The following is a 72,089-nucleotide window of genomic DNA, read 5'->3' as shown; positions in this document are numbered from 1 at the left end:
CCTTCTTGAAATCCAAATACACCACATCCACTGGTTCTCCCTTATCTATTCTACTAGTTACATCCCCAAAAAACTCCAGTAGATTAGTTAAGTATGATTTCTCTTTCATAAACCCATGCTGACTTTGTCTAATCCTGTTAATGCTTTCCAAGTGTTCTGTTACCATATCTTTTATAATAGACTCTAGCATTTTCCCCACTACTGATATTAGGCTAACTGGTCTGTAATTCCCTGTTTTTTCGCCCCTTCCTTTTTTAAATAGTGGGGTTACATTTGCCACCCTCCAATCTGTAGGAACTGCTCCAGAGTCTATAGAATTTTGGAAGATGACCACCAATGCATCCAATATTTCCAGGACCACTTCCTTTAGTACCCTGGGATGTAGACTATCAGGCCCTGGGGATTTTTCAGCCTTTATAGCACCATTTTTTTAAATAATACTGATTTTCTTCAATTCCTCCCTCTCACTAGATCCTTGGTTCCCTAATTTTTCTGGGAAATTATTTGTGTTCTCATTTGTGAAGACAGAACCAAAATATGTGTCAATTCTTCAGACGTTCCTTTGTTCCCCATTATATTTTCCCCCATTTCTGACTGTAAGGCACCTACATTTGTCTTCATTAATCTTCTTCTCTTCATATAGTTATAGAAGCTTTCACAGTCAGTTTTTATGTTCCCTGCAAGTTTACTCTCATACTCCATTTTCCGCTTTTTGATCAATCTTTTTGTCCACTTTTGCTGAATTCTAAACCGCTCCCAATCCTCAAGCTTGCTGCTTTTTCTGGCAATTTCATATGTCTCCTCTTTGGATCTAATACTATCCCCAATTTCTTTTGTAAGCCATGGTTGACCCACCTTTCCTGGACCTATAAAGGTCAGACACATATAGGGTTATCGTGGGACTAGGAACAGTACCGCCACACAGTGAATAAGAGACCCGCACCTAGAGGTTAGTCTAGTGTTGGCTGTGTGTACTAACAAGCATGGACCCTTCACTGTATATCTGTACATAGTTGTTGTAGTTAATAAATACATATGGTTAACCTACGTAAGACTACAAAGACTTCATTCAGACCCATCGAACAGTAGCCAACATCCTACAACAGCAGGGAGTGAGAGGGAGAGTGGGATTAGACTGGGTGGGATATTAAAGGGTGCGGGGAGTGAGGGGGGGAGTGGGATTAGACTGGGTGGGATATTAAAGGATGTGGGGAGTGAGTGAGAGAGTGGGATTAGACTGGGTGGGATATTAAAGGGTGTGGGAGTGAGTGAGAGAGTGGGATTAGACTGGGTGGGATATTAAAGGGTGCGGGGAGTGAGGGGGAGAGTGGGATTAGACTGGGTGGGATATTAAAGGATGTGGGGAGTGAGTGAGAGAGTGGGATTAGACTGGGTGGGATATTAAAGGGTGTGGGAGTGAGTGAGAGAGTGGGATTAGACTGGGTGGGATATTAAAGGGTGTGGGAGTGAGGGGGAGAGTGGGATTAGACTGGGTGGGATATTAAAGGGTGTGGGAGTGAGTGAGAGAGTGGGATTAGACTGGGTGGGATATTAAAGGGTGCGGGGAGTGAGGGGGAGAGTGGGATTAGACTGGGTGGGATATTAAAGGGTGCGGGGAGTGAGGGGGGGGAGTGGGATTAGACTGGGTGGGATATTAAAGGGTGTGGGGAGTGAGGGGGAGAGTGGGATTAGACTGGGTGGGATATTAAAGGGTGTGGGGAGTGAGGGGGAGAGTGGGATTAGACTGGGTGGGATATTAAAGGGTGCGGGGAGTGAGGGGGAGAGTGGGATTAGACTGGGTGGGATATTAAAGGGTGCGGGGAGTGAGGGGGAGAGTGGGATTAGACTGGGTGGGATATTAAAGGGTGCGGGGAGTGAGGGGGAGAGTGGGATTAGACTGGGTGGGATATTAAAGGGTGCGGGGTGTGAGGGGGAGAGTGGGATTAGACTGGGTGGGATATTAAAGGGTGCGGGGAGTGAGGGGGAGAGTGGGATTAGACTGGGTGGGATATTAAAGGGTGCGGGGAGTGAGGGGGAGAGTGAGATTAGACTGGGTGGGATATTAAAGGGTGCGGGGAGTGAGGGGGAGTGTGGGATTAGACTGGGTGGGATATTAAAAGGTGTGGGAGTGAGGGGGAGTGTGGGATTAGACTGGGTGGGATATTAAAGGGTGCGGGGAGTGATGGGGAGAGTGGGATTAGACTGGGTGGGATATTAAAGGGTGCGGGGAGTGAGTGAGAGAGTGGGATTAGACTGGGTGGGATATTAAAGGGTGTGGGAGTGAGGGGGAGAGTGGGATTAGACTGGGTGGGATATTAAAGGGTGTGGGAGTGAGTGAGAGAGTGGGATTAGACTGGGTGGGATATTAAAGGGTGCGGGGAGTGAGGGGGAGAGTGGGATTAGACTGGGTGGGATATTAAAGGGTGCGGGGAGTGAGGGGGAGAGTGGGATTAGACTGGGTGGGATATTAAAGGGTGCGGGGAGTGAGGGGGGGGAGTGGGATTAGACTGGGTGGGATATTAAAGGGTGTGGGGAGTGAGGGGGAGAGTGGGATTAGACTGGGTGGGATATTAAAGGGTGTGGGGAGTGAGGGGGAGAGTGGGATTAGACTGGGTGGGATATTAAAGGGTGCGGGGAGTGAGGGGGAGAGTGGGATTAGACTGGGTGGGATATTAAAGGGTGCGGGGAGTGAGGGGGAGAGTGGGATTAGACTGGGTGGGATATTAAAGGGTGCGGGGAGTGAGGGGGAGAGTGGGATTAGACTGGGTGGGATATTAAAGGGTGCGGGGTGTGAGGGGGAGAGTGGGATTAGACTGGGTGGGATATTAAAGGGTGCGGGGAGTGAGGGGGAGAGTGGGATTAGACTGGGTGGGATATTAAAGGGTGCGGGGAGTGAGGGGGAGAGTGAGATTAGACTGGGTGGGATATTAAAGGGTGCGGGGAGTGAGGGGGAGTGTGGGATTAGACTGGGTGGGATATTAAAAGGTGTGGGAGTGAGGGGGAGTGTGGGATTAGACTGGGTGGGATATTAAAGGGTGCGGGGAGTGATGGGGAGAGTGGGATTAGACTGGGTGGGATATTAAAGGGTGCGGGGAGTGAGTGAGAGAGTGGGATTAGACTGGGTGGGATATTAAAGGGTGCGGGGAGTGAGTGAGAGAGTGGGATTAGACTGGGTGGGATATTAAAGGGTGCGGGGAGTGAGGGGGAGAGTGGGATTAGACTGGGTGGGATATTAAAGGGTGTGGGAGTGAGGGGGAGAGTGGGATTAGACTGGGTGGGATATTAAAGGGTGCGGGGAGTGAGTGAGAGAGTGGGATTAGACTGGGTGGGATATTAAAGGGTGCGGGGAGTGAGTGAGAGAGTGGGATTAGACTGGGTGGGATATTAAAGGGTGCGGGGAGTGAGGGGGAGAGTGGGATTAGACTGGGTGGGATATTAAAAGTTGTGGGGAGTGAGGGGGAGTGTGGGATTAGACTGGGTGGGATATTAAAGGGTGCGGGGAGTGAGGGGGAGAGTGGGATTAGACTGTGTGGGATATTAAAAGGTGTGGGAGTGAGGGGGAGAGAAGGATTAGACTGGGTGGGATATTAAAAGGTGTGGGGAGTGAGGGGGAGAGTGGGATTAGACTGGGTGGGATATTAAAGGGTGTGGGAGTGAGGGGGAGTGTGGGATTAGACTGGGTGGGATATTAAAGGGTGTTGGGAGTGAGGGGGAGAGTGGGATTAGACTGGGTGGGATATTAAAGGGTGCGGGGAGTGAGGCGGGGAGAGTGGGATTAGACTGGGTGGGATATCGAAGGGTGCGGGGAGTGAGGGGGAGAGTGGGATTAGACTGGGTGGGATATTAAAGGGTGTGGGAGTGAGGGGGAGAGTGGGATTAGACTGGGTGGGATATTAAAGGGTGTGGGAGTGAGGGGGAGAGTGGGATTAGACTGGGTGGGATATTAAAGGGTGTGGGGAGTGAGTGAGAGAGTGGGATTAGACTGGGTGGGATATTAAAGGGTGCGGGGAGTGAGGGGGAGAGTGGGATTAGACTGGGTGGGATATGAATGGGTGCGGGGAGTGAGGGGGAGAGAAGGATTAGACTGGGTGGGATATTAAAGGGTGTGGGGAGTGAGGGGGAGAGAAGGATTAGACTGGGTGGGATATTAAAGGGTGTGGGGAGTGAGGGGGAGAGAAGGATTATACTGGGTGGGATATTAAAGGGTGTTGGGAGTGAGGGGGAGAGAAGGATTAGACTGGGTGGGATATTAAAGGGTGTGGGGAGTGAGGGGGAGAGAAGGATTAGACTGGGTGGGATATTAAAGGGTGCGGGGAGTGATGGGGAGGGTGGCATTAGACTGGGTGGGATATTAAAGGGTGCTGGGAGTGAGGGGGAGAGAAGGATTAGACTGGGTGGGATATTAAAGGGTGTGGGAGTGAGGGGGAGAGAAGGATTAGACTGGGTGGGATATTAAAGGGTGTGGGAGTGAGGGGGAGAGAAGGATTAGACTGGGTGGGATATTAAAGGGTGTGGGGGAGTGAAGGGGAGAGTGGGATTAGACTGTGTGGGATATTAAAGGGTGTGGGAGTGAGGGGGAGAGAAGGATTAGACTGGGTGGGATATTAAAGGGTGTGGGAGTGAGGGGGAGAGAAGGATTAGACTGGGTGGGATATTAAAGGGTGTGGGGGAGTGAAGGGGAGAGTGGGATTAGACTGTGTGGGATATTAAAGGGTGCGGGGAGTGAGGGGGAGAGAAGGATTAGACTGGGTGGGATATTAAAGGGTGTGGGAGTGAGGGGGAGAGAAGGATTAGACTGGGTGGGATATTAAAAGGTGTGGGGAGTAAGGGGGAGAGTGGGATTAAACTGGATGGGATACTAAAGAGTATGGGGGGATTTATTTTATGCAGCGAAATGTTGTGATCTGGAACTCATTGTTGGAATGGGTGGTGGAAGCAGCTTCAATAGTAACTTTCTTAAGGGAATTGGATCAATATAAAATGGAGTAAAATTTTCAGGGAAGATCAGCGGGAGTGGGACTAAATCTTTCAAGGAGCCGACACAGGCACGATGGGCTGAATGGTCTCTTCCTGTACTCTAAGACTTTGAGACCCTATACCAAAAATAGATTGAATTATTTTGACCCAGTGCAATATTTGCATATCATTTAAATTGTTTCTTACTCATGGTGAAGGAAGACTGATTTCTTTCTGTAAATGCTAATTCATTTTAAGGTTTAACTATTAACAGAAGCTCACATTCCCCGACAGCTCAGGAAGTTCACTTTCTTTCTGATGAGCTGTTGTGATGGACGCATCAGGTCCTGGGCACTGCCTGGGGACAAGGGAAATCACCTACCCCATTCTGGCAAGCAGCAAGTGCTCTATCCACCACTAAAACACCCTCATAAATATTCATATGTGTCCTACATTACATATTCTTATCTGAGAAACCGCTGACCATTAAGTCCTTATGTCAGCAATTCTATTGCCAAACTTGGCAAAAAGCCATCTAACGTGTAGAAACTTTGATTTTCATTTTCTGCTATTAACGTAATTTCATCGCCATCTTCATCAAGCTGTCAGTCAAAAATCTATTCAAAAGGCTTGGAGTGCAATTTAACCCAAATATCAAACTTCACATCTCAAACGTTAGGGAACTGTGATGGCTTCCAATAAAGTATCTCATCTCATCAAAAACAATCAAATCCCCAACTGATCAAATATCACACGTAATGGGAGTGTTTCCCAACACCGGATCTCTCCGTTACTTTTGCTAAGTTAATAGTCAGGACCACAAATACCACAAAACCACCCAATCAAATCACTCAAACGAATCACCCCCTGTGGCCAAGGCTTTTCCCAGGTTTTCAAAACCTGAGATGTGATGCACACTTGGAACTGAGACAGATTCAACATATCATTTCTCTCATTAATAAAGGGGATAAATTTCCAATTAATCTGTGGAAACACTGCCTGGACGTTCTGAGAAGCAGCAATTGTTGTCAGATTGTCACTCCACTCAAACACTCCCCTGACTTGACGCTGTTCCACATTCCTACTGGGACCTTCCGAGCCCGGCTTTCCCAGAAATGGGGAGCACGGTGTCCCTCAGAGAGCTGGGGGAAGACAGGGCATGCCCCATCTTCCAGCACGGGCTGCTGTACGGTCCAGTTTGAATGTTAGTGACTGGGTGGGTGGATGAAGGAATGAATGAATGTGTAGGGTGGGAGGGCAGACAGATAGGGTGGGTGAAGTGAGTAAGTGGGTAGGGGGTAGATGGCTGAGGTGGTAGGTGGGTGAGGTGGTAGGTGGGTGAGGTGGTAGGTGGGTGAGGTGGTAGGTGGGTGAGGTGGTAGATGGATCAGGTAGTGGGTGGGTGAGGTGGTAGATGGATCAGGTGGTGGTGGGTGAGGTGGTAGATGGATCAGGTAGTGGGTGGGTGAGGTGGTAGATGGATCAGGTAGTGGGTGGGTGAGGTGGTAGATGGATCAGGTGGTGGTGGGTGAGGTGGTAGATGGATCAGGTGGGAGGTGGGTCTGGTGGTAGATGGATCAGGTGGTGGTGGGTGAGGTGGTAGATGGATCAGGTGGTAGATGGGTGAGGCGGTAGATGGATCAGGTGGTGGTGGGTGAGGTGGTAGATGGATCAGGTGGTAGACGGGTGAGGTGGTAGATGGATCAGATGGTAGACGGGTGAGGTGGTAGATGGGTCAGGTGGTAGATGGATCAGGTGGTGATGGGTGAGGTGGTAGATGGATCAGGTGGTGATGGGTGAGGTGGTAGATGGATCAGGTGGTAGGTGGGTCAGGTGGTAGATGAATCAGGTGGTGGTGGGTGAGGTAGTAGGTAGATCAGGTGGTGGTGGGTGAGGTAGTAGGTAGATCAGGTGGTGATGGGTGAGGTAGTAGGTAGATCAGGTGGTGGTGGGTCAGGAGGTAGATGGGTCTGGGGGTAATCAGGGGTCAGTGTTAAGATTTCCTTTGTAATAGATTTCAGCAGTTTCTACATTCAGCACTGATGTCAGGCTCACTGGCCTGTAGTTCTGTTTCTCCCTCTCTCCTGTCTACATTCAGCACTGATGTCAGGCTCACTGGCCTGTCGTTCTGTTTCTCCCTCTCTCCTGTCTACATTCAGCACTGATGTCAGGCTCACTGGCCTGTCGTTCTGTTTCTCCCTCTCTGCTGTCTTCCAAAACTCCAGACTGCTGGGATCACTCTAGAGTCTAAGGAGTTTTGGAAAATCACAACCAGTGCATCCACTTTCTCTGTATAATTACATCTTTTAGAAAGCTCGGATGTGGGCCATCACATCTGGGGATTCGTTGGGTTGTAGACCCTTAAAGTTCCCCAATATCTCTTCTCTGCTAAGATCAATTTCCTTGGGCAGTATTTTCCTGTCGGTGAACCGGGGGGGGGCGGTGGGGGGCAGTGTGTGTGTGTGTGTGTGTGTGTGTGTGTGTGTGTGTGTGTGTGGGGGGGTGGTGGGGGTGGGGGCTGTTTGTTGATGCACGGTGGTATTGGGCAGGTATCCCGATGTCACCATACGTCATCCAGATATTCGGCTGCGCCACAACTGAACTGTCAAAGGCCTATTAAGGCCTGTTAAAAAGTAGCTAAAGTAATTAACGGAGCTGCCCATCCAGCCTTAAGGTTGGCGGTGGGGGTGGGGGGGTGGGGTGGGGTGGGGAGGGTGGGGGGAGGGTGGGCAGACGAAGAGCCCAGGCGGCCTTCGCATTTCTTATGAAACTCCATCCCCGGGCGGGATGAGGTTTCAAGAAGGGTTCATTATTTAAGTAAAAAATTTTGAAATAAATAATGGACATGTCCCCAGCTCATGTGACAGTTTCAAACGAGGGGACATGTCCTTAATTGTTTTTCCCACCGTCGTTCAAATTTCCCAAAACGTAAACAAACCTTGGGGAAATCTTTGTGCCCTTTCACGAAAGAGCGTGGGGAACCACTCAGGGAATCCTCCCCCCCCCCCCCACCCACCCACCTCACAGAGAGCGCTCGGCGCTTCCGGACGTGCATCACGATGGGCGGGTCTTAATCGGCCCCACCCACATAAAATGGCAGCTGAGACCCAGTCAACCCCACCCCCACCCTCCCGCAGCCCCCGCGGTGGGGGGAAATTTCTGGCCCTTATTTCCGTCACTCCTCTTCTCCCCTCAGTCCCTTTCTGATTCTGGTTTGTAATTTATATCCTCTGTGAAGACTGAGACAAAATATCAATAGCTTAAATTCAATATCTCTGGCATTTCTTCATTTCCCATGATAATGTCCCTCCTGTCACTGTCTGTAAAGGACCAGCATTTACTTTATCTACTCTCCTCCTTTTTCTATAGTTATAAAAGTTCTTACAAACTGATTTTACATACCTGGCTAGTCTATTTTCTACTTCCATTTTTTGCCTTTGATCAATTGTTTGATGACCCTTTGCTAGTTTCTAAGACACTCCCAATCCCCAGATTTACTACTAACTTTATAACATTATAAGCCTCCACTTTTAATCTAATACTATCTTTAACTTCCTGAAGCACTTTATGATTTCCCACTCTGTGCGGTATCAAACCCTGTCTACTTATGTATAGAGTTTGTGGTTCACGTCTAAGTTACAATTGCTAAATCAGCTAATTAACACTTACTTGGGCAACCACTCAGCTGATTGGCCGTTAACTGCCACTGCCTGTAGGTTATTTTTATTAACTAGGTACCTTAACTAGTTTGCAGTTTCTTTTGCAGCTTTGAAGTTCAAATCCAGTCCAGGTGATGTGGGAATGGTTAATGTACCAACCAATTATACCAACTTAATCAGGTCAACCTAATTTTGCAGTTAACCAGTTCAATTCCCCACCGCTCTCAACAATTGTGAATTTTAACAATTTCTCCAAACCTTAAGACTCTGTTTATGCAGGTTGTAGAATTTGGGAGATTAGCAGGACCTAATTTACATTTTCTTCCACCGCTCTATTAAAACGAGAAAATGGTTACCGGCCACATTTTACTTGGGATAGCGGGAAATTTGCAGTTTAAACCCTTCCATCAAAGTACAATAAAGGGGCTAATCCCCTGATGGAGAAATGCCAAAAGTATAAATTAAGAAGATCAGATGTACCTGATTAGATTTGCAGAAATCAGAATACACTGAATTTATTAGAAGCAGATATCTATTGATGCAAAATATTTGCTTTTTACCATTTATTCACCACATGGACTGCAGCGGCTCAAGAAGGCAGCATCTCACCTCTGTCTTCTCAAGGGCAACTAGGAATGGGCAATAAATGCTGGCCCAGCCAGCGATGCCCACATTCAAGTGATGAATATAAAAATGATCTTTGGAGCAGATGTTAAAATCTGGGCAGGATCCCTGCCCGAGTGGGAGGGTGGATCAGAGGTAAGCGGACAGCACTGACATCATGACTCTCTCACCTTCACTTCCAGTAGGTGAGGACCTTGCCCGAGTGGGGAAAAATATCATGGTCTAAACATCACAGCACACTACATTCTATGAAGTGTAAAGGATGGACCTTTTCATAGAATCGTAGAACAGGGCAGGTCAGGAGGTGATGATTTGGCCCATCAGTTTGTGATGGCTTTTTGAAGGACCATACCATCCTTGTCACTGGATGACAATCCAGTGTCATCCACTTGCCCCTGCTCTCCCCATCTTTCCCTGAATGTTTTCTCCTTCAAATATTTATCCAATTCCCTTTTGAAAGTTACTATTGAATCTGTATCCGTCACTCTCTGGGGCAGCGCGTTCCAGATCACAACTTCTCATTGTGTAAAGTTTCTCCTCATGTTGTCTCTGGTTCTTTGGTTTTAACCCTGTGACCTCTGGTTATTGACCTTTCAGCTGTTACAGTTTCTCCTCGTCCACTTCGATTTGATATGCAACTAAAATTCCCAAACATCGATTTACAACATTGTGAATTCATACAATGACCTGCTTGAGATTACAGTAAATCAATTTATTATGACTACTAAGTCTCTTGATACCACATTCCGAGCACAAAATATCAAACATGTTCACCTGATCTGCGTTCACTCTGCTAAGTGATTTTCAATATTCCCTGAGCTGAGCCAGTGAGAGTCAAATTGTACTTGGAGAACGTGGGGTGACAATGTCACAAAGGCCGAGGTCCTGGGATTTGTAGCATCATGGAATCTTACACACGGAACCATCTGGTTCCACTTCAAATCCTACAGGTCATGGAGCCTGTGTGGCTGGGTCAGGTTCAGCTTGAGTGAGTAGCTGGGTAAGCAGGGGTGAGGGTTTCAGTGGCACAGAGGGGTTGGTTGGAGGTTGGCTTCAGTTTTGTTGATGCTGTTAAATTGGAGAAGCCTTTTGTTCATCCATGACTTGATGCCCTATGAATGACAACTGCTTGGTGAGGTGGGACACGGGTGACACAGGTTACTGCCGACAGCGTCATGTTGCTGAGCATCCAAACTCAGACACCTTTTTTTATTCATTCACGGGATGTGGGTGTCACTGGCTGGGCCCAGCATTTATTGCCCATCCCTAGTTGCCCTTGAGAAGGTGGTGGTGAGCTGCCTTCTTGAACCGCTGCAATCCCTGTGGTGTAGGTACACCCACAGTGCTGTTAGGGAGGGAGTTCCAGGATTTTGACCCAGCGACAGGGAAGGAATGGTGATATATTTCCAAGTTAGGATGGTGAGTGATTTGGAGGGGAACTTGCAGGTGGTGGTGTTCCCATCTATCTGCTGCCCTTGTCCTTCTAGATGGTAGTGGTCATGGGTTTGGAAGGTGCTGTCTAAGGAGGCTTGGTGAATTCCTGCAGTGCATCTTGTAGATGGTACACACTGCTGCTACTGTGTGTTGGTGGTGGAGGGAGTGAATGTTTGTGGATGTGGTGCCAATCAAGCGGGGCTGCTTTGTCCTGGACAGTGTCAAGCTTATTCAGTGTTGTGGGAGCTGCACTCATCCAGGCAAGTGAAGAATATTCCATCACACTCCTGACTTGTGCCTTGTAGATGGTGGACAGGCTTTGGGGACTCAGGAGGTGAGTTACTCACCCCAAGATTCCTAGCCTCTGACCTGTTCTTGTGGTCACAGTATTTATATGGCTAGTCCAGTTCAGTTTCTGGTCAATGGTAAACCCCTAGGATGTTGCTAGTGGGGGATTCAGTGATGGTAATGCCATTGAACATCAAGCGGCAATGGTTAGATTCTCTCTTGTTGGAGATGGTCATTGCCTGGTACTTGTGTGGTGTGAATGTTACTTGCCACTTGTCAGCCCAAACCTGGATATTGTCCAGGTCTTGCTGCATTTGGACACGGACTGCTTCAGTAACTGAGGAGTTGCAAATGGTGGACATTGTGCAATCATCAGCGAACATCCCCACTTCTGACCTTATGATGGAAGGAAGGTCATTGATGAAGCAGCTGAAGATGGTTGGGCCGAGGACACTACCCTGAGGAACTCCTGCAGTGATGTCCTGGAGCTGGGATGACTGACCTCCAACAACCACAACCATCTTCCTTTGTGCTGGGTATGACTCCAACCAGCAGAGAGATTTCCCCCTGATTCCCATTGACTCCAGTTTTGCTAGGGCTCCTTAATGTCACACTCGGTCAAATGCTGCCTTGATGTCAAGGGCAGTCACTCTCACCGTCACTCGGTGGAAGTGCAAATGGTGCAAGAGGAAAAGAAGAAAAACAAATGAGTTTCTCGGCCAATCCAATGCTGCACTTGGAGAGGAAATTCTCATCCATCCCTCGGTCACATGGTGCAGGAAGGCCGGACAATGAGAGAAACAACTTCAATGAAAGGCCTGTACTGCCCAGCAGAACAAAAGAGTCCTTTAAAACAGGAGTGGTCACTGAGGGAGTGAATGATGGTGGACCAAGGGCAGAAGTGACCAGGGAGTGACAAACTAAGTGACTGAGGGAGCGAGTGAACAAATATGAGCAACTGAGTGACCGAGGGAATGCATGACCAAGTGACAGGGGAGTGAGTGACCAAGTGAATGATTGAATAAACGAGTGACCGAGTGATCAAGGGAATGAAAATATTTGGATTAAGCCTCTGTGGGTCGCCTGTGGATTTGTGTGGCCTGTGAAATACTTTCTAATGTTTTTCTAGTGATCTGACTGTCCATCTAATTAATTAATTTGTTGAGTGACTAACAGAGATGATAAAGGGCCCTGTAATCTTTAGGTGGTAGAGATGGAGATAAGAGCTAGTTAGAGTGTTTAGGTAGGTAGGGTCAGAGTTAAGAGCTAGTTAGAGTGGTTAGGTAGGTAGGGTTAGAGATAAGAGCTAGTTAGAGTGGTTAGGTAGGTAGGATTAGTAGTTAGAAGTTAGAGTGCAACTAAAGGGTACAGTTACATGTGGTTGCAACAGCATCTGATTGGTGGCGAAGGGTTATACAGAGTAGGACTGAAGTGAACAGAGCAAAATGTCTAGGTAAACAGCTATTCAGGAGAGTCATTCACATCGGGAGCTGGGACTGAGAGAGTTGCAATCAGCTCCTATTTACAGTATCAATGTGGTTTCACCCAAACCGATTTACAGGAATCCACACCCTGCTAGTGACCTTCAATCTCATCAGACATTGTTCCTACTGCAATGGAGAGAAATGAGGGCTTCCTCATTTCCTAACTCTTACCCTGCACATGTCCCATCAGGTAATCAGAGTATCAAAGACCCAGGACTGTAATAACAGCAACTTGCATTTATATAGCACCTTTAAAACATCCCAAGGTGCACGAGAGGAGCGATTATTAAACAAAGTCTGACACTCAGCCACATGAGGAGATAAAGTCTAGGTCAAAGAAGCAGTTTTAAAGGAATGTGTTAAAGGTGGAAAGGTTTAGGGAGAGAATTCCAGAACTTAGAGTCCAGGCATCTGAAGGCACGGCCTCCAATAGTGGAGTGTTTAAAATCGGGGATGTTCAAGAGGCCAGAATTAATGCACAGAGATCTCGGAGGGTTGTGGGGCTGGAGAAGATTGCAGAGATAGGGAGGGATGAGACCATGAAGGGATTTGAACGCGAGGATGAGAATTTTAAAATCAAGATGTTGTTTAACCGGGAGGTAATGTAGGTCAGTGAGCACAGGGGTAATAGGTAAGTGAGATTTAGTGTGAGTTAGGATACAGGCAGCAGAGTTTGAGATGAACGAAGAAGGGTTGGAGATGGGCTGACTCACAGAGGTAGAAGAGGGCAATGTTAGTTTTGGAATAGGTAAGAGTGAGCACCCTGTAAATGTCTGACTGAAGGGAGAATTTCAGCACCGTCTATTTCAGTGAGTTAAACAGCAGCAGAGATGAGAACTGGAGAGGGTGTTTAATTTAAATCAATTGGCAAGTGTTTAAAGGGTTTCTGATCCTCACCTGTTCTGGTGACCACATAGACAAGTGGGAGCTCCTGGTTGAAATGAAGGATAACTGTCTCTGGAGCCACAACAGTTCTCTCCGTGATTGTCTCAGCAAGTGTTCGATATCTGCTGGCTGCTGATACATTGACCTATCCTGCAGCAGAAGAGTTACTGATTTAGGATGATCACCAATGTTTCTGCTCTTAGATTCTTTAAACACCAGGAAGTAAATGTAAATTCACACGAGGGACCAACCAGAATGAACAGAAATCATTGTTTCAATGTTGTGTGAACCCTCAGGGATGGTGTCCAGTGACCCCTCGGGTCAGTGTTCGGTGACCCCTCAGGTCAGTGTTTGGTGACCCCTTGGACCAGTGTCCAGTGCCCCTTGGATTGACATCCAGTGACCCCTTGGGCCAATGTCCAATGACCCCATAGATTGGTGTCTGGGACCCGTTAGATGGTGTCCAATGACCCTGAGGTCATTGTCCGGTGACTCCTGAGGTCAGTGTCAGCTGACCCCACAGATTGGTGTCCAGTGACCCCTCAGCACTCGGTTACCAGTGAGCTGTCCGTTAACTTGTTCGATGTTTGGTGACCACTCCTTGACACTAATGTGTGTAAATTTATATAAAATTCCTCATCATCTTTTATCATGATAATTTCCTAGCTCCACATTCGGGACAGGAACTGCCCCTGTAAACAGGTCATGTTGTACTTACACCATCCCACTTGGTAGAGGAGCTGCAACATCACCAGTGGCTGGAGGGTGTGTAACTCGTTAACACAGGCAGATCCCATTCTCAATGTAGATGTTGGAAATGAGACACAATTGGAGACTTTAACATGAGGACTGAACTTCATTTGTGCTCCCTGAGCCAATTATACACCAGCTGACTAATCCCCACCCACTAAGCCCCACCCCTAAACCCCACCCGCTGAACCCCACCCACTAAACCCCACGCTCTAAACCCCGAACACTAAACCCCACCCACTAAACACCACCCACTAAACCCTGCCCACTAAACCCCACCCACTAAACCCCACCCACTAAACCCCACCCACTAAACACCACCCACTAAACCCCACCCACTAAACCCCACCCACTAAACCCCACCCACTAAACACCACCCACTAAACACCACCCACTAAACCCCACCCACTAAACCCCACCCACCAAACTCCACCCACTAAACCCCGCCCGCTAAACCCCACCCTCTAAACCCCACCCTTAAACCCCACCCCTAATCCCCACCCTCTAAACCCCACCCCTAAACCCCACCCCTAATCCCCACCCACTAAAGCCCGTCCACTAAATCCCGCCCATTAATCCCCACCCCTAAACGCGACCCACTAAACCCCGCCCACTAGACCCCACCCACTAAACCCCACCCGCTAAACCCTACCCGCTAAACCCCACCCACTAAACCCCACCCACTAAACCTCACCCTCTAAACCCCACCCCTAATCCCCACCCTCTAAATCCCACCCTCTAAACCCCACCCCTAAAGCCCCCCAATCCCCACCCACTAAAGGCCACCCCTAAACCTGACCCACTAAACCCCACACACTAAACCCCACCCACTAAAGCCCGCCCACTAAATCCCACCCACTAATCCCCACCCCTAAACCTGACCCACTAAACCCCACACACTAAACCCCACCCGCTGAACTCCACCCACTAAACCCCACCCGCTAAAACCCACCCGCTAAACCCCACCCGCTAAAACCCACCCGCTAAACCCCACCCGCTAAACCCCACCCACTAAACCCCACCCACTAAGCCCCACCCGCTAAACCCCACCCGCTAAACCCCACCCGCTAAAACCCACCCGCTAAACCCCACCCGCTAAAACCCACTCACTAAACCCCACCCACTAAACATCACCCAAAAACCCCACCCACTAAACCCCACCCACTAAACCCCACCCGCTAAACCACACCCACTAAACTCCACCCGCTAAAACCCACCCACTAAACCCCTCCCACCAAACCCCACCCGCTAAAACACACCCACTAAACTCCACCCGCTAAACCCCGCCCACTAAACCCCACCCACTAAACCCCACCCAATAAACCCCAACCACTAAAACCCACCCACTAAACCCCTCCCAACAAACCCCACCCGCTAAACCCCACCCACTAAACTGGCCCACTAAACCCCAACCCTAATCCGCACCGACTAAACCTCACTTCTAAATTCCGCCCACTAAGCCCCACCCACTAAACCCCACCCACTAAACTCCACCCGCTAAACCCCGCCCACTAAACCCCACCCACTAAACCCCACCCGCTAAACCCCGCCCACTAATCCCCACCCACCAAACTCCACCCACTAAACTCCACCCACTAAACCCCACCCGCTAAACCCCACCCACTAAATCTCTCCCACTAAACCCCACCCGCTGAACTCCACCCACTAAACCCCGCCCACTAAACCCCACCCTCTAAACCCCACCCGCTGAACTCCACCCACTAAACCCCGCCCGCTAAACCCCACCCTCTAAACCCCACCCTTAAACCCCACCCCTAATTCCCACCCTCTAAACCCCACCCCTAAACCCCACCCCTAATCCCCACCCACTGAAGCCCGTCCACTAAATCCCGCCCATTAATCCCCACCCCTAAACGCGACCCACTAAACCCCGTCCACTAGACCCCACCCACTAAACCCCACCCGCTAAACACTACCAGCTAAACCCCACTCACTAAACCGCACCCACTAAACCCCACCACTAAAACCCACACACTAAACCCCACCCACTAAAACCCACACACTAAACGCCACCCACTAAACCCCACCCACTAAACCCCACCCACTAAACCCCATCCACTAAACCCCACCCGCTAACAACCACCCACTAAACCCCACCCGCTAAACCCCACACGCTAAAACCCACCCGCTAAACCCCACCCGCTAAACCCCACCTGCTAAACCCCACTCACTAAACCCCACCCACTAAACCCCACCCACTAAACCCCACCCACTAAACCCCACCTACTAAACCCCACCCGCTAAACCCCGCCCACTAAACCCCACCCACTAAACCCCACCCACCAAACTCCACCCACTAAACTCCACCCACTAAACGCCAACCACTAAACCCCACCCACTAAACTGGCCCACTAAATCCAACCCACTAAACCCCAACCCTAATCCGCACCCACTAAACCTCAATTCTAAATCCCGCCCACTAAGCCCCACCAACTAAACCCCACCCACTGAACTCCACCCGCTAAACACCACCCATTAAACCCCACCCACTAATCTCCACCCGCTAAACCCCACCCGCTAAACCCCACCCATTAAACCTCAACCACTAAACACCACCCACTAATCGCCACCCACCAAACCCCCCCACTAAACCCCACCCACTAGACTTCACCCACTAAACTCCACCCACCCACTAAACCACACCCACTAAACACCACCCGCTAATCCCCACCCACCAAACAACCCCACTAAACCCCACCCACTAAACTTCACCCACTAAACTCCACCCACCCACTAAACCACACCCACTAAACCCCACCCACTAAATCACACCCACTAAACCCCACCCACTAAACACCACCCACTAAACCCTGCCCACTAAACCCCACCCACTAAAACCCACCCAGTAAACCCCACCCACTAAACCCCACCCACCAAACTCCACCCACTAAACCGCACCCACTAAACACCATCCAACCAAGCCCTGCCCACTAAACCCCACCCACTAGACCCCACCCACTAAACCCCACCCGCTAAACCCTACCCGCTAAACCCCACTCACTAAACCGCACCCACTAAACCCCACCCACTAAACCCCACACACTAAACCCCACCCACTAAACCCCACACACTAAACCCCACCCACAAAACCCCACCCACTACACCCCATCCACTAAACCCCACCCGCTAAAACCCACCCACTAAACGTCACCCGCTAAACCCCACCTGCTAAAACCCACCCACTAAACCCCACCCGCTAAACCCAACGCGCTAAAACCCACCCGCTAAACCCCACCCGCTAAACCCCACCCGCTAAACCCCACCCGCTAAACCCCACTCACTAAGCCCCACCCACTAAACCCCACCCACTAAACCCCACCCACTAAACCCCACCCACTAAAACCCACCCACTAAACCCCACCCACTAAACCCCACCCACTAAATCCCACCCACTAAACCCCACCCACTAAACCCCACCCACAAACTCCACCCACTAAACCCCACCCAGTAAACACCATGCAACTAAGCCCCGCCCACTAAAGACCCACCCACTAAACCCCACCACTAAAACCCGCCCACTAAACCCCACACGCTAAACCCCACACACTAAATCTCACCCACTAAACCCCACCTGCTAAACCCCACCCGCTGAACTCCACCCACTAAACCCCGCCCACTAAACCACACCCACTAAACCCCACCCGCTGAACTCCACCCACTAAACCCCGCCCACTAGACCCCACCCACTAAACCCCGCCCGCTAAACCCCACCCTCTAAACCCCACCCTTAAACCCCACCCCTAATCCTCACCTTCTAAACCCCACCCCTAAACCCCACCCCTAATCCCCACCCTCTAAACCCCACCCCTAGACCCCAACCCTAATCCCCACCCACTGAAGCCCGTCCACTAAATCCTGCCCATTAATCCCCACCCCTAAACGCGACGCACTAAACCCCGCCCACTAGACCCCACCCACTAAACCCCACCCGCTAAACCCTACCCGCTAAGCCCCACCCACTAAACCCCACCCACTGAACCCCACTCACTAAACCCCACCCACTAAACCCCACCCACTAAACCCCACCCACCAAACTCCACCCACTAAACCCCACCCACTAAACCCCACCCACTAAGCCACGCCCACGAAACCCCACCCACTAAACCCCACCCACTAAAACCCGCCCACTAAACCCCACCCGCTAAACCCCGCCCACTAAACCCCACCCACCAAACTCCACCCACTAAATCCAACCCACTAAACCCCAACCCTAATCCGCACCCACTAAACCTCACTTCTAAATCCCGCCCACTAAGCCCCACCAACTAAACCCCACCCACTAAACACCACCCGCTAAATCCCACCCATTAAACCACACCCACTAAATCCAACCCACTAAGCCTCACCCACTAAACTCCACCCGCTAAACCACACCCACTAAACCCCGCCCACAAAATCCACCTGCTAAACCCCATCTACTAAACCCCGCCCACTAAACCCCGCCCACTAAACCCCACACACTAAACCCTGCCCACTAAACCCCACACACTAAACCCCACCCACTAAATCCCGCCCACTAAACCCCACCCACTAAGCCCCACCTACTAAACCTTGCCCACTAAACCCCACCCGCTAAACCCCACCCGCTGAAGCCCAACCACTAAACCCCGCAAAATAAACCCCGCACACTAAACCCTAGTCGCTAAACCCCACCCGCTAAACCCCACCCACTAAACCCCACCCACTAAACCCCACACACTAAACCCCGCCCACTAAACCCCACCCGCTAAACCCCACCCATTAAACCCCAACCACTAAACACCACCCGCTAATCCCCACCCACCAAACCCCCCCACTAAACCCCACCCACTAAACCACACCCACTAAATCCAACCCACTAAGCCTCACCCACTAAACTCCACCCGCTAAACCACACCCACTAAACCCCGCCCACAAAATCCACCTGCTAAACCCCATCTACTAAACCCCGCCCACTAAACCCCACACACTAAACCCCACCCACTAAACCCCGCCCACTAAACCCCACACACTAAACCCCACACACTAAACCCTGCCCACTAAACCCCACACACTAAACCCCACCCACTAAACCCCACACACTAAACCCCGCCCACTAAACCCCGCCCACTAAACCCCACACACTAAACCCCGCCCACTAAACCCCACACACTAAACCCTGCCCACTAAACCCCACACACTAAACCCCACCCACTAAACCCCGCCCACTAAACCCCACACACTAAACGCTGCCCACTAAACCCCACCCACTAAACCCCACACACTAAACCACACCCACTAAACCCCACCCGCTAAACTCCACCCACCAAACCACACCCACTAAACCGCACCCACTAAACCCCCCCGCTAAACCGCACCCGCTATACCCCACCCACTAAACCCCACCCACTTATCCCCACCCACTAAACTCCACCCACTAAAACCCACCCAATGAACCCCACCCGCTAAACTCCACCCGCTAAACCCCACCCACCAAACTCCACCCACTAAACCCCACCCACTAAACCCCACTCACTATACCCCACCCACTAAACTCCACCCGCTAAACTCCACCCACTAAACCCCACCCACTAAACCACATCCACTAAACCCCACCCACTAAACCCCACCCACCAAACACCGCCCACTAAACCCCGCCCACTACACCCCGCCAGCTAAACCCCACCCACTAAATCCCACCCACTAAACCCCACCCACTAAACCGCACCCGCTAAATCCTTCCCACTAAACCCCACCCGCTAAATCCTTCCCACTAAACACCACCCGCTAAACACCACGCGCTAAAACCCACCCGCTAAACCCCACCAGCTAAAACCCACCCACTAAACCCCACCCGCTAAACCCCACCCGCTAAACCCCACCCGCTAAACCCCACCCACTAAACCCCACCCGCTAAACCCCACCCACTTAACCCCACTCCCTAAACCCCACCCACTAAACCCCACCCATTAAACCCCACCCACTAAAACCCACCCACTAAACCCCATCCACTAAACCCCACCCACCAAACTCCACCCACTAAACCCCACCCACTAAACTCCACCCACTAAACGCCACCCACTAAACCCCACCCACTAAACTGGCCCACTAAATCCAACCCACTAAACCCGACCCGCTAAACTCCGCCCACTAAACCCCACCCACCAAACTCCACCCGCTAAACTCCACCCACTAAACCCCACCCGCTAAACCACAACCACTAAATCTCGCCCACTAAACCCCACCCACTAAACCCCACCCGCTGAACTCCACCCACTAAACCCCACCCACTAAACCCCATCCGCTGAAACCCACCCATTAAACCCCACCCACTAAACTCCACCCGCTAAACCCCACCCGTTAAACCCCACCCATTAAACCCCACCCACTAAACACCACACACTAGACTTCACCCACTAAACTCCACCCACTAAACCCCGCCGATTAAACCCCGCCCACTAAACCCCACACACTAAACCCTGCCCACAAAACCCCACACACTAAACCCCCCCCCACTAAATCCCGCCCACTAAACCCCACCCACTAAACCCCACAAACTAAACCATGCCCACTAAACCCCACCCGCTAAACCCCACCCGCTGAACCCCACCCACTAAATCCCGCCCACTAAACCCTGCCCGCTAAACCCCACCCACTAAACCCCGCCCACTAAACCCCGCCGATTAAACCCCGCCCACTAAACCCCACACACTAAACCCTGCCCACAAAACCCCACACACTAAACCCCCCCCCACTAAATCCCGCCCACTAAACCCCACCCACTAAACCCCACAAACTAAACCATGCCCACTAAACCCCACCCGCTAAACCCCACCCGCTGAACCCCACCCACTAAATCCCGCCCACTAAACCCTGCCCGCTAAACCCCACCCACTAAACCCCGCCCACTAAACCCCACCCGCTAAACCCCACCCACTAAACCCCGCCCACTAAACCCCACCCGCTAAACTCCACCCACTAAACCCCACCAACTAAACCGCAACCACTAAACCCCACCCGCTAAACCGCACCCGCTAAACCCGACCCACTAAACCCCACCCACTAATCCCCACCCACTAAATTCCACCCACTAAACCCCACCCACTAAACCCCACCCACTAAACCCCACCCACCAAACTCCACCCACTAAACCCCATCCAATAAACCCCACCCACTAAACCCCACCCACTAAACCCCACCCACTAAACCCCACCCACCAAACTCCACCCACTAAACCCCATCCACTAAACCCCGCCCACTAAACCCCGCCCACTAAACCCCGCCCGCTAAACCCCACCCACTAAGTCACACCCACTAAACCCCGCCCACTAAACCGCACCCGCTAAAACCCACCCACTGAACCCCACCCGCTAAACCCCACGCGCTAAAACCCACACGCTAAACCCCACCCGCTAAAACCCACCCACTAAACCCCACCCGCTAAACACCACCCGCTAAACCCCACCCACTAAACCCCACCCGCTAAACCCCACCCACTAAATCTTGCCCACTAAACCCCACCCGCTAAACCCCACCTGCTGAACTCCACCCACTAAACCCCGCCCACTAAACCCAACACTCTAAACCCCACCCGCTGAACTCCACCCACTAAACCCCGCCCACTAGACCCCACCCACTAAACCCCATCCGCTGAACTCCACCCACTAAACTCCACCCACTAAACCCTACCCGCTAAACCCCACTAACTAAACCCCACCCACTGAACCCCACCCACTAAACCCCACCCACTAAACCCCACCCACTAAACCCCACCCACCAAGCTCCACCCACTAAACCCCACCCGCTAAACAACACCCACAAAGCCCCGCCCATGAAACCCCACCCACTAAACCCCACCCACTAAAACCCGCCCAAAAAACCCCACCCACTAAACCCCGCCCACTAAACCCCACCCACCAAACTCCACCCACTAAACTCCACCCACTAAACACCACCCACTAAACCCCACCCACTAAACTGGCTGACTAAATCCAACCCACTAAACCCCAACCCTAATCCGCACCCACTAAACCTCACTTCTAAATCCCGCCCACTAAGCCCCACCAACTAAACCCCACCCACTGAACTCCACTCGCTAAACCCCACCCATTAAACCCCACCCACTAAACTCCACCCGCTAAACCCCACCTGTTAAACCCCACCCATTAAACCCCACCCACTAAACACCACCCGCTAATCCCCACCCACCAAACCCCCCCGCTAAACCCCACCCACTAGACTTCACCCACTAAACTCCACCCACTAAACTCCACCCACTAAACCACACCCACTAAATCCAACCCACTAAGCCCCACCCACTAAACTCCACCCGCTAAACCACACCCACAAAACCCCGCCCACAAACCCCACCTGCTAAACCCCACCCACTAAATCCCGCCCACTAAACCCCACCCACTAAACCCCACAAACTAAACCTTGCCCACTAAACCCCACCCGCTAAACCCCACCCGCTGAACCCCACCCACTAAACCCCGCCCACTACACCCTGCCCGCTAAACCCCACCCACTAAACCCCGCCCACTAAACCCCACCCGCTAAACCCCACCCACTAAACCCCGCCCACTAAACCCCACCAGCTAAACTCCACCCACTAAACCCCACCAACTAAACCGCAACCACTAAACCCCACCCGCTAAACCGCACCCGCTAAACCCGACCCACTAAACCCCACCCACTAATTCCCACCCACTAAATTCCACCCACTAAACCCCACCCACTAAACCCCACCCGCTAAACTCCACCCACTAAACCCCACCCACTAAACCCCATCCACTAAACCCCACCCACTAAACCCCACCCACTAAACCCCGCCCACTAAACCCCGCCCACTAAACCCCGCCCGCTAAACCCCACCCACTAAGTCACACCCACTAAACCCCGCCCACTAAACCGCACCCGCTAAAACCCACCCACTAAACCCCACCCGCTAAACCCCACGCGCTAAAACCCACACGCTAAACCCCACCCGCTAAAACCCACCCACTAAACCCCACCCGCTAAACCCCACCCGCTAAACCGCACTCACTAAACCCCACCCACTAAACCCCACCCACTAAACCCCACCCACTAAACCCCACCCACCAAACTCCACCCACTAAACCCCACCCACTAAACCCCACCTGCTAAACCCCACCCACTAAATCTTGCCCACTAAACCCCACCCGCTAAACCCCACCTGCTGAACTCCACCCACTAAACCCCGCCCACTAAACCCAACACTCTAAACCCCACCTGCTGAACTCCACCCACTAAACCCCGCCCACTAAACCCAACACTCTAAACCCCACCCGCTGAACTCCACCCACTAAACCCCGCCCACTAGACCCCACGCACTAAACCCCACCCTCTAAACCCCACCCTTAAACCCCACCCCTAATCCCCACCCTCTAAACCCCACCCCTAAACCCCACCCCTAATCCCCACCCACTCAAGCCCATCCACTAAATCCCGCCCATTAATCCCCACCCCTAAACGCGACCCACTAAACCCCGCCCACTAGACCCCACCCACTAAACCCCACCCACTAAACCCCACCCACTAAACCCCACCCACTAAACGCCACCCACTAAACCCCACCCACTAAACCCCACCCACCAAACTCCACCCACTAAACCCCACACACTAAACCCCACCCACTAAGCCCCGCCCACTAAACCCCACCCACTAAACCCAACCCACTAAAACCAGCCCACTAAACCCACCCGCTAAACCCCGCCCACTAAACCCCACGCACCAAACCACCCACCCACTAAACCCCACCCACTAAACGCCACCCACTAAACAACCCCGCTAAACTCCACCCACTAAACCCCCACCACACTAAACCGCAAAACCACTAAACCCCACCCCGCTCTAAACCGCACCCGCTAAACCCGCCCCACTAACCCCACCCCCTAATCCCCACCCACTAAATTCCACCCACTAACCCCACCCACTAAACCCCACCCGCTACACCTCACCCACTAAACCCCCACCCACTAAACCCCAACCCACTAAACCCCACCCACCAAACTCCACCGCACTAAACCCCATCCACTAAACCCCACCCACTAAACCCCACCCACTAAACCCCGGCCCACTAAACCACGCCCGCCCACTACACCCCGCCCGCTAAAACCCCACACAACTAAGTCAACCCACTAAACCCCGCCACTAAACCGCACACCGCTAAAACTCACCCACTAAACCCCACCCGCTAAACCCCACGCGCTAGACCCCACACGCTAAACCCCACCCACTAAACCCCACCCACTAAACCCTGCCCTCGAAACCCCACCCGCTAAACTCCACCCACTAAACCCCACCCGCTAAACCCCACCCACTAAACCCCGCGCGCTAAACCCCACCCGCTAAACTCCACCCACTAAACCCCACCCATTAAACCCCACCCGCTGAACCCCACCCACTAAACCCCGCCCACTAAACCCCGCCCACTAAACCCTGCCCTCTAAACCCCACCCGCTAAACCCCACCCACTAAACCCCACCCACTAAACCCACCCACTAAACCCCGCCCACTAAACCCCGCCCACTAAACCCCACCCGCTAAACCCCACCCACTAAACCCCACCCAAAGAACCGCACCCGCTAAACTCCACCCACCAAATAACACCCGCTAAACCGCACCCGCTAAACCCCACCCACTAAACCCCACCCATTAATCCCCACCCACTAAACCCCACCCACTAAACCCCACCCACTAAACCCCACCCGCTAAACTCCACCCACTAAACACCACCCACTAAACCCCTTCCACTAAACACCACCCACTAAACCCCACCCGCTAAACTCCACCCGCTAAACTCCACCCAAGGAACCCCACCCCTAAACCCCACCCCAATCCCCACCCAATAAACCCTACCCACTAAACCCCACACCTAAACCCTACCCACTAATCCCCACCCACTAAACCCCACCCACCAAACCCAACCCCCAAAATCACACCTGCTAAGCCCCACCCTCTAAACCCCGCCTACTAAACCCCACCCACTAAACCCCACCCACTAAACACCACCCGCTGAACCCCACCCACTAAACCCCACCCCTAAACCCCACCCACTAAACCCCACCCATAAACCCCACCCCTAATCCCCACCCTCTAAACCCCACCCACTAAACCCCACCCACTAAACCGCACCCGCTAAATCCTTCCCACTAAACCCCACCCGCTAAACACCACGCGCTAAAACCCACCCGCTAAACCCCATCGGCTAAAACCCACCCACTAAATCCCACCCCCTAAACCCCACCCGCTAAACCCGACACGCTAAACCCCACCCACTAAACCCCACCCGCTAAACCCCACCCACTAAACCCCACTCCATAAACCCCACCCATTAAACCCCTCCCACTAAACTCCACCCACTAAAACCCACCCACTAAACCCCACCCACTAAACTCCACCCACCAAACTCCACCCACTAAACCCCACCCGCTAAACTCCGCCCACTAAACCCCACCCACCAAACTCCACCCACTAACCTCCACCGACTAAACCCCACCCGCCAAACCCCAACCACTAAATCTCGCCCACTAAACCCCACCCACTAAACCCCACCCGCTGAACTCCACCCACTAAACCCTGCCCACTAAACCCCACCCTCTAAACCCGACCCACTGAACTCCACCCACTAAACCCCGCCCACTAGACCCCACCCACTAAACCCCGCCCGCTAAACCCCACCCTCTAAACCACCCTTAAACCCCACCCCTAATCCCCACCCACTAAACAACACCCACAAAGCCCCGCCCACAAAACCCCACCCACTAAACCCCACCCACTAAAACCTGCCCACTAAACCCCACCCGCTAAACCCCGCCCACTAAACCCCACCCACCAAACTACACCCACTAAACTCCACCCACTAAACACCACCCACTAAACCCCACCCACTAAACTGGCCGACTAAATCCAACCCACTAAACCCCAACCCTAATCCGCACCCGCTAAACCTCACTTCTAAATCCCGCCCACTAAGCCCCACCAACTAAGCCCCACCCACTAATCTCCACCCGCTAAACCCCACCCGTTAAACCCCACCCATTAAACCCCAACCACTAAACACCACCCGCTAATCGCCACCCACCAAACCCCCCCACTAAACCCCACCCACTAGACTTCACCCACTAAACTCCACCCACTAAACTCCACCCACTAAACCACACCCACTAAACCCCGCCCACAAACCCCACCTGCTAAACCCCACCCACTAAACCCCGCCAACTAAACCCCGCCCACTAAACCCCACACACTAAACGGCACCCAAAAAACCCCACCCACTAAACTGGCCCACTAAATCCAACCCACTAAACCCCAACCCTAATCCGCATCCACTAAACCTCACTTCTAAATCCCGCCTACTAAGCCCCACCAACTAAACCCCACCCACTAAACTCCACCCGCTAAATCCCACCCATTAAACCCCACCCTAAACCCCACCCATTAAACCCCACCCACTAAACTCCACCTGCTAAACCCCACCCGCTAAACCCCACCCATTAAACCCCAACCACTAAACACCACCCGCTAATCCCCACCCACCAAACCCCACCCACTAAACCCCACCCACTAAACTTCACCCACTAAACTCCACCCGCTAAACCCCACCCACTAAACCACACCCACTAAACCACAAGCACTAAATCCAACCCACTAAGCTCCACCCACTAAACTCCAACCGCTAAACCACACCCACTAAACCCTGCCCACAAAACCCACCTGCTAAACCCCACCCACTAAACCCCACCCACTAAACACCACCCGCTAATCCCCACCCACCAAACCCCCCCACTAAACCCCACCCACTAGACTTCACCCACTAAACTCCAACCGCTAAACCACACCCACTAAACCCTGCCCACAAAACCCACCTGCTAAACCCCACCCACTAAACCCCACCCACTAAATCCCGCCCACTAAACCCCACCCAATAAACCCAACCAATAAACCCCACCTACTAAACCTTGCCCACTAAACCCCACCCGCTAAACCCCACCCGCTGAAGCCCACCCACTAAACCCCGCCCACTAAACCCCACCCACTAAACCCTGCCCGCTAAACCCCTCCCGCTAAACCCCACCCACTAAACCCCACCGGCTAAACCCGACGCACTAAACCCCGCACACTAAACCCCACCTGCTAAACTCCACCCACTAAACCCCACCCACTAAACCGCACCCACTAAACCCCCCCGCTAAACCGCACCCGCTAAAACCCACCCACTAAACCCCACCCACTAATCCCCACCCACTAAACTCCACCCAATAAAACCCGCCCACTGAACCCCACCCGCTAAACTCCACCCGCTAAACCCCACCCACCAAACTCCACCCACTAAACCCCACCCACTAAACCCCACTCACTATACCCGACCCACTAAACTCCACCCGCTAAACTCCACCCTCTAAACCCCACCCTTAAACCCCACCCCTAATCCCCACCCACTAAACAACACCCACAAAGCCCCGCCCACAAAACCCCACCCACTAAACACCACCCACTAAAAACTGCCCACTAAACCCCACCCGCTAAACCCCGCCCACTAAACCCCACCCACCAAACTCCACCCACTAAACTCCACCCACTAAACACCACCCACTAAACACCACCCACTAAACTGGCCGACTAAATCCAACCCACTAAACCCCAACCCTAATCCGCACCCACTAAACCTCACTTCTAAATCCCGCCCACTAAGCCCCACCAACTAAACCCCACCCACTGAACTCCACCCGCTAAATCCCACCCATTAAACCCCACCCACTAATCTCCACCCGCTAAACCCCACCCGCTAAACCCCACCCATTAAACCTCAACCACTAAACACCACCCACTAATCGCCACCCACCAAACCCCCCCACTAAACCCGACCCACTAGAGTTCACCCACTAACCTCCACCCACTAAACCCCACCCACTAAACCACACCCACTAAATCCAACTCACTAAGCCCCACCCACTAAACTCCACCCGCTAAACCACACCCACTAAACCCCGCCCACAAACCCCACCTGCTAAACCCCACCCACTAAACCCCGCCAACTAAACCCCGCCCACTAAACCCCACACACTAAACCCTGCCCACTAAACCCCACACACTAAACCCCATCCACTAAATCCCGCCCACTAAACCCCACCCACTAAACCCCACCCACTAAACCTTGCCCACTAAACACCACCCGCTAAACCCCACCCGCTGAACCCCACCCACTCAATCCCGCCCACTAAACACCGCCCACTAGACCCTGCCCGCTAAACCCCACCCGCTAAACCCCACCCACTAAACCCCACCCACTAAACGCCACCTACTAAACCCCGCCCACTAAACCCCACCCGCTAAACTCCACCCACTAAACCCCACCCACTAAACCGCACCCACTAAACCCCACCCGCTAAACCGCACCCGCTAAACCAGACCCACTAAACCCCACCCACTAAACCCCACCCACTAAACCCCACCCGCTAAACTCCACCCGCTAAACCCCACCCACCAAACTCCACCCACTAAACCCCACCCACTAAACTCCACTCACTATACCCCACCCACTAAACTCCACCCACTAAACTCCACCCACTAAACCCCACCCACTAAACCACATCCACTAAACCCCACCCACTAAACCCCACCCACTAAACCCCGCCCAATAAACCCCGCCCACTAAACCCCACCCGCTAAACCCCACCCACTAAATCACACCCACTAAACCCCGCCCACTAAACCCCACCCGCTAAACACCACGCGCTAAAACCCACACGCTAAACCCCACCCACTAAACCCCCCCAACCAAACTCCACCCACTAAACTCAACCCACTAAACCCCACCCGCTAAACCCCACCCACTAAATCTTGCCCACTAATCCCCACCCGCTAAACCCCACCTGCTGAACTCCACCCACTAAACCCCGCCCACTAAACCCAACCCTCTAAACCCCACCCGCTGAACTCCACCCACTAAAGCCCGCCCACTAGACCCCACGCACTAAACCCCGCCCGCTAAACCCCACCCTCTAAACCTCACCCTTAAACCCCACACCTAATCCCCACCCTCTAAACCCCACCCCTAAACCCCACCCCTAATCCCCACCCACTCAAGCCCGTTCACTAAATCCAGCCCATTAATCCCCACCCCTAAACGCGACCCACTAAACCCCACTCACTAAACCCCACCCACTGAACCCCACCCACTAAACCCCACCCACTAAACCCCACCCACTAAAACCCACCCACTGAACCCCACCCACCACACTCCACCCACTAAACCACACCCACTAAATCGCACCAACTAAGCCCCGCCCACTAAACCCCACCCACTAAACCCCACCCTCTAAACCCCGCCCACTAAACCCCACCCACCAAACTCCACCCACTAAACTCCACCCACTAAACGCCACCCACTAAACCCCACCCACTAAACCCCACCCACTGAACTCCACCCACTAAACCCCACCCACTAAACCACACCCACTAAGCCCCGCCCACTAAACCTAACCCACTAAACCCCACCCTCTAAACCCCGCCCACTATACCCCACCCACCAAACTCCACCCACTAAACTCCACCCACTAAATCCAACCCACTAAACCCCAACCCTAATCTGCACGCACTAAACCTCACTTCCAAATCCCGCCCACTAAGCCCCACCAACTAAACCCCACCCACTAAACACCACCCGCTAAACCACACCCACTAAATCCAACCCGCTAAGCCCCACCCGCTAAACCACACCCACTAAACCCCGCCCACAAACCCCACCTGCTAAACCCCACCCACTAAACCCCACCCACTAAACCCCGCCCACTAAACACCACCCACTAAACCCCGCCCACTAAACCCCGCCCACTAAACCTCACCCAATAAATCCCGCCCACTAAACCTGACCCACTAAACCCCACCCACTAAACCCCAACCACTAAACCCCACCCGCTGAACCCCACCCACTAAACCCCACCCACTAAACACCACCCGCTGAACCCCACCCACTAAACCCCACCCCTAAACCCCACCCACTAAACCCCACCCATAAACCCCACCCCTAATCCCCACCCTCTAAACCCCACCCACTAAACCCCGCCCACTAAACCGCACCCGCTAAATCCTTCCCACTAAACCCCACCCGCTAAACACCACGCGCTAAAACCCACCCGCTAAACCCCATCGGCTAAAACCCACCCACTAAATCCCACCCGCTAAACCCCACCCGCTAAACCCCACCCGCTAAACCCCACCCACTAAACCCCACCCGCTAAACCCCACCCACTAAACCCCACTCCATAAACCCCACCCATTAAACCCCTCCCACTAAACTCCACCCACTAAAACCCACCCACTAAACCCCACCCACTAAACCCCACCCACCAAACTCCACCCACTAAACCCCACCCGCTAAACTCCGCCCACTAAACCCCACCCACCAAACTCCACCCACTAACCTCCACCGACTAAACCCCACCCGCCAAACCCCAACCACTAAATCTCGCCCACTAAACCCCACCCACTAAACCCCACCCGCTGAACTCCACCCACTAAACCCCGCCCACTAAACCCCACCCTCTAAACCCCACCCACTGAACTCCACCCACTAAACCCCGCCCACTAGACCCCACCCACTAAACCCCGCCCGCTAAACCCCACCCTCTAAACCACCCTTAAACCCCACCCCTAATCCCCACCCACTAAACAACACCCACAAAGCCCCGCCCACAAAACCCCACCCACTAAACCCCACCCACTAAAACCTGCCCACTAAACCCCACCCGCTAAACCCCGCCCACTAAACCCCACCCACCAAACTACACCCACTAAACTCCACCCACTAAACACCACCCACTAAACCCCACCCACTAAACTGGCCGACTAAATCCAACCCACTAAACCCCAACCCTAATCCGCACCCACTAAACCTCACTTCTAAATCCCGCCCACTAAGCCCCACCAACTAAACCCCACCCACTAATCTCCACCCGCTAAACCCCACCCGTTAAACCCCACCCATTAAACCCCAACCACTAAACACCACCCGCTAATCGCCACCCACCAAACCCCCCCACTAAACCCCACCCACTAGACTTCACCCACTAAACTCCACCCACTAAACTCCACCCACTAAACCACACCCACTAAACCCCGCCCACAAACCCCACCTGCTAAACCCCACCCACTAAACCCCGCCAACTAAACCCCGCCCACTAAACCCCACACACTAAACGGCACCCAAAAAACCCCACCCACTAAACTCCGCCCACTAAACCCCGCCCACTAAACCCTGCCCTCTAAACCCCACCCGCTAAACCCCACCCACTAAACCCCACCCGCTAAACCCCACCCACTAATCCCCACCCACTAAACACCACCCGCTAAACCCCACCCGCTAAACCCCACCCACTAAACCCCACCCGCTAAACCCCACCCACTAATCCCCACCCACCAAACTCCACCCACTAAACTCCACCCGCTAAACTCCACTCGCTAAACCCCACCCACCAAACTCCACCCACTAAACCCCACCCACTAAACCCCAACAACTAAACCCCATCCACTAAACCCCGCCCACTAAACCCCGCCCGCTAAACCCCACCCGCTAAACCCGACCCACTAAACCCCGCCCACTAAACCGCACCTGCTAAACTCCACGCAGCAAATAACACCCGCTAAACCGCACCCGCTAAACCCCACCCACTAAACCCCACCCACTAATCCCTACCCACTAAACTCCACCCACTAAACCCCACCCGCTAATCTCCACCCACCAAACTCCACCCACTAAAGCTCACCCACTAAACCCCACCAGCTAAACTCCACCCGCTAAACCCCACCCACCAAACTCCACCCACTAAAGCTCACCCACTAAAGCGCACCAGCTAAACTCCATCCACTAAACCCCATCCACCAAACCCCACCCACTAAACCCCACCCGCTAAACTCCACCCACTAAACCCCACCCACTAAACCCCACCCCTAATCCCCACCCACTAAACCCCACCCACTAAACCCCGCCCACTAAACCCCACACCTAAACCATACCCACTAAACCCCACCCGCTAAACCCCACCCACCAAACCCCACCCCTAAAACCCCACCCGCTAAACCCCACCCACTAAACCCCACCCACTAAACACCACCCGCTGAACCCCACCCACTAAACCCCACCCCTAAACCCCACCCATAATCCCCACCCTCTAAACCCCACCCTCTAAACCCCACCCATAAACCCCACCCCTAATCCCCACCCTCTAAACCCCACCCTCTTAACCCCATCCTCTAAACCCCACGCCTAAAGCCCCCGATACCCACCCACTAAACCCCACCCCTAATCCCCACCCTCTAAACCCCACCCCTAAACCCCACCCCTTATACCCACCCACTAAATCCCGCCCACTAAATCCCGCCCACTAATCCCCACCCCTAAACCCCACACACTAATCCCCATCCACTAATCCCCACCCCTAAACCCGACCCACTAAATCCCACAAACTAAACCCCGCCCACTAAACTCCACCCACTAAACCCCACCCACTAAACCCCACCCACTAAACCCCACACACTAAAACCCACCCACTAAACCCCACCCGCTAAACACCACCCACTAAACACCACCCACTAAACTCCACTCACTAAACCCCAATCACTAAACCCCACTCACTAAATCCCGCCCACTAAACACCACCCACTAAACTCCACTCACTAAACCCCAATCACTAAACCCCACTCACTAAATCCCGCCCACTAAACCCCACCCGCTAAACACTACCCACTAAACCCCACCCACTAAATCCCGCCCACTAAACCCCACCCGCTAAACCCCACACACTAAACCCCACCCGCTAAACCCCACCCACTAAACACCACCCACTAAAACTCACCCACTAAACCCCACCCATTAAACCCCGCCCACTAAACCCCACCCACTAAATCCCGCCCACTAAATCCCGCCCACTAATCCCCACCCCTAAACCCGACGCACTAAACCCCACACACTAATCCCCATCCACTAATCCCCACCCCTAAACCCGACCCACTAAATCCCACAAACTAAACTCCACCCACTAAACCCCAATCACTAAACCCCACTCACTAAACCCCGCCCACTAATCCCCACCCGCTAAACCCCACCCACTAAACCCCACCCGCTAAACACCACCCACTAAACCCCACCCACTAAACTCCACTCACTAAACCCCAATCACTAAACCCACTCACTAAACCCCGCCATCTAAACCCCACCCGCTAAACCCCACTCACTTAACCCCACCCACTAAACCCCACCCACTAAACCCCACCCACGAAACCCCGCCCACTAAACCCCACCTGCTAAACCCCACCCACCAAACTCCACCCACGAAACCCCACCCACTAAACCCCACCCACTAAATCCCGCCCACTAAATCCTGCCCACTAAATCCAACCCACTAAACCCCGCCCACTAAACCCCACCAACTAAACCCCACCCACTAAACCCCACCCACTAAACCCCACCCACTAAACTCCATCCACTAAACCCCACCCACTAAACCCCACCCGCTAAACCCCACACACTAAACACCACCCACTAAACCCCATCCACTAAACCCCACCCACTTAACACCACCTACTAAACCCCACCCGCTAAACCCCACCCGCTAAACCCAACCCATTACCTCCACCCACTAAACCCCACCCACTAAACCCCACCCTCTAAGCCCCACCCACTGAACTACTCCCACTCAACCCCACCCACTAAACCCCACCCATTACCTCCACCCACTAATCACCACCCACTAAACCCCACCTAGTCAACCCCGCCCACAAAACCCCATCCACTAATCCCCACCCGCTAAACCCCACCCACTAAACCGCGCCCACTATACCCCACCCTCTAAACCCCACCCAAAAAACCCCACTCACTAAACCCCACCCACGAAACACCACCCACTAAAACCTGCCCACTAAACCCCACCCACTAAACCCAACCCACTAAACACCACCCAATAAACCCCACACACTAAACCCCACCCACTAAACCAAACCCACTAACCCCCACCCACTAATCCCCACCCACTAAACCCCAACCACAAAACTTCATCCACTAATCCCCACCCGTTAAACCCCACCCACTAAACCCCACCCACTAAACCCCACCCATTAAACCCCACCCGCTAAACCCCACCCATTAAACCCCACCCACTAAACTTCACCCACTAAACTCCACCCACTAAACCCCACCCTCAAATCCCCGCCCACAAACCCCACCTGCTAAACCCCACCCACTAAACACCGCCCACTAGACCCTGCCCACTAAACCCCACACACTAAACCCTGCCCACTAAACCCCACACACTAAACCCCACCCACTAAACCCCGCCCACTAAACCCCACCCACTAAATCCCACCCACTAAACCCCACCCGCTAAATCCCACCCGCTGAACCCCACCCACTAAACCCCACCCTCTAAAACCCACCCCTAAACCCCACCCCTAATCCCCACCGTCTAAACCCCACCCCTAAACTCCACCCCTAATCCCCACCCACTAAAGCCCGTCAACTAAATCCCGCCCATTAATCCCCACCACTAAACGCGACCCACTAAACCCCACACACTAAACCCCCCCACTAAACACCACCCCTAAGCCACACCCTCTAAACCCCACCCCTAAACCCCACCCCTAATCCCCACCCTCTAAACCCCTCCGACTAAAGCCCGCCCACTAATCCCCACCCCTAAACGCGACCTACTTAACCCCACCCACTAAAACTCACCCACTAAACCCCACCCACCAAACCCCACCCACTAAACCCCACCCGCTAAACCCCAACCACTAAACCCCGCCCACTGAACCCCACCCGCTAAACTCCAACCACTAAACCCCACCCACTAAACCGCACCCACTAAACCCCACCCGCTAAACCGCACCCGCTAAACCCCACCCACTAAGCCCCACCCACTAATCCCCAACCACTAAACTCCACCCACTAAACCCCAGCCACTAAACCCCACCCGCTAAACTCCACCCGCTAAACCCCACCCACCAAACTCCACCCACTAAACCCCACCCACTAAATCCCACTCACTATACCCCACCCACTAAACTCCACACGCTAAACTCCACCCACTAAACCCCACCCACTAAACCCCATCCACTAAACCCCACCCACTAAACCCCACCCACTAAACCCCGCCCACTAAACCCCGCCCACTAAACCCCGCCCGCTAAACCCCACCAGTTAAACCCCACCAACTAAACCCCGCCCACTAAACCGCACCCGCTAAACTCCACCCACCAAACCACACCCACTAAACCGCACCCGCTAAACCCCACCCACTAAACCCCACCCACGAATCCCCACCCACTAAACTCCACCCACTAAACCCCACCCACTAAACCCCACCCGCTAAACTCTACCCGCTAAACCCCACCCACCAAACTCCACGCACTAAACCCCACCCACTAAACCGCACCCGCTAAACCCCACCCATTAAGCCCCACCACTAAACACCACCCGCTAATCCCCACCCACCAAACCCGTCCACTAAACCCCACCCACTAAACTTCACCCACTAAACACCACCCACTAAACCCCACCCACTAAACCACACCCACTAAACCCCACCCACTAAACAACACCCAATAAACCCCACACACTAAACCCCACCCACTAAACCAAACCCACTAAACCCCACCCATTAATCCCCACCCACTAAACCCCACCCACAAAACTCCATCCACTAATCCCCACCCGCTAAACCCCACCCACTAAACCCCACCCGCTAAACCCCACCCACTAAACCCCACCCACTAAACCCCACCCACTAAACCCCACCCACTAAACCCCACCCACTAAACCCCACCCACTGAACCCCACCCACCACATTCCACCCACTAAACCCCACCCACTAAACCCCACCCACTAAACCCCACCCTCTAAACCCCGCCCACTAAACCCCACCCACCAAACTCCACCCACTAAACTCCACCCACTAAACGCCACCCACAAAACCCCACCCACTAAACCCCACCCACTGAACCCCACCCACCACACTCCACCCACTAAACCCCACCCACTAAACCACACCCACTAAGCCCCGCCCACTAAACCCCACCCACTAAACCCCACCCTCTAAACCCCGCCCACTAAACCCCACCCACCAAACTCCACCCACTAAACTCCACCCACTAAATCCAACCCACTAGACCCCACCCACTAAACCCCGCCCGCTAAACCCCACCCTCTAAACCCCACCCTTAAACCCCACCCCTAATCCCCACACACTAAACAACACCCACAAAGCCCCGCCCACGAAACCCCACCCACTAAACCCCACCCACTAAAACCTGCCCACTAAACCCCACCCGCTAAACCCCGCCCACTAAACCCCACCCACCAAACTCCACCCACTAAACACCACCCACTAAACCCCACCCACTAAACTGGCCGACTAAATCCAACCCACTAAACCCCAACCCTAATCCGCACCCACTAAACCTCACTTCTAAATCCCGCCCACTAAGCCCCACCAACTAAACCACACCCACTAAATCCAACCCGCTAAGCCCCACCCACTAAACTCCACCCGCTAAACCACACCCACTAAACCCCACCCACAAACCCCACCTGCTAAACCCCACCCACTAAACCCCACCCACTAAACCCTGCCCACTAAACCCCGCCCACTAAACCCCGCCCACTAAACCCCACCCACTAAACCCCACACACTAAACCCTGCCCACTAAACCCCACACACTAAACCCCACCCAATAAATCCCGCCCACTAAACCCCACCCACTAAACCCCACCCACTAAACCCCAACCACTAAACCTTGCCCACTAAACCCCCCCCCGCTAAACCCCACCCGCTGAACCCCACCCACTAAACCCCACCCACTAAACCCCACCCACTAAACCCTGCCCTCTAAACCCCACCCGCTAAACTCCACCCACTAAATCCCACCCGCTAAACCCCACCCACTAAATCCCGCCCGCTAAACCCCACCCGCTAAACTCCACCCACTAAACCCCACCCGCTAAACCCCACCTGCTGAACCCCACCCACTAAACTCCGCCCACTAAACCCCGCCCACTAAACCCTGCCCTCTAAACCCCACCCGCTAAACCCCACCCACTAAACCCCACCCGCTAAACCCCACCCACTAATCCCCACCCTCTAAACACCACCCGCTAAACCCCACCCGCTAAACCCCACCCACTAAACCCCCCCCACTAAACCCCACCCACTAATCCCCACCCACCAAACTCCACCCACTAAACTCCACCCGCTAAACTCCACTCGCTAAACCCCACCCACCAAACTCCACCCACTAAACCCCACCCACTAAACCCCAACAACTAAACCCCATCCACTAAACCCCGCCCACTAAACCCCGCCCGCTAAACCCCACCCGCTAAACCCGACCCACTAAACCCCGCCCACTAAACCGCACCTGCTAAACTCCACCCAGCAAATAACACCCGCTAAACCGCACCCGCTAAACCCCACCCACTAAACCCCACCCACTAATCCCTACCCACTAAACTCCACCCACTAAACCCCACCCGCTAATCTCCACCCACCAAACTCCACCCACTAAAGCTCACCCACTAAACCCCACCAGCTAAACTCCACCCGCTAAACCCCACCCACCAAACTCCACCCACTAAAGCTCACCCACTAAAGCGCACCAGCTAAACTCCATCCACTAAACCCCATCCACCAAACCCCACCCACTAAACCCCACCCGCTAAACTCCACCCACTAAACCCCACCCACTAAACCCCACCCCTAATCCCCACCCACTAAACCCCACCCACTAAACCCCGCCCACTAAACCCCACACCTAAACCATACCCACTAAACCCCACCCGCTAAACCCCACCCACCAAACCCCACCCCTAAAACCCCACCCGCTAAACCCCACCCACTAAACCCCACCCACTAAACACCACCCGCTGAACCCCACCCACTAAACCCCACCCCTAAACCCCACCCATAATCCCCACCCTCTAAACCCCACCCTCTAACCCCCACCCATAAACCCCACCCCTAATCCCCACCCTCTAAACCCCACCCTCTTAACCCCATCCTCTAAACCCCACGCCTAAAGCCCCCGATACCCACCCACTAAACCCCACCCCTAATCCCCACCCTCTAAACCCCACCCCTAAACCCCACCCCTTATACCCACCCACTAAATCCCGCCCACTAAATCCCGCCCACTAATCCCCACCCCTAAACCCCACACACTAATCCCCATCCACTAATCCCCACCCCTAAACCCGACCCACTAAATCCCACAAACTAAACCCCGCCCACTAAACTCCACCCACTAAACCCCACCCACTAAACCCCACCCACTAAACCCCACACACTAAAACCCACCCACTAAACCCCACCCGCTAAACACCACCCACTAAACACCACCCACTAAACTCCACTCACTAAACCCCAATCACTAAACCCCACTCACTAAATCCCGCCCACTAAACACCACCCACTAAACTCCACTCACTAAACCCCAATCACTAAACCCCACTCACTAAATCCCGCCCACTAAACCCCACCCGCTAAACACTACCCACTAAACCCCACCCACTAAATCCCGCCCACTAAACCCCACCCGCTAAACCCCACACACTAAACCCCACCCGCTAAACCCCACCCACTAAACACCACCCACTAAAACTCACCCACTAAACCCCACCCATTAAACCCCGCCCACTAAACCCCACCCACTAAATCCCGCCCACTAAATCCCGCCCACTAATCCCCACCCCTAAACCCGACGCACTAAACCCCACACACTAATCCCCATCCACTAATCCCCACCCCTAAACCCGACCCACTAAATCCCACAAACTAAACTCCACCCACTAAACCCCAATCACTAAACCCCACTCACTAAACCCCGCCCACTAATCCCCACCCGCTAAACCCCACCCACTAAACCCCACCCGCTAAACACCACCCACTAAACCCCACCCACTAAACTCCACTCACTAAACCCCAATCACTAAACCCCACTCACTAAACCCCGCCATCTAAACCCCACCCGCTAAACCCCACTCACTTAACCCCACCCACTAAACCCCACCCACTAAACCCCACCCACGAAACCCCGCCCACTAAACCCCACCTGCTAAACCCCACCCACCAAACTCCACCCACGAAACCCCACCCACTAAACCCCACCCACTAAATCCCGCCCACTAAATCCTGCCCACTAAATCCAACCCACTAAACCCCGCCCACTAAACCCCACCAACTAAACCCCACCCACTAAACCCCACCCACTAAACCCCACCCACTAAACTCCATCCACTAAACCCCACCCACTAAACCCCACCCGCTAAACCCCACACACTAAACACCACCCACTAAACCCCATCCACTAAACCCCACCCACTTAACACCACCTACTAAACCCCACCCGCTAAACCCCACCCGCTAAACCCAACCCATTACCTCCACCCACTAAACCCCACCCACTAAACCCCACCCTCTAAGCCCCACCCACTGAACTACTCCCACTCAACCCCACCCACTAAACCCCACCCATTACCTCCACCCACTAATCACCACCCACTAAACCCCACCTAGTCAACCCCGCCCACAAAACCCCATCCACTAATCCCCACCCGCTAAACCCCACCCACTAAACCGCGCCCACTATACCCCACCCTCTAAACCCCACCCAAAAAACCCCACTCACTAAACCCCACCCACGAAACACCACCCACTAAAACCTGCCCACTAAACCCCACCCACTAAACCCAACCCACTAAACACCACCCAATAAACCCCACACACTAAACCCCACCCACTAAACCAAACCCACTAACCCCCACCCACTAATCCCCACCCACTAAACCCCAACCACAAAACTTCATCCACTAATCCCCACCCGTTAAACCCCACCCACTAAACCCCACCCACTAAACCCCACCCATTAAACCCCACCCGCTAAACCCCACCCATTAAACCCCACCCACTAAACTTCACCCACTAAACTCCACCCACTAAACCCCACCCTCAAATCCCCGCCCACAAACCCCACCTGCTAAACCCCACCCACTAAACACCGCCCACTAGACCCTGCCCACTAAACCCCACACACTAAACCCTGCCCACTAAACCCCACACACTAAACCCCACCCACTAAACCCCGCCCACTAAACCCCACCCACTAAATCCCACCCACTAAACCCCACCCGCTAAATCCCACCCGCTGAACCCCACCCACTAAACCCCACCCTCTAAAACCCACCCCTAAACCCCACCCCTAATCCCCACCGTCTAAACCCCACCCCTAAACTCCACCCCTAATCCCCACCCACTAAAGCCCGTCCACTAAATCCCGCCCATTAATCCCCACCCCTAAACGCGACCCACTAAACCCCACACACTAAACCCCCCCACTAAACACCACCCCTAAGCCACACCCTCTAAACCCCACCCCTAAACCCCACCCCTAATCCCCACCCTCTAAACCCCTCCGACTAAAGCCCGACCACTAATCCCCACCCCTAAACGCGACCTACTTAACCCCACCCACTAAAACTCACCCACTAAACCCCACCCACCAAACCCCACCCACTAAACCCCACCCGCTAAACCCCAACCACTAAACCCCGCCCACTGAACCCCACCCGCTAAACTCCAACCACTAAACCCCACCCACTAAACCGCACCCACTAAACCCCACCCGCTAAACCGCACCCGCTAAACCCCACCCACTAAGCCCCACCCACTAATCCCCAACCACTAAACTCCACCCACTAAACCCCAGCCACTAAACCCCACCCGCTAAACTCCACCCGCTAAACCCCACCCACCAAACTCCACCCACTAAACCCCACCCACTAAATCCCACTCACTATACCCCACCCACTAAACTCCACACGCTAAACTCCACCCACTAAACCCCACCCACTAAACCCCATCCACTAAACCCCACCCACTAAACCCCACCCACTAAACCCCGCCCACTAAACCCCGCCCACTAAACCCCGCCCGCTAAACCCCACCAGTTAAACCCCACCAACTAAACCCCGCCCACTAAACCGCACCCGCTAAACTCCACCCACCAAACCACACCCACTAAACCGCACCCGCTAAACCCCACCCACTAAACCCCACCCACGAATCCCCACCCACTAAACTCCACCCACTAAACCCCACCCACTAAACCCCACCCGCTAAACTCTACCCGCTAAACCCCACCCACCAAACTCCACGCACTAAACCCCACCCACTAAACCGCACCCGCTAAACCCCACCCATTAAGCCCCACCACTAAACACCACCCGCTAATCCCCACCCACCAAACCCGTCCACTAAACCCCACCCACTAAACTTCACCCACTAAACACCACCCACTAAACCCCACCCACTAAACCACACCCACTAAACCCCACCCACTAAACAACACCCAATAAACCCCACACACTAAACCCCACCCACTAAACCAAACCCACTAAACCCCACCCATTAATCCCCACCCACTAAACCCCACCCACAAAACTCCATCCACTAATCCCCACCCGCTAAACCCCACCCACTAAACCCCACCCGCTAAACCCCACCCACTAAACCCCACCCACTAAACCCCACCCACTAAACCCCAGCCGCTAAACCCCACCCGCTAAACCCCACCCATTAAACCCCACCCACTAAACACCACCCGCTAATCCCCACCCACCAAAACCGCCCAGTAAACCCCACCCACTAAACTTCACCCACTAAACTCCACACGCTAAACCCCACCCACAAAACCCCGCCCACAAACCCCACCTGCTAAACCCCACCCACTAAATCCCGCCGACTAGACCCTGCCCACTAAACCCCACCCACTAAACCCCACCCACTAAACCTCGCCCACTAAACCCCACCCGCTAAACCCGACCCGCTGAACCCCACCCACTAAACCCCGCCCAATAAACCGCACCCACTAAACCCCACCCTCTAAAACCCACCCCTAAACCCCACCCCCAATCCCCACCCTCTAAACCCCACCCCTAAACTCCACCCCTAATCCCCACCCTCTAAACTCCACCCACTAAACCCCACCCTCTAAGCCCCACCCCTAAACCCCACCCACTAAAGCCCGCCCACTAAATCCCGCCCACTAATCCCCACCCACTAAAACCCACCCACTAAACCCCACCGGCTAAACCCCACACGCTAAAACCCACACACTAAACCCCACACACTAAACCCCACCCACTAAAACCCGCCCACTAAACCCCACTCGCTAAACCCCGCCCACTAAACCCCACCCACCAAGCTCCACCCACTAAACCCCACCCACTAAACCCCACCCACTGAACTCCACCCACTAAACCCCGCCCACTAAACCCCACCCTCTAAACCCCACCCGCTGAACTCCACCCACTAAACCCCGCCCACTAGACCCCACGCACTAAACCCCGCCCACTAAACCCCACCCTCTAAACCCAACCCTTAAACCGCACCCCTAATCCCCACCCTCTAAACCCCACCCCTAAACCCCATCCCTAATCCCCACCCACTCAAGCCCGTCCACTAAATCACGCCCATTAATCCCCACCCCTAAACCAGACCCACTAAACCCCGCCCACTAGACCCCACCCACTAAACCCCACCCGCTAAACCCTACCCGCTAAACCCCACTCACTAAACCCCACACACTGAACCCCACCCACTAAACCCCACCCACTAAACCCCACCCACCAAACTCCACCCACTAAACCCCACACACTAAACCCCACCCACTAAACCCCACCCACTAAACCCCACCCACTAAACCCCACCCACCAAACTCCACCCACTAATCCCCACACACTAAACCCCACCCACTAAGCCCCGCCCACTAAACCCCACCCACTAAACCCCACCCACTAAAACCCGCCCACGAAACCCCACAAGCTAAACCCCGCCCACTAAACCCCACCCACCAAACTCCACCCACTAAACTCCACCCACTAAACTGGCCCACTAAATCCAACCCACTAAACCCCAACCCTAATCCGCACCCACTAAACCACACTTCTAAATCCCGCCCACTAAGTCCCACCCACTAAACCCCACCCACTAAACCCCACCCACTAAGCCCCACCCACTAAACCCCACCCACTAAACTCCACCCGCTAAACCCCACCAGCTAAACCCCACCCACTAATCTCCACCCGCTAAACCCCACCCATTAAACCCCACCCACTAAACTCCACGCGCTAAACCCCACCCGCTAAACCCCACCCATTAAACCCCACCCACTAAACACCACTTGCTAATCCCCACCCACCAAACCCCCCCACTAAACCCCACCCACTAAACTTCACCCACTAAACTCCACCCACTAAACCCCGCCCACAAACCCCACCTGCTAAACCCCACCCACTAAACCTCGCCCACTAAACCCCGCCCACTAAACCCCACCCCTAATCCCCACACTCTAAACCCCACCCTCTAAACCCCACCCATAAACCCCACACCTAATCCCCACCCTCTAAACCCCACCCTCTACACCCCACCCTCTAAACCCCACGCCTAAAACCCCCCAATCCCCACCCACTAAACCCCACCCCTAATCCCCAGCCACTAAAGCCATCCCACTAAATCCCGCCCACTAATCCGCACCCCTAAACCCGACCCACTAAACCCCACACACTAATCCCCATCAACTAATCCCCACCCCTAAACCCGACCCACTAAATCCCACACACTAAACCCCGTCCACTAAACTCCACCCACTAAACCCCACCCACTAAACCCCACCCACTAAACACCACCCACTAAACTCCACCCACTAAACCCCACCCACTAAAACCCACCCACTAAACCCCACCAGCTAAACCCCACCCGCTAAACACCACCAACTAAACTCCACCCACTAAACCCCAATCACTAAACCCCACTCACTAAACCCCGCCCACTAATCCCCACCCGCTAAACCCCACCCACTAAACCCCACCCGCTAAACACCACCCACTAAACCCCACCCACTAAACTCCACTCACTAAACCCCAATCACTAAACCCCACTCACTAAACCCCGCCATCTAAACCCCACCCGCTAAACCCCACTCACTTAACCCCACCCACTAAACCCCACCCACTAAACCCCACCCACGAAACCCCGCCCACTAAACCCCACCCGCTAAACCCCACCCAACAAACTCCACCCACGAAACCCCACCCACTAAACCCCACCCGCTAAATCCCGCCCACTAAACCCTGCCCACTAAATCCAACCCACTAAACCCCACCCAGTAAACCCCACCCACTAAACCCCACCCACTAAACTCCATCCACTAAACCCCACCCACTAAACCCCACCCGCTAAACCCCACACACTAAACACCACCCACTAAACCCCATCCACTAAACCCCACCCACTTAACACCACCTACTAAACCCCACCCGCTAAACCCCACCCGCTAAACCCAACCCATTACCTCCACCCACTAAACCCCACCCACTAAACCCCACCCTCTAAGCCCCACCCACTGAACTACTCCCACTCAACCCCACCCACTAAACCGACCCATTACCTCCACCCACTAAACACCACCCACTAAACCCCACCTAGTAAACCCCGCCCACAAAACCCCATCCACTAATACCCACCCGCTAAACCCCACCCACTAAACCGCGCCCACTATACCCCACTCTCTAAACCCCACCCACTAAACCCCACCCACTAAACCCCACCCACTAAACACCACCCACTAAACCCTGCCCACTAAACCCCACCCACTAAACACCACCCACTAAACACCACCCAATAAACCCCACACAATAAACCCCACCCACTAAACCCCACCCACTAATCCCCACCCACTAAACCCCACCCACAAAACTCCATCCACTAATCCACACCCGCTAAACCACACCCACTAAACCCAACCCACTAAACCCCACCCACTAAACCCCACCCGCTAAACCCCACCCACTAAACCCCACCCGCTGAACCCCACCCACAAAACTCCATCCACTAATCCCCACCCGCTAAACCCCACCCACTAAACCCCACCCACTAAACACCACCCAATAAATCCCACACACTAAACCCCACCCACTAAACCCCACCCACTAAACCCCATCCACTAAACCCCACCCACTAAACCCCACCCACTAAACCCCGCCCACTAAACCCCACCCACTAAACCCCGCCCGCTAAACCCCACCAGTTAAACCCCACCAACTAAACCCCGCCCACTAAACCGCACCCGCTAAACTCCACCCACCAAACCACACCCACTAAACCGCACCCGCTAAACCCCACCCACTAAACCCCACCCACTAATCCCCACCCACTAAACTCCACCCACTAAACCCCACCCACTAAACCCCACCCGCTAAACTCTACCCGCTAAACCCCACCCACCAAACTCCACGCACTAAACCCCACCCACTAAACCGCACCCGCTAAACCCCACCCATTAAGCCCCACCACTAAACACCACCCGCTAATCCCCACCCACCAAACCCGTCCACTAAACCCCACCCACTAAACTTCACCCACTAAACACCACCCACTAAACCCTGCCCACTAAACCCCACCCACTAAACCCAACCCACTAAACAACACCCAATAAACCCCACACACTAAACCCCACCCACTAAACCAAACCCACTAAACCCCACCCATTAATCCCCACCCACTAAACCCCACCCACAAAACTCCATCCACTAATCCCCACCCGCTAAACCCCACCCACTAAACCCCACCCACTAAACCCCACCCACTAAACCCCAGCCGCTAAACCCCACCCGCAAACCCCACCCATTAAACCCCACCCACTAAACACCACCCGCTAATCCCCACCCACCAAAACCGCCCACTAAACCCCACCCACTAAACTTCACCCACTAAACTCCACACGCTAAACCCCACCCACAAAACCCCGCCCACAAACCCCACCTGCTAAACCCCACCCACTAAATCCCGCCGACTAGACCCTGCCCACTAAACCCCACCCACTAAACCCCACCCACTAAACAACACCCCTAAACTCCACCCCTAATCCCCACCCTCTAAACCCCACCCCTAAACTCCACCCCTAATCCCCACCCTCTAAACTCCACCCACTAAACCCCACCCTCTAAGCCCCACCCCTAAACCCCACCCACTAAACCCCACCCACTAAACCCCACCCACTAAACCTCGCCCACTAAACCCCACCCGCTAAACCCCACCCGCTGAACCCCACCCACTAAACCCCGCCCAATAAACCGCACCCACTAAACCCCGCCCTCTAAAACCCACCCCTAAACCCCACCCCTAATCCCCACCCTCTAAACCCCACCCCTAAACCCCACCCCCAATCCCCACCCTCTAAACCCCACCCCTAAACTCCACCCCTAATCCCCACCCTCTAAACTCCACCCACTAAACCCCACCCTCTAAGCCCCACCCCTAAACCCCACCCACTAAAGCCCGCCCACTAAATCCCGCCCACTAATCCCCACCCACTAAAACCCACCCACTAAACCCCACCGGCTAAACCCCACACGCTAAAACCCACACACTAAACCCCACACACTAAACCCCACCCACTAAAACCCGCCCACTAAACCCCACTCGCTAAACCCCGCCCACTAAACCCCACCCACCAAGCTCCACCCACTAAACCACACCCACTAAACCCCACCCACTGAACTCCACCCACTAAACCCCGCCCACTAAACCCCACCCTCTAAACCCCACCCCTAAACCCCATCCCTAATCCCCACCCACTCAAGCCCGTCCACTAAATCACGCCCATTAATCCCCACCCCTAAACCAGACCCACTAAACCCCGCCCACTAGACCCCACCCACTAAACCCCACCCGCTAAACCCTACCCGCTAAACCCCACTCACTAAACCCCACACACTGAACCCCACCCACTAAACCCCACCCACTAAACCCCACCCACTAAACCCCACCCACTAAACCCCACCCACTAAACCCCACCCACCAAACTCCACCCACTAATCCCCACACACTAAACCCCACCCACTAAGCCCCGCCCACTAAACCCCACCCACTAAACCCCACCCACTAAAACCCGCCCACGAAACCCCACAAGCTAAACCTCGCCCACTAAACCCCACCCACCAAACTCCACCCACTAAACTCCACCCACTAAACTGGCCCACTAAATCCAACCCACTAAACCCCAACCCTAATCCGCACCCACTAAACCACACTCCTAAATCCCGCCCACTAAGTCCCACCCACTAAACCCCACCCACTAAACCCCACCCACTAAGCCCCACCCACTAAACCCCACCCACTAAACTCCACCCGCTAAACCCCACCAGCTAAACCCCACCCACTAATCTCCACCCGCTAAACCCCAACCATTAAACCCCACCCACTAAACTCCACGCGCTAAACCCCACCCGCTAAACCCCACCCATTAAACCCCACCCACTAAACACCACTTACTAATCCCCACCCACCAAACCCCCCCACTAAACCCCACCCACTAAACTTCACCCACTAAACTCCACCCACTAAACCCCGCCCACAAACCCCACCTGCTAAACCCCACCCACTAAACCTCGCCCACTAAACCCCGCCCACTAAACCCCACCCCTAATCCCCACACTCTAAACCCCACCCTCTAAACCCCACCCATAAACCCCACACCTAATCCCCACCCTCTAAACCCCACCCTCTACACCCCACCCTCTAAACCCCACGCCTAAAACCCCTCAATCCCCACCCACTAAACCCCACCCCTAATCCCCAGCCACTAAAGCCATCCCACTAAATCCCGCCCACTAATCCGCACCCCTAAACCCGACCCACTAAACCCCACACACTAATCCCCAACAACTAATCCCCACCCCTAAACCCGACCCACTAAATCCCACACACTAAACCCCGTCCACTAAACTCCACCCACTAAACCCCACCCACTAAACCCCACCCACTAAACTCCACCCACTAAAACCCACCCACTAAACCCCACCAGCTAAACCCCACCCGCTAAACACCACCCACTAAACTCCACCCACTAAACCCCAATCACTAAACCCCACTCACTAAACCCCGCCCACTAATCCCCACCCGCTAAACCCCGTCCACTAAACTCCACCCACTAAACCCCACCCACTAAACCCCACCCACTAAACTCCACCCACTAAAACCCACCCACTAAACCCCACCAGCTAAACCCCACCCGCTAAACACCACCCACTAAACTCCACCCACTAAACCCCAATCACTAAACCCCACTCACTAAACCCCGCCCACTAATCCCCACCCGCTAAACCCCACCCACTAAACCCCACCCGCTAAACACCACCCACTAAACTCCACTCACTAAACCCCAATCACTAAACCCCACTCACTAAACCCCGCCATCTAAACCCCACCCGCTAAACCCCACTCACTTAACCCCACCCACTAAACCCCACCCACTAAACTCCACCCACGAAACCCCACCCACTAAACCCCACCCGCTAAATCCCGCCCACTAAACCCTGCCCACTAAATCCAACCCACTAAACCCCACCCAGTAAACCCCACCCACTAAACCCCACCCACTAAACTCCATCCACTAAACCCCACCCACTAAACCCCACCCGCTAAACCCCACACATTAAACACCACCCACTAAACCCCATCCACTAAACCCCACCCACTTAACACCACCTACTAAACCCCACCCGCTAAACCCCACCCGCTAAACCCAACCCATTACCTCCACCCACTAAACCCCACCCACTAAACCCCACCCTCTAAGCCCCACCCACTGAACTACTCCCACTCAACCCCACCCACTAAACCCACCCATTACCTCCACCCACTAATCACCACCCACTAAACCCCACCTAGTAAACCCAGCCCACAAAACCCCGTCCACTAATACCCACCCGCTAAACCCCACCCACTAAACCGTGCCCACTATACCCCACTCTCTAAACCCCACCCACTAAACCCCACCCACTAAACCCCACCCACTAAACACCACCCACTAAACCCTGCCCACTAAACCCCACCCACTAAACACCACCCACTAAACACCACCCAATGAACCCCACACAATAAACCCCACCCACTAAACCCCACCCACTAATCCCCACCCACTAAACCCCACCCACAAAACTCCATCCACTAATCCACACCCGCTAAACCACACCCACTAAACCCAACCCACTAAACCCCACCCACTAAACCCCACCCGCTAAACCCCACCCACTAAACCCCACCCGCTGAACCCCACCCACAAAACTCCATCCACTAATCCCCACCCGCTAAACCCGACCCACTAAACCCCACCCACTAAACACCACCCAATAAATCCCACACACTAAACCCCACCCACTAAACCCCACCCACTAATCCCCACCCACTAAACCCCACTCATTTTCCCCACCCACTAAACCATACCCACTAAACCCCACCCATTAAACCCCACCCACTAAACCCCACCCACTAATCCCCACCCACTAAAACCCACCCACTAAACCCCACCCACTAAACCCCACCCACTAAACCCCACCCACTAATCCCCATCCACTAAACCCCACCCACTAATCCCCACCCACTAATCCCCACCCACTAAACCACACCCGCTGAACCCCACCCGCTAAGTCCCACCCACTAAACCCCACCCGCTGAACCCCACCCACAAAACTCCATCCACTAATCCCGACCCGCTAAACCCCACCCACTAAACCCCACCCACTAAACCCCACTCACTGAACCCCACCCATTAATTGCCGCCCACTAAACCCCACCCACTAAACACTACCCAATAAACCCCACACACTAAACCCCACCCACTAAACCCCACCCACTAATCCCCACCCGCTAAACCCCACCCGTTAAACCCCACCCACTAAACCCCACCCACTAAACACCACCCAATAAACCCCACCCACTAAACCCCACCCACTAAACCCCACCCACTAAACCCCACCCACTAAACCCCACTCACTGAACCCCACCCGTTAAACCCCACCCACTAAACCACACCCACTAAACCCCACCCATTCAACCCCACCCACTAAACCCCACCCACTAATCCCCACCCACTAAAACCCACCCACTAAACCCCACCCACTAAACCCCACCCACTAAACCCCACCCACTATTCCCCATCCAATAAACCCCACCCACTAATCCCCACCTACTAAACCCCACCAACTAAACCCCACCCGCTGAACCCCACCTACTAAACCGCACCCACTAAACCCCACCCGCTGAACCCCACCCACAAAACTCCATCCACTAATCCCCACCCGCTAAATCCCACCCACTAAACCCCACCCACTAAACACCACCAAATAAACCCCACACACTAAACCCCACCCACTAAACCCCACCCACTAATCCCCACCCGCTAGACTCCGCCCGTTAAACCCCACCCACTAAACCCCACCCACTAAACACCACCCAATAAACCCCACCCAATAAACCCCACCCACTAAACCCCACCCACTAATCCCCACCCACTAAACCCCACCCAATAAACCCCACCCACTAAACCCCACCCACTGAACCCCACCCACTAAACCCCGCCCAATAAACCCCACCCACTAAACCCCACTCACTGAACCCCACCCATTAAACCCCAACCACTAAATCCCACCCACTAAACCCCACCCGTTAAACCCCACCCACTAAACCCCACCCATTAAACCCCACCCACTAAACCCCACCCACTAATCCCCACCCACTAAAACCCACCCACTAAACCCTGCCCACTAAACCCCACCCACTAAATCCCACTCACTGAACCCCACCCATTAAACCCCACCCACTAAACCCCACCCACTAAACCCCACCCACTAAACCCCACCCACTAAACCCCACCCACTAAAACCCGCCCACTAATCCCCACCCACTAAAGCCCACCCACTAAACGCCACCCACTAAACCCCACCCACAAAACCCCACCCACTAAACCCCACCCACTAAACCCCGCCCACTAAACCCCCCCCACTAAACCCCCCCCCACTAAACTCCACGCACTAAACTGCACCCACTAAACCCCACCCACTCTTACCTATTTCATTGGTGATGACTTGTGCTCTGCCAGGGCTGTTTGCTGATGGTGTGTGTGACATGTGGTGATTCAGGGTGTTTGGTGATTGTGTGTGTGACGTGTGGTGATTCAGGGTGTTTGCTGATGGTGTGTGTGACGTGTGGTGATTCAGGGTGTTTGGTGATTGTGTGTGTGACGTGTGGTGATTCAGGGTGTTTGGTGATTGTGTGTGTGACGTGTGGTGATTCAGGGTGTTTGGTTTTGGTGTGTGTGACGTGTGGTGATTCAGCGTGTTTGGTTTTGGTGTGTATTATGTGTGGTGATTCAGGGTGTTTGGTTTTGGTGTGTGTGCCGTGTGGTGATTCAGGGTGTTTGGTGATTTTGTATATGATGTGTGGTGATTCAGGGTGTTTGCTGATGGTGTGTATGATGTGTGGTGATTCAGCGTGTTTGGTTTGGGTGTGTGTGACGTGTGGTGATTCAGGGTGTTTGCTGATGGTGTGTATGACGTGTGGTGATTCAGGGTGTTTGGTTTTGGTGTGTGTGACGTGTGGTGATTCAGGGTGTTTGGTTTTGGTGTGTGTGACGTGTGGTGATTCAGGGTTTTTGCTGATGGTGTGTGTGACGTGTGGTGATTCAGGGTGTTTGGTTTTGGTGTGTGTGACGTGTGGTGATTCAGGGTGTTTGGTTTTGGTGTGTGTGACGTGTGGTGAATCAGGGTGTTTGCTGATGGTGTGTGTGACGTGTGGTGATTCAGGGTGTTTGCTGATGTTGTGTATGATGTGTGGTGATTCAGGGTGTTTGGTTTTGGTGTGTGGGCCGTGTGGTGATTCAGGGTGTTTGGTGATTTTGTGTATGATGTGTGGTGATTCAGGGCGTTTGCTGAAGGTGTGTATGATGTGTGGTGATTCAGCGTGTTTGGTTTGGGTGTGTGTGACGTGTGGTGATTCAGGGTGTTTGCTGATGGTGTGTATGATGTGTGGTGATTCAGGGTGTTTGGTTTTGGTGTGTATGATGTGTGGTGATTCAGGGTGTTTGGTTTTGGTGTGTGTGACGTGTGGTGATTCAGGGTGTTTGGTTTTGGTGTGTGTGACGTGTGGTGATTCAGGGTGTTTGCTGATGTTGTGTATGATGTGTGGTGATTCAGGGTGTTTGGTTTTGGTGTGTATGATGTGTGGTGATTCAGGGTGTTTGGTTTTCGTGTGTGTGACGTGTGGTGATTCAGGGTGTTTGGTTTTGGTGTGTGTGACGTGTGGTGATTCAGGGTGTTTGCTGATGGTGTGTGTGACGTGTGGTGATTCAGGGTGTTTGGTTTTGGTGTGTGTGACGTGTGGTGATTCAGGGTGTTTGGTTTTGGTGTGTGTGACGTGTGGTGATTCAGGGTGTTTGCTGATGGTGTGTGTGACGTGTGGTGATTCAGGGTGTTTGGTTTTGGTGTGTGTGACGTGTGGTGATTCAGGGTGTTTGCTGATGGTGTGTGTGGCGTGTGGTGATTCAGGGTGTTTGCTGATGGTGTGTGTGACGTGTGGTGATTCAGGGTGTTTGGTTTTGGTGTGTATGATGTGTGGTGATTCAGGGTGTTTGGTTTTGGTGTGTATGATGTGTGGTGCTTCAGGGTGTTTGGTTTTGGTGTGTATGATGTGTGGTGATTCAGGGTGTTTGCTGATGGTGTGTGTGATTTGTGGTGATTCAGGGTGTTTGGTGATGGTGTGTATGATGTGTGGTGATTCAGGGTGTTTGATGATGGTGTGTGTGACGTGTGGTGATTCAGGGTGTTTGGTGATGTTGTGTATGATGTGTGGTGATTCTGGGTGTTTGGTGATGGTGTGTATGACGTGTGGTGATTCAGGGTGTTTGGTTTTGGTGTGTATGACATGTGGTGATTCAGGGTGTTTGGTTTTGGTGTGTGTGACGTGTGGTGATTCAGGGTGTTTGGTGATGCTATGTGTGTGAAGTGTGGTGATTCAGGGTGTTTGGTGATGGTGTGTGTATGACGTGTGGTGATTCAGGGTGTTTCGTTTTGGTGTGTGTGACATGTGGTGATTCAGGGTGTTTGGTTTTGGTGTGTGTGTGACGTGTGGTGATTCAGGGTGTTTGCTGATGGTGTGTGTGATGTGTGGTGATTCAGGGTGTTTGCTGATGGTGTGTGTGACGTGTGGTGATTCAGGGTGTTTGCTGATGGTGTGTGTGACGTGTGGTGATTCAGGGTGTTTGGTGATGGTGTGTGTATGATGTGTGGTGATTCAGGGTGTTTGGTTTTGGTGTGTATGATGTGTGGTGATTCAGGGTGTTTGGTTTTGGTGTGTGTGACGTGTGGTGATTCAGGGTGTTTGGTTTTGGTGTGTGTGATGTGTGGTGATTCAGGGTGTGTGCTGATGGTGTGTGTGACGTGTGGTGATTCAGGGTGTTTGGTTTTGGTGTGTGTGACGTGTGGTGATTCAGGGTGTTTGGTTTTGGTGTGTGTGACGTGTGGTGATTCAGGGTGTTTGCTGATGGTGTGTGTGACGTGTGGTGATTCAGGGTGTTTGGTTTTGGTGTGTGTGACGTGTGGTGATTCAGGGTGTTTGCTGATGGTGTGTGTGGCGTGTGGTGATTCAGGGTGTTTGCTGATGGTGTGTGTGACGTGTGGTGATTCAGGGTGTTTGGTTTTGGTGTGTATGATGTGTGGTGATTCAGGGTGTTTGGTTTTGGTGTGTATGATGTGTGGTGCTTCAGGGTGTTTGGCTTTTGTGTGTGTGACGTGTGGTGATTCAGGGTGTTTGCTGATGGTGTGTGTGATTTGTGGTGATTCAGGGTGTTTGGTGATGGTGTGTATGACGTGTGGTGATTCAGGGTGTTTGATGATGGTGTGTGTGACGCGTGGTGATTCAGGGTGTTTGGTGAGGTTGTGTATGATGTGTGGTGATTCTGGGTGTTTGGTGATGGTGTGTATGACGTGTGGTGATTCAGGGTGTTTGGTTTTGGTGTGTATGACGTGTGGTGATTCAGGGTGTTTGGTTTTGGTGTGTGTGACGTGTGGTGATTCAGGGTGTTTGGTGATGCTATGTGTGTGAAGTGTGGTGATTCAGGGTGTTTGGTGATGGTGTGTGTATGACGTGTGGTGATTCAGGGTGTTTGGTTTTCGTGTGTGTGACATGTGGTGATTCAGGGTGTTTGGTTTTGGTGTGTGTGTGACGTGTGGTGATTCAGGGTGTTTGCTGATGGTGTGTGTGACGTGTGGTGACTCAGGGTGTTTGGTGATGTTGTGTATGATGTGTGGTGATTCAGGGTGTTTGGTGATGGTGTGTATGACGTGTGGTGATTCAGGGTGTTTGGTTTTGGTGTGTATGACGTGTGGTGATTCAGGGTGTTTGGTTTTGGTGTGTGTGACGTGTGGTGATTCAGGGTGTTTCGTGATGGTGTGTGTATGACGTGTGGTGATTCAGGGTGTTTGGTTTTGGTGTGTGTGACATGTGGTGATTCAGGGTGTTTGGTTTTGGTGTGTGTGTGACCTGTGGTGATTCAGGGTGTTTGTTGATGGTGTGTGTGACGTGTGGTGATTCAGGGTGTTTGCTGATGTTGTGTATGACGTGTGGTGATTCAGGGTGTTTGGTTTTGGTGTGTGTATGACGTGTGGTGATTCAGGGTGTTTGGTTTTGGTGTGTATGACGTGTGGTGATTCAGGGTGTTTGGTTTTGGTGTGTGTGATGTGTGGTGATTCAGGGTGTTTGGTTTTGGTGTGTGTATGATGTGTGGTGATTCAGGGTGTTTGGTTTTGGTGTGTGTATGACGTGTGGTGATTCAGGGTGTTTGGTTTTGGTGTGTGTATGACGTGTGGTGATTCAGGGTGTTTGGTTTTGGTGTGTATGACGTGTGGTGATTCAGGGTGTTTGGTTTTGGTGTGTGTGATGTGTGGTGATTCAGGGTGTTTGCTTTTGGTGTGTGTATGATGTGTGGTGATTCAGGGTGTTTGGTTTTGGTGTGTATGACGTGTGGTGATTCAGGGTGTTTGGTTTTGGTGTGTATGACGTGTGGTGATTCAGGGTGTTTGGTTTTGGTGTGTATGAAGTGTGGTGATTCAGGGTGTTTGGTTTTGGTGTGTGTGTGACGTGTGGTGATTCAGGGTGTTTGGTTTTGGTGTGTGTGTGACGTGTGGTGATTCAGGGTGTTTGGTTTTGGTGTGTGTGACGTGTGGTGATTCAGGGTGTTCGGTTTTGGTGTGTGTATGACGTGTGGTGATTCAGGGTGTTTGGTTTTGGTGTGTATGACGTGTGGTGATTCAGGGTGTTTGGTTTTGGTGTGTGTGTGACGTGTGGTGATTCAGGGTGTTTAGTTTTGGTGTGTGTGTGACGTGTGGTGATTCAGGGTGTTTGCTGATGGTGTGTGTGACGTGTGGTGATTCAGGATGTTTGCTGATGGTGTGTATGATGTGTGGTGCTTCAGGGTGTTTGGTTTTGGTGTGTGTGACGTGTGGTGATTCAGGGTGTTTGCTGATGGTGTGTGTGATTTGTGGTGATTCAGGGTGTTTGGTGATGGTGTGTATGATGTGTGGTGATTCAGGGTGTTTGATGATGGTGTGTGTGACGTGTGGTGATTCAGGGTGTTTGGTGATGTTGTGTATGATGTGTGGTGATTCTGGGTGTTTGGTGATGGTGTGTATGACGTGTGGTGATTCAGGGTGTTTGGTTTTGGTGTGTATGACGTGTGGTGATTCAGGGTGTTTGGTTTTGGTGTGTGTGACGTGTGGTGATTCAGGGTGTTTGGTGATGCTATGTGTGTGAAGTGTGGTGATTCAGGGTGTTTGGTGATGGTGTGTGTATGACGTGTGGTGATTCAGGGTGTTTGGTTTTGGTGTGTGTGACGTGTGGTGATTCAGCGTGTTTGGTTTTGGTGTGTATTATGTGTGGTGATTCAGGGTGTTTGGTTTTGGTGTGTGTGCCGTGTGGTGATTCAGGGTGTTTGGTGATTTTGTATATGATGTGTGGTGATTCAGGGTGTTTGCTGATGGTGTGTATGATGTGTGGTGATTCAGCGTGTTTGGTTTGGGTGTGTGTGACGTGTGGTGATTCAGGGTGTTTGCTGATGGTGTGTATGACGTGTGGTGATTCAGGGTGTTTGGTTTTGGTGTGTGTGACGTGTGGTGATTCAGGGTGTTTGGTTTTGGTGTGTGTGACGTGTGGTGATTCAGGGTGTTTGCTGATGGTGTGTGTGACGTGTGGTGATTCAGGGTGTTTGGTTTTGGTGTGTGTGACGTGTGGTGATTCAGGGTGTTTGGTTTTGGTGTGTGTGACGTGTGGTGATTCAGGGTGTTTGGTTTTGGTGTGTGTGACGTGTGGTGATTCAGGGTGTTTGCTGATGTTGTGTATGATGTGTGGTGATTCAGGGTGTTTGGTTTTGGTGTGTGGGCCGTGTGGTGATTCAGGGTGTTTGGTGATTTTGTGTATGATGTGTGGTGATTCAGGGCGTTTGCTGATGGTGTGTATGATGTGTGGTGATTCAGCGTGTTTGGTTTGGGTGTGTGTGACGTGTGGTGATTCAGGGTGTTTGCTGATGGTGTGTATGATGTGTGGTGATTCAGGGTGTTTGGTTTTGGTGTGTATGATGTGTGGTGATTCAGGGTGTTTGGTTTTGGTGTGTGTGACGTGTGGTGATTCAGGGTGTTTGGTTTTGGTGTGTGTGACGTGTGGTGATTCAGGGTGTTTGCTGATGTTGTGTATGATGTGTGGTGATTCAGGGTGTTTGGTTTTGGTGTGTATGATGTGTGGTGATTCAGGGTGTTTGGTTTTGGTGTGTGTGACGTGTGGTGATTCAGGGTGTTTGGTTTTGGTGTGTGTGACGTGTGGTGATTCAGGGTGTTTGCTGATGGTGTATGTGACGTGTGGTGATTCAGGGTGTTTGGTTTTGGTGTGTGTGACGTGTGGTGATTCAGGGTGTTTGGTTTTGGTGTGTGTGACGTGTGGTGATTCAGGGTGTTTGCTGATGGTGTGTGTGACGTGTGGTGATTCAGGGTGTTTGGTTTTGGTGTGTGTGACGTGTGGTGATTCAGGGTGTTTGCTGATGGTGTGTGTGGCGTGTGGTGATTCAGGGTGTTTGCTGATGGTGTGTGTGACGTGTGGTGATTCAGGGTGTTTGGTTTTGGTGTGTATGATGTGTGGTGATTCAAAGTGTTTGGTTTTGGTGTGTATGATGTGTGGTGCTTCAGTGTGTTTGGTTTTGGTGTGTGTGACGTGTGGTGATTCAGGGTGTTTGCTGATGGTGTGTGTGATTTGTGGTGATTCAGGGTGTTTGGTGATGGTGTGTATGATGTGTGGTGATTCAGGGTGTTTGATGATGGTGTGTGTGACGTGTGGTGATTCAGGGTGTTTGGTGATGTTGTGTATGATGTGTGGTGATTCTGGGTGTTTGGTGATGGTGTGTATGACGTGTGGTGATTCAGGGTGTTTGGTTTTGGTGTGTATGACGTGTGGTGATTCAGGGTGTTTGGTTTTGGTGTGTGTGACGTGTGGTGATTCAGGGTGTTTGGTGATGCTATGTGTGTGAAGTGTGGTGATTCAGGGTGTTTGGTGATGGTGTGTGTATGACGTGTGGTGATTCAGGGTGTTTCGTTTTGGTGTGTGTGACATGTGGTGATTCAGGGTGTTTGGTTTTGGTGTGTGTGTGACGTGTGGTGATTCAGGGTGTTTGCTGATGGTGTGTGTGATGTGTGGTGATTCAGGGTGTTTGCTGATGGTGTGTGTGACGTGTGGTGATTCAGGGTGTTTGCTGATGGTGTGTGTGACGTGTGGTGATTCAGGGTGTTTGGTGATGGTGTGTGTATGATGTGTGGTGATTCAGGGTGTTTGGTTTTGGTGTGTATGATGTGTGGTGATTCAGGGTGTTTGGTTTTGGTGTGTGTGACGTGTGGTGATTCAGGGTGTTTGGTTTTGGTGTGTGTGATGTGTGGTGATTCAGGGTGTTTGCTGATGGTGTGTGTGACGTGTGGTGATTCAGGGTGTTTGGTTTTGGTGTGTGTGACGTGTGGTGATTCAGGGTGTTTGGTTTTGGTGTGTGTGACGTGTGGTGATTCAGGGTGTTTGCTGATGGTGTGTGTGACGTGTGGTGATTCAGGGTGTTTGGTTTTGGTGTGTGTGACGTGTGGTGATTCAGGGTGTTTGCTGATGGTGTGTGTGGCGTGTGGTGATTCAGGGTGTTTGCTGATGGTGTGTGTGACGTGTGGTGATTCAGGGTGTTTGGTTTTGGTGTGTATGATGTGTGGTGATTCAGGGTGTTTGGTTTTGGTGTGTATGATGTGTGGTGGTTCAGGGTGTTTGGTTTTTGTGTGTGTGACGTGTGGTGATTCAGGGTGTTTGCTGATGGTGTGTGTGATTTGTGGTGATTCAGGGTGTTTGGTGATGGTGTGTATGACGTGTGGTGATTCAGGGTGTTTGATGATGGTGTGTGTGACGTGTGGTGATTCAGGGTGTTTGGTGATGTTGTGTATGATGTGTGGTGATTCTGGGTGTTTGGTGATGGTGTGTATGACGTGTGGTGATTCAGGGTGTTTGGTTTTGGTGTGTATGACGTGTGGTGATTCAGGGTGTTTGGTTTTGGTGTGTGTGACGTGTGGTGATTCAGGGTGTTTGGTGATGCTATGTGTGTGAAGTGTGGTGATTCAGGGTGTTTGGTGATGGTGTGTGTATGACGTGTGGTGATTCAGGGTGTTTGGTTTTGGTGTGTGTGACATGTGGTGATTCAGGGTTTTTGGTTTTGGTGTGTGTGTGACGTGTGGTGATTCAGGGTGTTTGCTGATGGTGTGTGTGACGTGTGGTGATTCAGGGTGTTTGGTGATGTTGTGTATGATGTGTGGTGATTCAGGGTGTTTGGTGATGGTGTGTATGACGTGTGGTGATTCAGGGTGTTTGGTTTTGGTGTGTATGACGTGTGGTGATTCAGGGTGTTTGGTTTTGGTGTGTGTGACGTGTGGTGATTCAGGGTGTTTCGTGATGGTGTGTGTGTGACGTGTGGTGATTCAGGGTGTTTGCTGATGGTGTGTGTATGACGTGTGGTGATTCAGGGTGTTTGGTTTTGGTGTGTGTGACATGTGGTGATTCAGGGTGTTTGGTTTTGGTGTGTGTGTGACCTGTGGTGATTCAGGGTGTTTGCTGATGGTGTGTGTGACGTGTGGTGATTCAGGGTGTTTGCTGATGTTGTGTATGACGTGTGGTGATTCAGGGTGTTTGGTTTTGGTGTGTGTATGACGTGTGGTGATTCAGGGTGTTTGGTTTTGGTGTGTATGACGTTTGGTGATTCAGGGTGTTTGGTTTTGGTGTGTGTGATGTGTGGTGATTCAGGGTGTTTGGTTTTGGTGTGTGTATGATGTGTGGTGATTCAGGGTGTTTAGTTTTGGTGTGTGTATGACGTGTGGTGATTCAGGGTGTTTGGTTTTGGTGTGTATGACGTGTGGTGATTCAGGGTGTTTGGTTTTGGTGTGTATGAAGTGTGGTGATTCAGGGTGTTTGGTTTTGGTGTGTGTGTGACGTGTGGTGATTCAGGGTGTTTGGTTTTGGTGTGTGTGTGACGTGTGGTGATTCAGGGTGTTTGGTTTTGGTGTGTGTGACGTGTGGTGATTCAGGGTGTTCGGTTTTGGTGTGTGTATGACGTGTGGTGATTCAGGGTGTTTGGTTTTGGTGTGTGTGACGTGTGGTGATTCAGGGTGTTTGCTGATGGTGTATGTGACGTGTGGTGATTCAGGGTGTTTGGTTTTGGTGTGTGTGACGTGTGGTGATTCAGGGTGTTTGGTTTTGGTGTGTGTGACGTGTGGTGATTCAGGGTGTTTGCTGATGGTGTGTGTGACGTGTGGTGATTCAGGGTGTTTGGTTTTGGTGTGTGTGACGTGTGGTGATTCAGGGTGTTTGCTGATGGTGTGTGTGGCGTGTGGTGATTCAGGGTGTTTGCTGATGGTGTGTGTGACGTGTGGTGATTCAGGGTGTTTGGTTTTGGTGTGTATGATGTGTGGTGATTCAAAGTGTTTGGTTTTGGTGTGTATGATGTGTGGTGCTTCAGGGTGTTTGGTTTTGGTGTGTGTGACGTGTGGTGATTCAGGGTGTTTGCTGATGGTGTGTGTGATTTGTGGTGATTCAGGGTGTTTGGTGATGGTGTGTATGATGTGTGGTGATTCAGGGTGTTTGATGATGGTGTGTGTGACGTGTGGTGATTCAGGGTGTTTGGTGATGTTGTGTATGATGTGTGGTGATTCTGGGTGTTTGGTGATGGTGTGTATGACGTGTGGTGATTCAGGGTGTTTGGTTTTGGTGTGTATGACGTGTGGTGATTCAGGGTGTTTGGTTTTGGTGTGTGTGACGTGTGGTGATTCAGGGTGTTTGGTGATGCTATGTGTGTGAAGTGTGGTGATTCAGGGTGTTTGGTGATGGTGTGTGTATGACGTGTGGTGATTCAGGGTGTTTCGTTTTGGTGTGTGTGACATGTGGTGATTCAGGGTGTTTGGTTTTGGTGTGTGTGTGACGTGTGGTGATTCAGGGTGTTTGCTGATGGTGTGTGTGATGTGTGGTGATTCAGGGTGTTTGCTGATGGTGTGTGTGACGTGTGGTGATTCAGGGTGTTTGCTGATGGTGTGTGTGACGTGTGGTGATTCAGGGTGTTTGGTGATGGTGTGTGTATGATGTGTGGTGATTCAGGGTGTTTGGTTTTGGTGTGTATGATGTGTGGTGATTCAGGGTGTTTGGTTTTGGTGTGTGTGACGTGTGGTGATTCAGGGTGTTTGGTTTTGGTGTGTGTGATGTGTGGTGATTCAGGGTGTTTGCTGATGGTGTGTGTGACGTGTGGTGATTCAGGGTGTTTGGTTTTGGTGTGTGTGACGTGTGGTGATTCAGGGTGTTTGGTTTTGGTGTGTGTGACGTGTGGTGATTCAGGGTGTTTGCTGATGGTGTGTGTGACGTGTGGTGATTCAGGGTGTTTGGTTTTGGTGTGTGTGACGTGTGGTGATTCAGGGTGTTTGCTGATGGTGTGTGTGGCGTGTGGTGATTCAGGGTGTTTGCTGATGGTGTGTGTGACGTGTGGTGATTCAGGGTGTTTGGTTTTGGTGTGTATGATGTGTGGTGATTCAGGGTGTTTGGTTTTGGTGTGTATGATGTGTGGTGGTTCAGGGTGTTTGGTTTTTGTGTGTGTGACGTGTGGTGATTCAGGGTGTTTGCTGATGGTGTGTGTGATTTGTGGTGATTCAGGGTGTTTGGTGATGGTGTGTATGACGTGTGGTGATTCAGGGTGTTTGATGATGGTGTGTGTGACGTGTGGTGATTCAGGGTGTTTGGTGATGTTGTGTATGATGTGTGGTGATTCTGGGTGTTTGGTGATGGTGTGTATGACGTGTGGTGATTCAGGGTGTTTGGTTTTGGTGTGTATGACGTGTGGTGATTCAGGGTGTTTGGTTTTGGTGTGTGTGACGTGTGGTGATTCAGGGTGTTTGGTGATGCTATGTGTGTGAAGTGTGGTGATTCAGGGTGTTTGGTGATGGTGTGTGTATGACGTGTGGTGATTCAGGGTGTTTGGTTTTGGTGTGTGTGACATGTGGTGATTCAGGGTTTTTGGTTTTGGTGTGTGTGTGACGTGTGGTGATTCAGGGTGTTTGCTGATGGTGTGTGTGACGTGTGGTGATTCAGGGTGTTTGGTGATGTTGTGTATGATGTGTGGTGATTCAGGGTGTTTGGTGATGGTGTGTATGACGTGTGGTGATTCAGGGTGTTTGGTTTTGGTGTGTATGACGTGTGGTGATTCAGGGTGTTTGGTTTTGGTGTGTGTGACGTGTGGTGATTCAGGGTGTTTCGTGATGGTGTGTGTGTGACGTGTGGTGATTCAGGGTGTTTGCTGATGGTGTGTGTATGACGTGTGGTGATTCAGGGTGTTTGGTTTTGGTGTGTGTGACATGTGGTGATTCAGGGTGTTTGGTTTTGGTGTGTGTGTGACCTGTGGTGATTCAGGGTGTTTGCTGATGGTGTGTGTGACGTGTGGTGATTCAGGGTGTTTGCTGATGTTGTGTATGACGTGTGGTGATTCAGGGTGTTTGGTTTTGGTGTGTGTATGACGTGTGGTGATTCAGGGTGTTTGGTTTTGGTGTGTATGACGTTTGGTGATTCAGGGTGTTTGGTTTTGGTGTGTGTGATGTGTGGTGATTCAGGGTGTTTGGTTTTGGTGTGTGTATGATGTGTGGTGATTCAGGGTGTTTAGTTTTGGTGTGTGTATGACGTGTGGTGATTCAGGGTGTTTGGTTTTGGTGTGTATGACGTGTGGTGATTCAGGGTGTTTGGTTTTGGTGTGTATGAAGTGTGGTGATTCAGGGTGTTTGGTTTTGGTGTGTGTGTGACGTGTGGTGATTCAGGGTGTTTGGTTTTGGTGTGTGTGTGACGTGTGGTGATTCAGGGTGTTTGGTTTTGGTGTGTGTGACGTGTGGTGATTCAGGGTGTTCGGTTTTGGTGTGTGTATGACGTGTGGTGATTCAGGGTGTTTGGTTTTGGTGTGTATGACGTGTGGTGATTCAGGGTGTTTGGTTTTGGTGTGTGTGTGACGTGTGGTGATTCAGGTTGTTTAGTTTTGGTGTGTGTGTGACGTGTGGTGATTCAGGGTGTTTGCTGATGGTGTGTGTGACGTGTGGTGATTCAGGATGTTTGCTGATGGTGTGTATGATGTGTGGTGCTTCAGGGTGTTTGGTTTTGGTGTGTGTGACGTGTGGTGATTCAGGGTGTTTGCTGATGGTGTGTGTGATTTGTGGTGATTCAGGGTGTTTGGTGATGGTGTGTATGATGTGTGGTGATTCAGGGTGTTTGATGATGGTGTGTGTGACGTGTGGTGATTCAGGGTGTTTGGTGATGTTGTGTATGATGTGTGGTGATTCTGGGTGTTTGGTGATGGTGTGTATGACGTGTGGTGATTCAGGGTGTTTGGTTTTGGTGTGTATGACGTGTGGTGATTCAGGGTGTTTGGTTTTGGTGTGTGTGACGTGTGGTGATTCAGGGTGTTTGGTGATGCTATGTGTGTGAAGTCTGGTGATTCAGGGTGTTTGGTGATGGTGTGTGTATGACGTGTGGTGATTCAGGGTGTTTCGTTTTGGTGTGTGTGACATGTGGTGATTCAGGGTGTTTGGTTTTGGTGTGTGTGTGACGTGTGGTGATTCAGGGTGTTTGCTGATGGTGTGTGTGATGTGTGGTGATTCAGGGTGTTTGCTGATGGTGTGTGTGACGTGTGGTGATTCAGGGTGTTTGCTGATGGTGTGTGTGACGTGTGGTGATTCAGGGTGTTTGGTGATGGTGTGTGTATGATGTGTGGTGATTCAGGGTGTTTGGTTATGGTGTGTATGATGTGTGGTGATTCAGGGTGTTTGGTTTTGGTGTGTGTGACGTGTGGTGATTCAGGGTGTTTGGTTTTGGTGTGTGTGATGTGTGGTGATTCAGGGTGTTTGCTGATGTTGTGTGTGACGTGTGGTGATTCAGGGTGTTTGGTTTTGGTGTGTGTGACGTGTGGTGATTCAGGGTGTTTGGTTTTGGTGTGTGTGACGTGTGGTGATTCAGGGTGTTTGCTGATGGTGTGTGTGACGTGTGGTGATTCAGGGTGTTTGGTTTTGGTGTGTGTGACGTGTGGTGATTCAGGGTGTTTGCTGATGGTGTGTGTGGCGTGTGGTGATTCAGGGTGTTTGCTGATGGTGTGTGTGACGTGTGGTGATTCAGGGTGTTTGGTTTTGGTGTGTATGATGTGTGGTGATTCAGGGTGTTTGGTTTTGGTGTGTGTGACGTGTGGTGATTCAGGGTGTTTGGTTTTGGTGTGTGTGATGTGTGGTGATTCAGGGTGTTTGGTTTTGGTGTGTGTATGATGTGTGGTGATTCAGGGTGTTTGGTTTTGGTGTGTGTATGACGTGTGGTGATTCAGGGTGTTTGGTTTAGGTGTGTATGACGTGTGGTGATTCAGGGTGTTTGGTTTTGGTATGTATAAAGTGTGGTGATTCAGGGTGTTTGGTTTTGGTGTGTGTGTGACGTGTGGTGATTCAGGGTGTTTGGTTTTGGTGTGTGTGTGACGTGTGGTGATTCAGGGTGTTTGGTTTTGGTGTGTGTGACGTGTGGTGATTCAGGGTGTTCGGTTTTGGTGTGTGTATGACGTGTGGTGATTCAGGGTGTTTGGTTTTGGTGTGTATGACGTGTGGTGATTCAGGGTGTTTGGTTTTGGTGTGTGTGTGACGTGTGGTGATTCAGGGTGTTTAGTTTTGGTGTGTGTGTGACGTGTGGTGATTCAGGGTGTTTGCTGATGGTGTGTGTGACGTGTGGTGATTCAGGATGTTTGCTGATGGTGTGTATGATGTGTGGTGCTTCAGGGTGTTTGGTTTTGGTGTGTGTGACGTGTGGTGATTCAGGGTGTTTGCTGATGGTGTGTGTGATTTGTGGTGATTCAGGGTGTTTGGTGATGGTGTGTATGATGTGTGGTGATTCAGGGTGTTTGATGATGGTGTGTGTGACGTGTGGTGATTCAGGGTGTTTGGTGATGTTGTGTATGATGTGTGGTGATTCTGGGTGTTTGGTGATGGTGTGTATGACGTGTGGTGATTCAGGGTGTTTGGTTTTGGTGTGTATGACGTGTGGTGATTCAGGGTGTTTGGTTTTGGTGTGTGTGACGTGTGGTGATTCAGGGTGTTTGGTGATGCTATGTGTGTGAAGTGTGGTGATTCAGGGTGTTTGGTGATGGTGTGTGTATGACGTGTGGTGATTCAGGGTGTTTCGTTTTGGTGTGTGTGACATGTGGTGATTCAGGGTGTTTGGTTTTGGTGTGTGTGACGTGTGGTGATTCAGGGTGTTTGCTGATGGTGTGTGTGATGTGTGGTGATTCAGGGTGTTTGCTGATGGTGTGTGTGACGTGTGGTGATTCAGGGTGTTTGCTGATGGTGTGTGTGACGTGTGGTGATTCAGGGTGTTTGGTGATGGTGTGTGTATGATGTGTGGTGATTCAGGGTGTTTGGTTATGGTGTGTATGATGTGTGGTGATTCAGGGTGTTTGGTTTTGGTGTGTGTGACGTGTGGTGATTCAGGGTGTTTGGTTTTGGTGTGTGTGATGTGTGGTGATTCAGGGTGTTTGCTGATGGTGTGTGTGACGTGTGGTGATTCAGGGTGTTTGGTTTTGGTGTGTGTGACGTGTGGTGATTCAGGGTGTTTGGTTTTGGTGTGTGTGACGTGTGGTGATTCAGGGTGTTTGCTGATGGTGTGTGTGACGTGTGGTGATTCAGGGTGTTTGGTTTTGGTGTGTGTGACGTGTGGTGATTCAGGGTGTTTGCTGATGGTGTGTGTGGCGTGTGGTGATTCAGGGTGTTTGCTGATGGTGTGTGTGACGTGTGGTGATTCAGGGTGTTTGGTTTTGGTGTGTATGATGTGTGGTGATTCAGGGTGTTTGGTTTTGGTGTGTATGATGTGTGGTGATTCAGGGTGTTTGGTTTTGGTGTGTGTGACGTGTGGTGATTCAGGGTGTTTGGTTTTGGTGTGTGTGACGTGTGGTGATTCAGGGTGTTTGGTGATGGTGTGTGTGACGTGTGGTGATTCAGGGTGTTTGGTGATGCTGTGTGTATGACGTGTGGTGATTCAGGGTGTTTGGTTTTGGTGTGTGTGACGTGTGGTGATTCAGGGTGTTTGGTTTTGGTGTGTGTGACGTGTGGTGATTCAGGGTGTTTGGTGATGGTGTGTGTGAAGTGTGGTGATTCAGGGTGTTTGGTGATGGTGTGTGTGACGTGTGGTGATTCAGGGTGTTTGCTGATGGTGTGTGTGACGTGTGGTGATTCAGGGTGTTTGGTGTTGGTGTGTGTGACGTGTGGTGATTCAGGGTGTTTGGTTTTGGTGTGTATGACGTGTGGTGATTCAGGGTGTTTGCTGATGGTGTGTGTGACGTGTGGTGATTCAGGGTGTTTGGTGATGTTGTGTATGATGTGTGGTGATTCAGGGTGTTTGGTGATGGTGTGTATGACGTGTGGTGATTCAGGGTGTTTGGTTTTGGTGTGTATGACGTGTGGTGATTCAGGGTGTTTGGTTTTGGTGTGTGTGACGTGTGGTGATTCAGGGTGTTTTGTGATGGTGTGTGTGTGACGTGTGGTCATTCAGGGTGTTTGCTGATGGTGTGTGTATGACGTGTGGTGATTCAGGGTGTTTGGTTTTGGTGTGTGTGACATGTGGTGATTCAGGGTGTTTGGCTTTGGTGTGTGTGTGACCTGTGGTGATTCAGGGTGTTTGGTTTTGGTGTGTGTGATGTGTGGTGATTCAGGGTGTTTGCTGATGGTGTGTGTGACGTGTGGTGATTCAGGGTGTTTGGTTTGGTGTGTGTGACGAGGGGTGATTCAGGGTGTTTGGTTTTGGTGTGTGTGACATGTGGTGATTCAGGGTGTTTGGCTTTGGTGTGTGTGTGACCTGTGGTGATTCAGGGTGTTTGGTTTTGGTGTGTGTGATGTGTGGTGATTCAGGGTGTTTGCTGATGGTGTGTGTGACGTGTGGTGATTCAGGGTGTTTGGTTTTGGTGTGTGTGACGTGTGGTGATTCAGGGTGTTTGGTTTTGGTGTGTGTGACGTGTGGTGATTCAGGGTGTTTGCTGATGGTGTGTGTGACGTGTGGTGATTCAGGGTGTTTGGTTTTGGTGTGTGTGACGTGTGGTGATTCAGGGTGTTTGCTGATGGTGTGTGTGGCGTGTGGTGATTCAGGGTGTTTGCTGATGGTGTGTGTGACGTGTGGTGATTCAGGGTGTTTGGTTTTGGTGTGTATGATGTGTGGTGATTCAGGGTGTTTGGTTTTGGTGTGTATGATGTGTGGTGCTTCAGGGTGTTTGGTTTTGGTGTGTGTGACGTGTGGTGATTCAGGGTGTTTGGTGATGGTGTGTGTGACGTGTGGTGATTCAGGGTGTTTGGTGATGGTGTGTATGACGTGTGGTGATTCAGGGTGTTTGGTGATGGTGTGTGTGACGTGTGGTGATTCAGGGTGTTTGGTTTTGGTGTGTATGACGTGTGGTGATTCAGGGTGTTTGGTTTTGGTGTGTGTGACGTGTGGTGATTCAGGGTGTTTGGTGATGGTGTGTGTGACGTGTGGTGATTCAGGTGTTTGGTGATGGTGTGTGTTGACGTGTGGTGATTCAGGGTGTTTGGTTTTGGTGTGTGTGACGTGTGGTGATTCAGGGTGTTTGGTTTTGGTGTGTGTGACGTGTGGTGATTCAGGGTGTTTGGTTTTGGTGTGTGTGACGTGTGGTGATTCAGGGTGTTTGCTGATGGTGTGTGTGACGTGTGGTGATTCAGGGTGTTTGCTGATGGTGTGTGTGACGTGTGGTGATTCAGGGTGTTTGGTTTTGGTGTGTGTGACGTGTGGTGATTCAGGGTGTTTGGTTTTGGTGTGTGTGACGTGTGGTGATTCAGGGTGTTTGGTTTTGGTGTGTGTGACGTGTGGTGATTCAGGGTGTTTGGTTTTGGTGTGTGTGACGTGTGGTGATTCAGGGTGTTTGGTGATGGTGTGTATGACGTGTGGTGATTCAGGGTGTTTGGTGATGGTGTGTGTGACGTGTGGTGATTCAGGGTGTTTGGTTTTGGTGTGTGTGACGTGTGGTGATTCAGGGTGTTTGGTGATGGTGTGTGTGACGTGTGGTGATTCAGGGTGTTTGGTGATGGTGTGTGTGACGTGTGGTGATTCAGGGTGTTTGGTTTTGGTGTGTATGACGTGTGGTGATTCAGGGTGTTTGGTTTTGGTGTGTGTGACGTGTGGTGATTCAGGGTGTTTGGTGATGGTGTGTGTGTGACGTGTGGTGATTCAGGGTGTTTGGTGATGGTGTGTGTATGACGTGTGGTGATTCAGGGTGTTTGCTGATGGTGTGTGTGACGTGTGGTGATTCAGGGTGTTTGGTGATGGTGTGTATGACGTGTGGTGATTCAGGGTGTTTGGTTTTGGTGTGTATGACGTGTGGTGATTCAGGGTGTTTGCTGATGGTGTGTGTGACGTGTGGTGATTCAGGGTGTTTGGTGATGGTGTGGATGATGTGTGGTGATTCAGGGTGTTTGGTGATGGTGTGTATGACGTGTGGTGATTCAGGGTGTTTGGTTTTGGTGTGTATGACGTGTGGTGATTCAGGGTGTTTGGTTTTGGTGTGTGTGACGTGTGGTGATTCAGGGTGTTTCGTGATGGTGTGTGTGTGACGTGTTGTGATTCAGGGTGTTTGCTGATGGTGTGTGTATGACGTGTGGTGATTCAGGGTGTTTGGTTTTGGTGTGTATGAAGTGTGGTGATTCAGGGTGTTTGGTTTTGGTGTGTGTGACATGTGGTGATTCAGGGTGTTTGCTGATGGTGTGTGTGACGTGTGGTGATTCAGGGTGTTTGCTGATGTTGTGTATGACGTGTGGTGATTCAGGGTGTTTGGTTTTGGTGTGTGTATGACGTGTGGTGATTCAGGGTGTTTGGTTTTGGTGTGTATGACGTGTGGTGATTCATGGTGTTTGGTTATGGTGTGTGTGATGTGTGGTGATTCAGGGTGTTTGGTTTTGGTGTGTGTATGATGTGTGGTGATTCAGGGTGTTTGGTTTTGGTGTGTGTATGACGTGTGGTGATTCAGGGTGTTTGGCTTTGGTGTGTATGACGTGTGGTGATTCAGGGTGTTTGGTTTTGGTGTGTATGACGTGTGGTGATTCAGGGTGTTTGGTTTTGGTGTGTGTGTGACGTGTGGTGATTCAGGGTGTTTGGTTTTGGTGTGTGTGTGACGTGTGGTGATTCAGGGTGTTTGGTTTTGGTGTGTGTGACGTGTGGTGATTCAGGGTGTTTGGTTTTGGTGTGTGTATGACGTGTGGTGATTCAGGGTGTTTGGTTTTGGTGTGTATGACGTGTGGTGATTCAGGGTGTTTGGTTTTGGTGTGTGTGTGACGTGTGGTGATTCAGGGTGTTTGGTTTTGGTGTGTATGACATGTGGTGATTCAGGGTGTTTGCTGATGGTGTGTGTGACGTGTGGTGATTCAGGGTGTTTGGTGATGGTGTGTGTGACGTGTGGTGATTCAGGGTGTTTGCTGATGGTGTGTGTGATGTGTGGTGATTCAGGGTGTTTGGTTTTGGTGTGTATGACGTGTGGTGATTCAGGGTGTTTGGTTTTGGTGTGTGTGACGTGTGGTGATTCAGGGTGTTTGGTTTTGGTGTGTGTGACGTGTGGTGATTCAGGGTGTTTGGTTTTGGTGTGTGTGACGTGTGGTGATTCAGGGTGTTTGGTGATGGTGTGTGTGACGTGTGGTGATTCAGGGTGTTTGGTGTTGGTGTGTGTGACGTGTGGTGATTCAGGGTGTTTGGTTTTGGTGTGTGTGACGTGTGGTGATTCAGGGTGTTTGCTGATGGTGTGTGTGACGTGTGGTGATTCAGGGTGTTTGGTGATGGTGTGTGTGACGTGTGGTGATTCAGGGTGTTTGGTTTTGGTGTGTGTGACGTGTGGTGATTCAGGGTGTTTGCTGATGGTGTGTGTGACGTGTGGTGATTCAGGGTGTTTGGTTTTGGTGTGTGTGACGTGTGGTGATTCAGGGTGTTTGCTGATGGTGTGTGTGGCGTGTGGTGATTCAGGGTGTTTGCTGATGGTGTGTGTGACGTGTGGTGATTCAGGGTGTTTGGTTTTGCTGTGTATGATGTGTGGTGATTCAGGGTGTTTGGTTTTGGTGTGTATGATGTGTGATGCTTCAGGGTGTTTGGTTTTGGTGTGTGTGACGTGTGGTGATTCAGGGTGTTTGCTGATGGTGTGTGTGATTTGTGGTGATTCAGGGTGTTTGGTGATGGTGTGTATGACGTGTGGTGATTCAGGGTGTTTGGTTTTGGTGTGTATGCCGTGTGGTGATTCAGGGTGTTTGGTTTTGGTGTGTGTGACGTGTGGTGATTCAGGGTGTTTGGTGATGGTGTGTGTGACGTGTGGTGATTCAGGGTGTTTGGTGATGGTGTGTGTGACGTGTGGTGATTCAGGGTGTTTGGTGATGGTGTGTGTGACGTGTGGTGATTCAGGGTGTTTGGTTTTGGTGTGTGTGACGTGTGGTGATTCAGGGTGTTTGCTGATGGTGTGTGTATGATGTGTGGTGATTCAGGGTGTTTGCTGTTGGTGTGTTGACGTGTGGTGATTCAGGGTGTTTGGTTTTGGTGTGTGTGACGTGTGGTGATTCAGGGTGTTTGCTGATGGTGTGTGTGACGTGTGGTGATTCAGGGTGTTTGGTTTTGGTGTGTGTGACGTGTGGTGATTCAGGGTGTTTGGTTTTGGTGTGTGTGACGTGTGGTGATTCAGGGTGTTTGGTTTTGGTGTGTGTGACGTGTGGTGATTCAGGGTGTTTGCTGATGTTGTGTATGATGTGTGGTGATTCAGGGTGTTTGGTTTTGGTGTGTATGACGTGTGGTGATTCAGGGTGTTTGGTTTTGGTGTGTGTATGACGTGTGGTGATTCAGGGTGTTTGGTTTTGGTGTGTATGACGTGTGGTGATTCAGGGTGTTTGGTTTTGGTGTGTGTGATGTGTGGTGATTCAGGGTGTTTGGTTTTGGTGTGTGTATGATGTGTGGTGATTCAGGGTGTTTGGTTTTGGTGTGTGTATGACGTGTGGTGATTCAGGGTGTTTGGTTTTGGTGTGTATGACGTGTGGTGATTCAGGGTGTTTGGTTTTGGTGTGTATGACGTGTGGTGATTCAGGGTGTTTGGTTTTGGTGTGTGTGTGACGTGTGGTGATTCAGGGTGTTTGGTTTTGGTGTGTGTGTGACGTGTGGTGATTCAGGGTGTTTGGTTTTGGTGTGTGTGACGTGTGGTGATTCAGGGTGTTTGGTTTTGGTGTGTGTATGACGTGTGGTGATTCAGGGTGTTTGGTTTTGGTGTGTGTGACGTGTGGTGATTCAGGGTGTTTAGTTTTGGTGTGTGTGTGACGTGTGGTGATTCAGGGTGTTTGCTGATGGTGTGTGTGACGTGTGGTGATTCAGGATGTTTGCTGATGGTGTGTATGACGTGTGGTGATTCAGGGTGTTTGCTGATGGTGTGTGTGATGTGTGGTGATTCAGGGTGTTTGGTTTTGGTGTGTATGACGTGTGGTGATTCAGGGTGTTTGGTTTTGGTGTGAGTGACGTGTGGTGATTCAGGGTGTTTGGTTTTGGTGTGTGTGACGTGTGGTGATTCAGGGTGTTTGGTTTTGGTGTGTGTGACGTGTGGTAATTCAGGGTGTTTGGTGATGGTGTGTGTGACGTGTGGTGATTCAGGGTGTTTGCTGATGGTGTGTGTGACGTGTGGTGATTCAGGGTGTTTGGTTTTGGTGTGTGTGACGTGTGGTGATTCAGGGTGTTTGCTGATGGTGTGTGTGACGTGTGGTGATTCAGGGTGTTTGGTGATGGTGTGTGTGACGTGTGGTGATTCAGGGTGTTTGGTTTTGGTGTGTATGATGTGTGGTGATTCAGGGTGTTTGGTTTTGGTGTGTATGACGTGTGGTGATTCAGGGTGTTTGGTTTTGGTGTGTGTGACGTGTGGTGATTCAGGGTGTTTGCTGATGGTGTGTGTGACGTGTGGTGATTCAGGGTGTTTGGTGATGGTGTGTGTGACGTGTGGTGATTCAGGGTGTTTGGTTTTGGTGTGTGTGACGTGTGGTGATTCAGGGTGTTTGCTGATGGTGTGTATGATGTGTGGTGATTCAGGGTGTTTGGTTTGGGTGTGTGTGACGTGTGGTGATTCAGGGTGTTTGCTGATGGTGTGTATGATGTGTGGTGATTCAGGGTGTTTGGTTTTGGTGTGTGTGACGTGTGGTGATTCAGGGTGTTTGGTTTTGGTGTGTGTGACGTGTGGTGATTCAGGGTGTTTGGTTTTGGTGTGTGTGACGTGTGGTGATTCAGGGTGTTTGGTTTTGGTGTGTGTGACGTGTGGTGATTCAGGGTGTTTGCTGATGTTGTGTTTGATGTGTGGTGATTCAGGGTGTTTGGTTTTGGTGTGTATGATGTGTGGTGATTCAGGGTGTTTGGTTTTGGTGTGTGTGACGTGTGGTGATTCAGGGTGTTTGGTTTTGGTGTGTGTGACGTGTGGTGATTCAGGGTGTTTGCTGATGGTGTGTGTGATGTGTGGTGATTCAGGGTGTTTCGTT

The sequence above is a fragment of the Carcharodon carcharias genome, chromosome 13 (assembly GCF_017639515.1).
Source record: "Carcharodon carcharias isolate sCarCar2 chromosome 13, sCarCar2.pri, whole genome shotgun sequence".
In the NCBI taxonomy this organism is placed as follows: domain Eukaryota; kingdom Metazoa; phylum Chordata; class Chondrichthyes; order Lamniformes; family Lamnidae; genus Carcharodon; species Carcharodon carcharias.
This window is presented reverse-complemented; position numbering follows the sequence as displayed.